This window comes from Solanum lycopersicum, chromosome 5 (assembly GCF_036512215.1).
Source record: "Solanum lycopersicum chromosome 5, SLM_r2.1".
Lineage (NCBI taxonomy): Eukaryota > Viridiplantae > Streptophyta > Magnoliopsida > Solanales > Solanaceae > Solanum > Solanum lycopersicum.
The window spans coordinates 11839588-11911676 of NC_090804.1; the positions used below are offsets into that span (position 1 = coordinate 11839588).

Sequence of the window (72089 nt, forward strand, 5' to 3'; positions counted from 1 at the left end):
CTTATCATTTATTCCCAAGTTTCGATTCATATTGAGCAGTGTACGCTCTAACTCGTGATCTTAGGGAAACAAGGGTTCTCTTCCTCTCCGTGTATTTGGCATACAAGGAGGATAATTCTGAAAAAAATCAAAAACAATAAAACAAAGTAAAATCAAGAAAATATCAACTAAACTATAGTAATAAGTTCAAGTTAATCTAAATGCTACTTTCCCCGGCAGCGGCGCCAAAATTTGATAAGCACAAACTTACTTCTCAAATAAGAAGTAAAGCGGTCGTGTCAAGTAAATAACCCAACTAGTGAGGTTGGGATCGTTCCCATGAGGAAAATAGTCTAGACTTAACTTAAACCTGTTATTACTATTGTTTGGTCAATGACTTCCTTGGAAAGTAAAACCAATAAAGGGGGGGGGGGAGGGGGTTTCTATTTCTAAATGAGTGAAAATAAATAACGAACTTGAAAGAGACACTTAACAGCTTTTGAATGTTGGGTTTTAATCAATTAATCAAAGTAACTAGGGTTTACGTGTTCCCCACAGGTTCATAACTTTATAATTCCAACTATAACAATTCTTTCCCAGTATCTTGCATGAAAAATGATAAGTTATGTATTTCTAAATCCTTGGTCCGGCATCTAGAAAATCTCACTCTGCACTTTGGTCTGGATACGTGTGTTGCTATCCTAACCCTTATCCTTACCTCATATTAAGCATCTTATTCGATATTTGACTAAGTTACTACCTCGTACCAATCAATACTAGCCTATTAGATAGTATACACTAAATCTATGTTAATAATTCTTTTCCTATTATCTACGTCCTTAGTCCAGCAAGTAGCATTAATGCGAGTTCTAACGCTGTCCATCCGTTAAAAAGACTTTTAAGCGAAAGAATTATTAATACATGCAAGACACTGATCTAGAATTGTTATTTTAGTTTGGGTTTATCTCATTATTTGCCTATGGTTCCCACAACCCTATTTATGGAGTTTAGTTACTCATTGCCATAAACACAATATTCAAATATATTAAATACGAATTCATGTACTTACTTCAATGAGAAAGAATAAAATCCAAAGTTTGCTTCATTAGTATCCAAAATTCACTTGCAAGAATCTCAAAATCCACACTAATACACAAAGTCTAAAAATCTGATGTCTAATCTCATAGAGTCTAACAATACAGAGTCTAACCCTCTGGAGTCTAATAATACGGAGTCTAACCTCAAAAACGAGGTTTTTCGAACTATTTATGAAAAAACAAAAACCTAATTAAACAAAGATTCTAATTGCTGGAAATCTGCCAAAATGCGGCTAGGTCGACGGACCTCGCGACGGACCGTCGTGGTCACGACGGACCGTCATGGACTCCGTCGTCCCATACTTGTGCAATTTCTTCTGCTGCTATCTTCATTCCCCTCGTCGGCAAGTATGACGGACCGTCATAGGCACAACGGTCCGTCGAGGGTCTTCGTTCCGAAACACTTCAACTCTTGGAATCTAGGTACTGGGATCACTTCTCTGAACTTTACGACGAACCTGCAGGACAGACCGTCATATCCACGACGGACCGTCACAAGCTTCGTAATCCCACACTTGGTCAGACTTCCCCATCTTCCTTCAGCAGCTGCACTACGCTGCCACCTACGGACCGTCATAAGCACGACGGACCCTCATAAGCTCCGTAGGTGGTCTCTTCTGCAGTTCTTCGCTCAAAATCTCCGCATTCAACTTTGGACAGATTTCTTGCAAAACAAAGAGAAACTTATGTAAAAATTAGCACAAAAAGGCTTTTGGACACACTAAACTTAAGGAAAAAGTATTAATAATACCGTGAAACCACGGTATATCACCTCGCCAGTTCGCATGTGAAAAGTATGTGTTTCTGGACGCCACCTTTCAATTAAAGCAGAAATTAATGCGGAGTCATACGACACACATCTCAAGAATTCCTTTAAGTCTACAATTTATAAAATATTGACGGATGCGAGAATGTAATGGATGATATTTTATATGTTGCCAAAATTCAATATCACCACGACGCGTATATAAGCAAGACCTCTCTTCTTTTATGCTACCATTCCAAATTCCTTCGGAACGGTGATGAACTTGAACTTTTATACATCATGCTATACTGGACCAGGATGTACGTATACATTTGACGGATGCATATCTGTACACAAACAATAAAAAGAAATATTAACATTAATATAAGTATCATAAGATTGAATATATCAACAATATCATATAAAAGTATAAAATTAATTAAATAAATTAAAAATAAAAATGAATTCAAACTTACCTTATAAACAAAAGGCTTTTAAAAACTTTAGAAAATTAGAAAAATAGAAAGACTTTTAAGAATGTTGGAAAATTCAAAAACTACAATGCAATTTGAATGAGAAATTCAATCAATTTATAACAAAGTAAAAGTGTAACATTCTGAGTTGACGCTATTTACACGTGAATTGTATTCAATCAATTTATTATAAAACAAAAACTACACTATTTGCATGTGAATTACAATTCAATCAATTCATAACAAAATAAAAATTACACTATTTGCATGTGAATTACAATTTAGTCAATTTATAACAAAATAAAAATTACACTATTTACACGTGAATTACAATTCAATCACAAAATAAAAATATAATATGTGACTTTGACACTATTTGCATGTGAATTGACACAATTTTATTATAAATGCATGTGAATTATTTTTAAATGTTTGAATATTTTTTAAGAATTTTACATGTCACCTTTTTTTAAAAAAAGTTGACATGTGATTATCCTCAAAATCTCTCTCTCTCTCCCTCTCTCTCTCTCTCTCTATATATATATATATATATATATATATATATATTCGCTGCATAAGCAGCGATTTCTTTTTTTTAAAAATTAATTTTTTTTCACGAAAATCGGTGCATAGGCAGCGATTTTATTTTATTTTTTTTAAAAAATCAAATTATTTGAATTTAGAATTCTATTTGAACTCAAACATCATTTAAATTTAAATTCAATATAATATCGTTTTTTAGAAAGAAAATATTTTTGTTATGTTACTTATTCTTAATTTTTAAAAAATAACGCATATTTTCTTATAAGCTATATATTTGAATTTCAAAAATAATTTATAATTTTTCTTTTATATAAAATCGCTGCCTAGGCAACGATTTCCTTATCTTGGAAAAAAAATTAAAAAAATTGAAAATCGCTGCCTAGGCAGCGATTTAAAAAAAATTACAAAAAATTGAAGATTGCTGCCTAAGTAGCGGTTTCTATTTTTTGTAAAAAAAAAAAAGAAATTCACATTTTGCAAAATTGCTGCAGTGGCAGCGATTTTGCTGTTTTGGTTAATATAAAATATTATATATACCTTTTTGGAATTTTTGTTAATATTTTGTACCCTTTAGGCTCTGGACTCAAACAAAATGTTTATTGGTTCTAATTATTTTATCATTTGGCATGACAGGTTGACTCATCCCGATTATGATATGATGTGCATAATATTTTAGAATTCATACGGGCATACTTTGAAGAACAAAAATGTTCCTCAATCAAAGGAATTCTCTTGTGCTACTTGTTCATAAGGAAAGTCGATTACCAAACAATCATCGACTAAGGTAGGAGAAGTGGATGTATCTTTTTTTCTGAAGTGGCTTAATTTGTAGTTGTCGAAGTGTAGCATTGAGGTGAGGGGCGCGCTATCTAGGTGAAGTCTCCTTTCAGAACTACTAATTTTTCTTTCTCTCCGTTATCCCCTAAACTATCAGTATCGAGACAAGTTTAGAACGTTGGACGAGTGTAGCCACATTTCTGCAACGGATATAAGATGATATATGTGGGACTATTCACCAAGTATGTGGACCATTTAAATGTCAACACACGCTAGTGTAACAACCCTAAAAATGGATAAGATAAGAAATGCTTAATGTGTCAAGAATGCCTACGATTTGACCAGGGTTCACACGGATTGATGCGCGTAGAACCAGACCTCAGAACCCTTATTACAACCAAGCCAACTAACTTGGGAAGTTAGTTGATTTTGGAAAGGTTGGGTCCAACCATGTAGGGCTCTCGAATACGAAGATTTACTCAAAGGAGTCTTTACCGGACTTAAAAAGAAAAAATCTTAAGTTTGGAGGGTCTAGGGGTAAAATGGTCTTTTTTCGGGATAAATATAGTATTGTAATGACCGAAATATGTAATTAATTATTTAATTAATAAGGTGGAGGGGTATTTTGGGTAGAGAGGACCGAAATTGCCCTTTTAGCAAAATCTTACGCCACCCGGGTTCGAACCTAGATGGGAGCAATGATTTTAATTTATTTTATTTAAATTGGTAAATTAATTTAATTAATTAATATTTACTAGATGATTTAAGAAAAAGGAAAATCAGAATTTTATTATTAATTATTATTTATTAATTAAAATATTTTATTTGACTAAGTCTTGCCTAAAGTACTAGTTCTAAGAGAAGAGTACCTCACATCTCTCTCTCTCTCTCTCACGCCTATCTATCTATTTCTCACGTCTGATTCTCTCTCAACTTCACGTTTTTCTTCCTACTTTACAAAGAAGAAGAAAAAAGTTCTTCACACGTGAAGAATTTATAAAAATACAAACGAACAAGTTAATCTAAGAAACAAAAAGTTAACAAAATTTCTAGTCGGATGAGGTGTGAGATTTGTTGGTGGACGTGAATTGATGGTGGTTTTTGGGCAGCAAGTTTAAGTGTTGAAAGACGTGAAATCAGGTATGGGTTCTCTTCTCTCTTGGTTCCTTTCCCAAGAGACCCCTTAAGGTTCAGAATATTCATTCCGAAAACTAGGATTGTTCACCGTTGCATGTCCCTATCACTAGCTCCCATTGAATCATAGGTTGGTTATGTTTGCTGTTAGAAAACTAGGGATGAAACGTGTTTTCATGATGATTATGTGTTTATATGTATGTTCAGAATTATGTGAATTATGTCGATGTCTCCGAAAATGTAACTACGTGTGTATGTGTGTGTTGCCGTGACTATTGTTCATGGTTTCGGACTTGAAATGGCATGATAGTTCTTCATATTTCATGTACACATGTTGATGGAAATGTGATGTTCATATGAGCTGAAATGTGACTGATTTGAGGGATAATGTCTTGGCTAAACGAGCACATGAAGACGCACCTAAAACGTTCTAAATGCACTACGAAATTCCCCTAAGAATTACGGTGTAACTTGATGAAAGGATGCTGAAAAATTAAAGAAAATTTCCAGCTTCTATTAGTGAATTTCGGTCAGCAAAGAGCGTTCAAAATGTTGAAAACATGAATTAAAATAGGTGAGGTCATGGAGGATTAAACCCGTGACCTCACCATGTTAAAAACTATGAAAATAAAGAAGTAAAAAGAAATGTGGTGAAGGGAATTCGAACTATGGTATTGGCTGGAAAATGTAACTTAAAAGAAAAAAAAAGAAATGAGAGGAGTGGGATTCGAACCCACCACCTCTCAATCAGATTTAAGGAAGAGTAAAAGAAAAAAATGTAAGGCGTGGGAATCGAACCCACGACATCTAGGCAGTGAAGGAGAGTAAAGAAAATGAAAGAAAAGAAATGTGAGGCGTGGGAATGAAACCCACGACCTCTAGGCAGTGAAGGAGAGTCAAAGGAAATGAAAGAAAAGGGATGTGAGGCGTGGGATTCGAACCCACGACCTCCTAGACAAATTCAAGGAGAAAATTAAAAGAAATTAAAAAGGGGTTGTGGGGATCCGAACCCACAACCCCTCGACCAAAGGAGAGAAATTAAAAGTAATAAAAAATAAAAAGTAAATGAGGTTGTGGGGGTTCGATCCGACATCCTCTAAGTTCTATTAAGCGAAAAATGAAAAGAGAAATTAAGGGGAAAATAAAATGAAGGCTTTGGGGCTCAAACTTGGGTTCCCAAGCTGTATGGATCAAATAAAGTAAATGAAAAACAAATGTAAGTGTCGTCCAAGGGATTTGAAAACTGGTTCCCTTGCCCAAATTCCGTATTGATACATAAGTCATACGTGAATTAAACATTCAAGAATAATGCTTCCTATTTAGATAGAAATCGAGAACTTGACATACATACAAGATGCGAAAGTCTTGTACCACATAATCTTAGAAAGATGTGAATCACTTAAACGAACTATGAACGATGCCTCATGGCTTGTATGTATAGACCCATAAGTCTAGCATACTTCTAAAAATAAGCGATCCTAAGATGTACGCAATGAAATGATGGAATGAACAAAGAAATGATGAAATGAACAGTGAAATGATGAAACCCTAGAAGGGTTAAGTAAGAGTGTAAAATACACTAAATGACTAAGTGCATTGGCATATGATGAAATGAACAATGAAATGACGAAATGAACAAAGAAATGATGAAATGAATAATGAAATGATTAAACCTTAGAAGGGTTGAGTAAGAGTGTGAAACACACTAAATGGCCAAGTGCATTGGCATATGATGAAATGAACATTCATGTAAAATGGGTGAGTAATTATGAAGAGCAAATGTGCTAATGTTAATAAATGTGGTGACAACACGGTATGAGGCTAATGTAAAAGACGAGAGCAATCTCAAATGAGCCTAAGTAAATGTTACCAAAATGTACTCACCTATGAGAGTGTACATTTAATGAAAAGACCAGTCTCTATGAACACTCTAATGAAAGTATTGAGATTAACACACTTAATACTAATGATGAGATGAGAAATCATCAATTGAGCTATAATGTCCTCATATAGAAGCCAACTTCCATGGCATATGAGTTGAATGTAATGAAACTTTATACTGAGCACCGATAGACTAGCTATGAGCAGTGATGCCTTTTTTCGAGAAAGGCGGAGGTTCACGCAAATCTCATGAGATGAGACTGTCCGGCATGCCGGGTATGGTATCTCCTTATATCTCCTAGTCTTCGAACCTATACTGCAAATATAGGAATCTGGCTGGATTCAATTCCCATGTACACTAGCATGTTTTGGGTCAATTTGGGTGGTTATTCCACCTCTTTTCGGTGTGAAATTTCATGACACTGGACTTTTAGGATGCTCACATAATCTATGTCGGTTAAAGTTAAAGTTCCCAATGAATAAATGAGGCCAGCCTCAAATGAGGCACATAATTAAATGAATAATACCAAAGGTGTTAGGATATGATAATCAAATGGTGAGTTAGATTCAAGTAATGACATTAGGTCATTCTTGGTCATTGCACAACGAACCCGATGAAAGTCTTAAACTACATCCTAGGTATAGCTGGTGTTTACATTGGCCCATGAATGAAATGAAACGGAGTATGTATTAATGAACAAAGCAGACTCTATGTTTGCTAAAGCAGACTCCCTAGTTGAGGTCCCATATGTTGAGCCCTCATTTCTGGAAAGTCTTAATGTTAAGTCCATGATTCAAAGGTCTCATGGCATATGAATGAATGATATGAAAGATGTTATGTTCTATATGTGATATGATATGTGAAATATGTTATGTGCTGTTTGCAAAATGATAAGTTTGATGATGCATGTTACACTCATGGCATGACTTTCCAAATCCAAATTTGGCAGGTACATTACCTTTCCTAATCCAAATTTAGCAAGTCCACTAACTTGACTTTCCATAATCATGTTGCTAGGATAGAGCTATTCTTTCTCAGGCATGTCCTTGGTGTGTGCTTACATATACCCATACTTAGTATAAGTTTGTACTAACCCTATACAACTCTACACTTTAAGGTGCAGGCACAGGTGGACGCTAGAGCTACAGGATCAACGCTGCAGTTATCCGGACGTCAAGCATTCATCTAGACTTGGTAGGCCCTCATGCTTTCGAGGATGCTTGCCCATTTACATTCTAGCTTAGTTGTAGGATTGAGCTAGTGGAGTATGTTCCACTAGAGTTTCTTTCCCATTTTTTGTTCAGACATTGTATTGGTGCTATTTTGGTCAGTACATCTTTATCGTTATAATAAACTGTTTCTTTCATTTGATGATCTTAATGTTAGATGGTTGATGGTGAACAATTACGTATGTAGTAGAATGTTTAGTAGGACTGTTAAGAAACAAAAGGTCTCAAATTTTCCGCTAAAATTAACCTAGACGAAGTAAGAATGACGTAAGTAGGTTTGTCTGCGACCTCTGAGAGGTCAACGACGTCGGTCTCGTCTGGGTTCTAGACTCCGGTTGTGACAGCTGGCCCACAAGATAGTGTCACGTAGGCCGAAACGGATAGAAAATTATTTATAAAATAAGTTCAGGAGGATAATAGGACCTTAGTATAGTATAAGTGTGTCTCTCAAATTTCGAACATAGGTTGGGGATACTTGTGCATTTTCCCTTATATTTGACTAGTTACAAACTCTTTCCATTTTTTTATCAACATTATGAGATTTCTTTGCCTCATTTTGTATTTATTATTTTAAGTTTTTGGTTTATATATTTTTATTTGTTTGTTTATCGACCATAAAGCACCCTCACCCGCATATGTTTATAAATAAATATTCATATTTCTTTAGATTTTATGTGTATGTTTTTTTTTATATGATCAAAATTTGTTGCAAACACCAACATTATTGGATTTCTTTGCCTCATTTGTATTTTCATTATTTTAAGTTTTTTTTGTTTATGTAATGTTATTTCTTTGTTTAACAATCTGTTTAGGTGAATAGTTTTTTTTTTTTTTTTTTGCATATTATTCTCACATGTAAATCTCAAGGTATGTGTGTCCGTATTCTCTTGCTCTTTTGGTCATGAAAATTAGTATTCCTCCTTGTGAAATTAAATCTTAGGTCTAACTCACACCCCAAAAGTTAACTCAAAGGGAGGAGGATTGTCAAAGCCTTATAAGGAGTCCACCCATCTCATTACTCCTCCGCTTCTTTTTTCATTTTCTTTTAGGAATCATCATTTAACTATTCAAGGAATCATCATTTATTCGGTCATCTACATTTGATTTGAGATAATTTTACTCTAATGAATATACGTAATTTGATGGCCAGTTTTATGAATCAAATTATCGTGTTGGAGGCACCTATGTGTTACTTTATTAAACAATATACATGCATGATAGAGAACGTTCCCTGCCAACATATTCTCTATCTTTAAGAGTTCAACTCAAATAGCTAGAGAAATCAAATATAAGTGAAACTAGAAACAAAAATCAATCCATGACTTGCATAAGGAGCACCAATTCTTATATGTATACAGAGGGATTCAACATATGATCTGCATATAAAAATTAATTATAACCTTATGTATGCGATGTAATTTTTGATTAACGAGAACAATAACTATATCTCAGTCCAAATAAGTTTTGAGAAAATTGATATGATGAAGTGAGAATTTATATAGACGTCCCTGACTTGCTATCTTTAAAATAAAAGTGAAAGTTACTAGACTAATTAATAATATTAAACAATGTATATAAATTAAATCCCTTGTGACATTTTTGGAGTATAAATTGCTTTGTGTTTATGTGATAAGTACGCTTCTTGAAGTGTTTCGTTGAAGTTCACAGGGAACTCTCGTTTAAATTCATTACATCGAATGATTTTCATAGTCCAAAAAAAGTGATTAAACATATTGAAGTGATGTCCATTGTAATAAGTGTCAATATGATTTCCTGTCGTTATTTTACCCTTAAGATTATCAAGATCTAGATCTTGGTTCCAACCATTCACCCTACGAAAAAAAATCATTGGTAGGACTAAACTACCTATACCTTTTTTTGGTTCCACCTAATGACTTCTTCGTAGTTTTGAATGGCTAGAACCAAGATCTACAACTCAACAATTTCTATGGTGAAATAATGATAGAAAATCAGATTGACACTTATTACAATGGATATCATTTCAATACGTTTAATCACTTTCCGGACAATAAAAATCATTTCAATGTACTGAATTCATACAAGTTACCTATGAACTATATTAAACCCCTTCAAGAATTATACTTACCTCATGAACTCAAAGCAATTCCTTCTTTAATTCCACCAAATTATTTTATCATAAAGAGCCAAAGCTTGAGATATAGGGTTTTATTTTGACTAAGTATGTGGAGTAGCTAATTTTTAGTTGTTAGTTGTGACTTTGTTAATATTTAGCTCGTGATATATTCAGTTGGTATTATTGGAGACAGGGTCTCCTAAAGCTTAGGGAATTGCTGAATAAAAGATATGGAGATAATGGAATTGAAAAAAAATATTACTAATAAATAAGGAAGAATAAACTTCTTTTTTGGTAAAAACTATTAAAGATAATATAACACATAAATTTGACATAAAAAGTAGAACTTTTTTTAGGCTGTTTGGGAGCGAACCATATTTGACTGGGACCATTTTACCTCCTTAAATGTTATCAAATATAGAATCAGAATGGATAACTTGATAAGGATATACGAGAACTTTTTGTCTTGAAATATACCATATACCATATTAAACATCAAAATTACGATATAAAATTTTTCGGTAATGTATGGTAGTTCGATATACATCATAACATGCCACCCCTACCTAGAAGACCGAGCATGACTTGTGAGCCTAGTACCCCCACCTGTTCAAGCTTTCATGTACTTCTTGACTCTTCACTTTTGAGGACGGAAGTCCTTTTACAATAGATGTTATAGTGACCCTCTAGCTCATTTTCTCCGTTTTCAGTATTTTTGGTGCTAGAGCTTTCCCGTTCGGTCCTTAGTCATTTCTAACTTGCTGGGATTGATAGTTTGATCACTTAGTCGTTCATTTGATTTTTATGCAAGTTTTCCTATTTTAGATCTTTTGAAGTTTAAACGATTGAATTCAATCAAATATTCTAGTAAACTACCTTAGAAAGCAATTTTGATGGTTCCATTAGCTTGGAAATATCAATTTTAGTCTGATTATACATTTGGTTTAGATCCTAAGGCTTTCACCTCATTTCGAACAATCTTGTTGCTTATGGCTAAAACAGAGCCTTGGGTGTGGAACACACTTTTTGTAAGAGAAAATTCTATCGAAAGCTTAGATATTTCTGTTGAGTTTGGAATATTGAATTTGATGGGGGTAGCATAGTTCATTTACATGCATAGGATTCTAAACGTATTCCGAGCCCCGTGGTGGAATCTAGTTAATTTATGAGCTGAGTTCGTGCACCCAAGTAATTTGCTCTTTGCTTCTTTGCGCGTAGAGCTGCATTTATGAAGGACGATGAAATTGGTCTATGCAATGGGTGTCTTGGCATTGGATTCGCGGATATCATTCTTTTTACAGTCGCGAGTTTGATCCTCGAAACCACAATGAAGGGTCTATGGAACATTACAAACGCGACCTGATGGACCTTGTGACATTTAATGTGTTAGTTTCCTTTTTTGATTCTTTATTTGTTAATTCTTGAACTTTGATGATTGCGATCCCATTGACTTGGTCAATGTTGTGATTCCTTGTGTGGATCCCAAAATACTATTTTAGACTCGTTTTTTCATTGTTACAATATGGATGTCAAGGTGAAATCATTTGGAGGTTGCTCGAAAGGGAAAAGCACCGATTAGAGGTGTTGGTTTTGCATGTTCAGCTTTAAGGTAGCGCTACAATTTACTATTCTTTCACATTACTTGTCAATTTTTCTAGCATGATAATTTGGTAAGTGTGGGTTAGTATTTAGTATGATTCCTTCTTCTCATCGTTATTGAATTACTTACCCTAATTTTGGTCATTTCATGTATTCTTTTAGTTGATCATGACTAGTTTTTTTTTTTTTTGTTTATATTTTCAAATTCATTTGTTTTCATATATTGATTTGATATTTCACATTCCAAGCCATTTTTTCAGTTATACTTGATGTAGTATTATATTTTGTGTTTAAATAATTTAATTACATTTTATTTATAATATTAATCTTTTTGTCAAACATGTATTTCATTATATTCATTAAAATCTTGCACTTTTAGTTTTCATGATCAACTTAATTTAAATATATGATTATTTTTTATAATATAAGTTAAGAACATAAGTTTATTGATTAATATATTTTTTATAATATAAGTTAAGAACATAAGTTTATTGATTAATATATTTTCAAAAGATAATATATATTTTAATATTTAATTTAATGTCATTTATAAAGACCCTTATTTTTTAAATTAAAATTTGTAATTTTAGATAATTAACTTTTACTTTTTGAATTTAATATAATCTTATGATTGCACTTGTGAAACCTAACAGTACAGTTGTTTGTTATAATATAAATTATATTATGCTCTCTCTTTGTTTGTTCTTCTTATTAATTTAATTTATTAATATTAATTTCTAAGGTAGTAATTTTATAACACGTCAGCACAAGACTTTGTCAACTTGAGCTACTTTAAATAGGTAAAAGGGTAAGAATTTTATTTTTCTAAAAAAATGTCTAATATTTCTAAACTTGAATTGTTGCCTTGGATATATCGGGCAAAGGATACTCATCCTGGGTACTAGATGCTGAAATCCACCTGGATGCAATGGGTTTGGTAGAAATCATCAAAGATAATAACCAGGTATCCAATCAAGAATGTGCAAAAGATATGATATTTCTCCGTCACCATCTTGACGAGGGGTTGAAAATGCAATATCTCACTATTAATGAACCCCTTGTACTCTGGGATAATTTGAAAGATAGATATGACCACCTGAAATTGGTCATTCATCCACAGGCGCGTCATGATTTGGTTTAATCTGAGGTTATAAGACTTTAAAATTATAACAGAATATAATTCTTCCATGTATAGAATTATATCACAGTTAAATTTGCAGAGAAGAGGTAACTAAACATGATAAGCTTGAGAAAACATACTCCACATTTCCTGCCTCGAGTATGCTCCTGCAGCAGCAATATTGAGCAATGGTTTTAAAAATTATTCTGAATTATTTTCACATCTTCTTATTACTGAACGACATTACGACTTATTGATAAAATCACGAAAGTCGACCTGTTGGTTCTATGCAACTCCCTGAAGTGAATCAGACAAATCATCATCAACGAGAAAGAGGTCGTGGCTCCTATCATGATGTGGCTCCGGTCGTGATTGTGATCGTAAAATAAATTACAATCATGATGGTCATCTTGCACAAAAAAATGACCAGCAGTATAAAGAAAGGCTGAAAGACAAGAAGTGATACAAAAGAAAAATTCAAAAAGTGTATGTCATAGACGTGGAGGAATGGGGCACTAGTCGCGTAATTGTCGATCATATAAATTTCTAGTTCAGCTCTATCGGGCATCCTTGAAAAAAGGGTGTTAATAATACAGAATCAAACTTTATATTTGAAGATAATGTTGAGCCTATACATAAATGAATGATAATGTAGGATCAAACTTCACATCTAAAGATAATGTTGAGCCTATGCATCCGGATATAACTGATTTCTTTGGTCCTTGAAGGAAAAATGAGCAGTGACGGTCTCGCGATAATCTAAATATTTTCCTTTTCTGTTTGTTTGTATTAGTTGGTATGTTTATGTTTTTCTAATATCTTTAAATAAATAATATTTGTGTAATGTCCATGTTTAATAGTAATATTTTACTTTGTTTATATTTGTTTTTAAGAAAATATGGATATGCCCCAAAATTCTTTTGGATATATTATCAACCATGAAGATAGTTGTGTAATCGATAGTGGAACAACGCACACCATATTCAAAGATGAGAAATACTTCTTGTACTTGCTTAGAAGAAAAACAAATGTTACTACAATTTTTGGTACTTCGAACTTAATAGAAAGCTTCGGAAGAACTACTATATTTTTGCTTAAGGGGACAAAACTTATTATAGAAGATGCACTACTCTTTTCTAAATCCCCTGAAACCTGCTAAGTTTTAAAGTTATTTGCCGAAATGGATATCATGTTGAGATAATAAATGAAATGATTGTTGAATACCTTCGTATTACCAAGATTGTCTCAGACCAGAAATATGTGTTGGAGAAATCATCAGCTTTATCCTCTAGCTTATATCATGCAAAAATAGGTACAGATGAAGCATATTTTATCGTAAACCAGAAGTTTATTGACTTAAAATATTTTGTGTTTTGCCATGAACGAATAGGTCATCCTGGATCAACAATGATGAGACGAATCATTGAAAATTCAAGTGAACATCCATTAAAGAATCTGAAGATTGTTACGAGTGATGACTTTTCATGTGCTACGTGTTGTCAAGACAAATTGATTACTAGGCCATTTCCAATGAAGGTTAACATTGAATCTCCTTAATTTTTAGAACGTATGCATAGGATATTTGTGGACCTATTCACACATCTAGTAGTTTTTTTTAGATATTTTATGGTCCTAATAGATGCATCTTCAAGATGGTCTTATTTGTGTCTATTATCATCTCGCAACTTGGCATTTGCAAAATTATTGGCAAAAATAATAAGAATAAGGCCGCACGATTTCCAGATTATCCCATTAAGGCAATTCGCCTTGATAATGTTGGAAAATTAACATCCCAAGCTTTTAATGATTATTTATTATTAATAGGGATAAAATTGAACATTTAGTAGCTCATGTGCATATTCAAAATGGTCTTGCTGAGTCATTTATTAAACGCTTACAATTGATAATAAGACATCTACTTATGAAAACTAAGTTACCAACTATTGTTCGGGGCTATGCTATCTTACATGCAATATCACATGTTTGTCTCAGACTGACTCATTATAATAGATACTCTCTGTCACAATTAGTATTTGGTCATGAATCAAATATTGCTCATCTACGAATTTTTGAATGTGCGGTGTATGTGTTTGTAACACCACCTCAGCGCACTAAGATGGGCCCCCTAAGAAAGTTAGACATATATGTTGGGTTTGATTCACCCTCTATAATTCACTCCTTGAATCATTGGTGGGAGATATATTTACTGCAAGATTTGTAGATTGTTGATTTAATAAAACAAATTTTCCCCAAATGGGGGGAGAGAAAAAGGAACTAAAAAGTGAAATTGCATGGAAAATTTTATCATTATCTCATGTTGATCCACGTTCCCCGATGTGTGAGCAGGAGGCCCAGAAGATCCATCCATTTGCAAAACATAGCAAATCAAATGTCAGACGCATTTACATTTTGAAAAGGATAAAAAAGTCCATGCTCATGTAGTAAATGTGCCCATCTGGGTTGACGTCCCAAAAAGACTATCTACAAGTGTCATGGCTTGTGAATCACAAACACACTTGAAGCGTGGAAGACCATTGGGTTCAAAGGATAAAAATCCTAGAAAAATTAAAAGTACAAAAATGACACTGTTAAAGAATATCACAAAAAGATTCAAGATTTGATTAATAGTGATATTAGTGAGGAGATCAATGAACCCGAGACTCAAGTGAATGAATAATTTTCAATAATTTTACAGGTGATGGGATAAGTTTAGATCGATCAAAATTTATAGTTGATAATGTTTTCTCAAGTAATGTTGCACACAACATTATGCAAGACAATGATGATTTGAACCCTTATATGTTGAAGAATGTCGAGGAATACGTGATTGGCCAGAATGGCAAGAGGCAATTCAATTAGAACTAGACTCGTGATCTAAGGTATATTTATATGCCTAGAATGTTAATAATGCCCGTATTTATGTTTAGTTTGAATTCTAATGTACATGTACTTAGTGTCTTTTCGAGGCATTTGTGTATTTATGAGATAACCAATAAGATTAGTTATGTAGGAAAGCTTAATGGGAGAAACTTGCACAAAAATGGACAGAGGAAGCAATCTAAGGATTCGAGTCAAAAGAGAGCAAGAAAGAAGTAGAAGAAAATGCCCTAAGACATTTGCGTGATGGTTCCTCGTTGCAGAGCGGGATGCAGAATTAGGGTCGCAAAACTAAATCTAGGCAGAACATCTCATGATGCCTCCACGTCGCGTAAAAGAAGAAAAACTCTTGGATGATAATCTGGAAGGTGTCGCGTGTCGCGTACCTGAGGCCCAAAATTGGCCTTTTTGATATTTAGTATAAATAGGATTTTAGTTTATTTTATTAGATATTCTTTTTCTAATTTCGAAAAAGGACGACTTGGGAGACGTATTTTAGAGCTTTTAGGGTTAATTTCTCAATCTCTTTTCTTTTCAATCATTTTGATTATTCATGGCCATTGTATGGTTGATTTGTTGACTACGAGTAGCTAAATACCCTAGTTCTAGGACTGTGGCTACAAGATAAATGTTATTGTTTGAGTTTGTTATTGGGTTTATTATTAACTATCAGATGAATCTCTCCTTTGTTCTTATTCTTTGTATTTCATGTTTGATCATCATAGAAATAATTTTTTTGTCCGAATTAAACTCGGGAGAGGAATAAGAGGATAATTGTGGGCACATGGAGCTTATTGAACTTTAAATAGCTATGTTTGATTCATCTACAAGATAGGGATATACCTAGAGACCTCGCTTGGGTCATCATACAGAAAGATAACTCAATGCTCAGCATTTAATCATTCTATCCACTCAACAGTGTAGTTAGGGTGTTAAATATTCTAGGTGATTAGAGGTCGGGAGACCATGATCATAAATCTAACCCTGTGATTCAATGATTTGATAGTTAGTAATTACCCATTTAAACAATATTGATTGCATAATTCCTGATAAATGTTGCAGTCCTAGATCTTTTACCAAGTCATTGTTTGAAATTTTAGAAACTGAATCGTTCTCTTTATATTTTGTTTTAAGTAGAAGTAGAAAATACATACTCTTGAAAACTGAAATTACATTTGTTTTAGGATAATTGATTAGTTGTAATTGTAAGGCCCCATTGGGTACGATATCCGGCTCTCACAAAGAGACCCTTTATTACTTGTACGATCACTCGCACTTGCGTGTGCGATTTGACTGCAACAACTCACTTGCTAAACATGAGGTTTTTGTACCTGTAGTCCAAACCTCAAAAGGTGGAAAATGGTTTGGCTATAAATGGGTTTTTGTGCAAAAGCTATATGAGAAGAATAAATTGTAAGATACAAGACGCACCTTTTTGCGCAAGGATTCTCTCAACAATCCGATGTTGACTATAAAGAAACATTTCACTTGTTATGAACGCAATAAATTTTTGATATCTCATCAGTTTAGTTGTTCATGAAAACCTTGAAATACATTTGATGGATGTGATTACAACTTATCTTTACAGTTCGCTTTGTAATGAAATTTATATGAAAATTTTAGAAGGACTTAAAATGTTTGAAGCATATAGTTCAAAATCTCGGGAAATGTGTTCAATCAAATTGCAAAAGTCATTATACGATTTAAAACAATTAGGAGCATGTGGTATAATCGCCTCAGCAAGATATATAAATGATGTTATTTATCCTTGTATTTTTATTATGAAAACATATCAGGGTTTGTTATTCTTTTTATTTATGTTGATGATATTAATCTCATTGGAACTCAAGAACAAGTCCAAAATACAATTGAATATCTAAATAAAGAATTTGAGATGAAAGACCTTGGAATGACAAAATTTTGTCTTGGTCTACAAAATTGAACATTTAGCAGATAGGGTCTTCGTCTATCAATCTGTCTATACTGAGAAAAAATTGAAACGATTTTACATAGACAAAGCACATCCATCAAGTACTCTAATGATTATATGATGAATTGAAGTGAGTAAAGATTCATTCCTACCTCAAGAAGAGACTGAGGAACCTTTTAGTCCTGAAGTACCTTATCTTAGTGCAATTGGTGCACTTATGTATCTTGCTAATGCTACGAGACCTAACCGTAACATTTTTTGTTAATATATTAGAAAGATATAGTTCTTCCCCTACACAAAGACATTGGAATGAAGTTAAACATATTTTGTGATATCTAAAGGGGACTAGTTATATGGGGTCTGTCTTATACTAACAAACATAGTACAGATCTTGTTGGTCATACGGATGCAGGTTATTTTTCTGATCCACATAAATCTCGATCTTAAATAGGCTATATTTTCACATCCCAAGGTACTGCTATATCATGACGATCTACAAAGCAGACCATTTTTGCTACTTCTTCAAATCATGCTGGGATAATAGTCATTCATGAAGCAAGAAGAGAATGTGTATGGTTGAGACTAGTGATACATTTTATCAAAGAAAAATATGGTTTAAAGTATTATGTCAAGGTACCCACAGTACACTTTGAAGACAATTCTGCATACATAACTCAATTAAGAGGAGGCTTCATAAAAGAATATAGAACGAAACATATTTCACCGAAATTATTTTTTACCACATGATCTCCAGAAAAATGGTGATATTGATATACAACAAATTCGTTCGAGTGATAATGCAACAAATTTATTCACCAAATCTTTAGCAGCCTCAACTCTTGAGAAGATGGTGCAAAAGATTGGAATGCAAAGACTTAAGCATTTGAATCGTGGTCTTTATTAGGGGGAGTAAAATACGTGTTGCACTCTTTTTTCCTTAGTCTAGATTTTTTTCCACTTAGTTTTCCTAGAACGGTTTTTAAATGAGCCAACAAGCAATGCATATTATGAATATCTATGTATATTCTTGTTCCTTCAACTTTTATTTTACATGGACAAGAGGGAGTGTTGTAAAATTAAATGCATGTCATGGGGGTCATCCTTTAAGTGTCATCACTTACCACACTAAAATGATACCATGTGGGGCCACCAATTTATTTTCGTGATGTCATCTTTTACCACACTAATTAAAAGATGCCATGTGGGGCCATCAATTTTTGAGGTGTCATCACTTGGCCAAGTGGATAGCTTCTCAATGGACAAATGTTACTTTATATATTTCTCATTGGCTATAAATAACCATTATTTTCATTCACAAAGTAATAGATAAGAAAAGTTTAATATATATTATTCTCTTTCTTTGTATGTTCTTCTTATTATTTTAGTTTATTAATATTAGTTTGTTAGCTAGTTATTTTATAACATTCTCCAATTTATTGATAATGAGAAAGAGAAATCTTATTAAGTATATTTCACTAGTCGATCTCTTGAATTTTCACAACCCTAGAGTTTGGATCATTCTTAGAGCTTTATTTAAAGGGAAAATTGGATGAAATAACAAATAATTAATTCAAATTAAGTGTTATAGTCATGGTTTATCTTAATTGTAATTCACAGTAAACGTACCTTTTTTTGCTATTTGATTCGGTATACAATTAACAATTTTCGATTTACAATTAGTCAATTTATACATTCGGTGTAAAATATATAAAATGTGTTTGTGTTTGTATAAAGCGAGAGGTAATCACTACAAAAAAGCTTTTAATTGTCAACATATTTTACTAACAACTTAACTTGGTTAGTATTCTACTAACAAATTACCAACATATTTATAACCGAATAATATTTTAAAACTTAACAACGAAATTCTAACAGATTACAAATATAAATCTTACTAACTAAGTATTTTAGTTGGTAAATACGGCGGAAAAAAATGATGCAAAATTTAGCAACCTTTTATCAATGGATTACCAACAAAATATTACTAATGCATATCTTTTGTTGGTAATATTACCAACGGAGTATATATCGGTTGGTAAATATGACAAAAATTATATATATAATTTATTAGCATATTAACAATGAATTACTAACCAAATATTTATCAACGACAAGATTGTATTGCTAAATTTACAAACCAAATATAAATGTGTTGGTAAATTAGTAACGAAATGTAATTTGTTGATAAACTTGCCAACCAATATCAAATTAGTTGGAAATTTTTTCGCGAATAAAGATTGTAGTTAGTAAATTACTAACATCATTAAAATAGTTGGTAATACACCAACCGATCACTAATAGTAAAATTTACCAACATAGCAATTATTAATTGGTAATATTACATATGAATGTTTAGTTGAATAGTAACTATTATCAACTCTAATAAAATTTATTGGAAATTATTAATTACTAACTTATATTTTAATAATTGGTAAATTGCCAATTGAAGTTAATTTTTTTGGTGAATTAGTGTCTAGTGTTGAGACTTTCATATTCAATTTGTGTTATTAGGCATTTTAACTTTAGAATTTTAACCAAAACTTGATTTTGTTCAATATGTTTGGTAAACGTGCTCAAATTAGAACTCTGTTAATGTCATTAGTTTTGAAAGATCGTTTTATCTAACGGGAAGGTTGATTCATCTTTTGAGGCTTTCATTTTTGTTTGTGACATTAGGTGTTTTAAATTTTATGTTTAGGTCAAAATTTGACTTTGGTCAATATTTTGTGAACGTGCTCAGATGAGTATTTCGTTAGCTCAATTAACTCTAAAGGTCATTTTTTATTGTAGGTGATTGGTTTGAGTTTGAGGCTTTCAGTTTTAGTGTGTGCCATTAGGTGTTTAGCAAAAATTTAATTTTGATCAATATATTTGATAACGTACCTAGATAAGAGAAGTTAGACACGAAAAATTATTTTTGATGTGATAAGATAGAAGGTTCGGATTTTGAGGCTTCCATTTTTAGTTTATGTCGTTAGGCATTTTAGCTTTTAAGTTTTGGCCAAAATCTCACTTTAGTCAATATCTTTAGTATCGTGCTCGAATTAAAATTTTGTCACCGCAGTTAGCCATATAAGTTCAGTTTTGATCTCATAGGATGGTTCAGGATTTGAGACTTATTTTCAATTTGTGTCATTAAGCGTTTTAACTTTTAACTTTTGGCTAAAATTTGAATTAGGTGAATTTTGTTGGGAAAAATGCTCAAATTTGAATTTCGTCAGCGTGGTTAGCTACGAAAGGATTGGTTTGGATTTTGAGGTTTTCATATTCAGTTTGTATTGTTAGGCGATTTAACTTTTTACTTTTGGCAAAAATTTGATTTAGCTTAGAATTTTTTGTAAATATGCTCTTATGAAAATTCTGTTAGTTCGATTAGCTTCGAAAGGTCATTTTTTATATCTAACAAGATGGTTGTTCCAGGTTTTGAGACTTCCATTTTCAGTTTGTATTGTTAAATGTTTTAACTTTTGGCCAGAATTTAGACTTGGTCAATACTTTTGTTAAAAGTGCTCAAATTAAATATTTTGATATAATGATACGTGTCATATTGAGATTAATTTAACTTGTTATCATAGATTTTGCATTGTTTCATTAAAATATGATTTATAAAATAAATAAATATTTTTGAATTTATATTCGTGTTCTTAGATTTTTAAATGAAATAAATTAATAAATATTTTACTATTGAATAATCATTCTGTTAATAATATTTTGAACATGTTGTTAATCAATTATTAAGCTAACATTGAACTTGAATCATATATTACCAATAAACTAATAAACAATTAGTTTATTAGAAAAATAAATAATCATACTAAAGTATTTAAAATTTATTACAAACAAGGGTTGTGGTGTAGTGATAAAACTTCGACATCTTTAACCAAGAGGTCTTATGTTCGATTCTCGTTGGGTTCATAATCATCTTTGTTAGGGAGTGCTTTACCACCTAATGTGGTACTTTCTGGTGTGAATCCAAATTTAGTCGAACTCCAATGTGGGTACCGAACACTGGATGGAAAATCAAAAAAAAAATAAAAAAGTATTTAAAATTTATTGGCAAATTACCAACACATATTTTTTGTTACTAAAATTACCAACCAATTACCAATGTATGAATTGAAAAATTAAGAACAAAATTTACTAACTCCTTGTCAATTCGTTAGCAAAGGTACTAACGATATACTAACAAAAAATTAGTTGATAAATTTACCAACGGATATTTTAGGGTCATATTTCAAAATTTTGTAACATCTTTGTGTGTTTACCAACTGATTTTTTGTTAGTAAGTTTACCAACAAATTCAAATCAGTTGGTAATATTTACCGATGAGTTTTTTAGCAACTGATTAATATAAGTTGGCATTTGATTAGTAACTCAATTTGCCAACCGATTTGATCAATTTACCAACAAATTTTTTTGTTGGTAATTGAGGTTCCTTTTGTAGTGTAAGTGTATATACAAATACAAATACATATATTTTCGTCATATACACTTATAATTATGCAAATACAGATCTTGTTATACAAATTACAATGCATAAATAAATTTATATAAAACTGAACAATTTGTATAACATTAGATGTTTCTAGCGAATTATACAAATTAAAAGCTCCATAGCAAACATGAAATTGCTATCGAGTGCAATTATGCAAACTATAGCTATAGCACAAAAATATGTTTTTATATTTGCTATATGTGAAAGTTACTCTTATTTAAAAGTGGAAAGTTTCAAAGTATAAAGTTGAATTATCATTTTGCTTCTATGTTGAATCAAAATATAATAAAATATTTACATAATTAAATATTAAATAGTAATTATTTATCATGAAATAAATTCCTCCTATTTTCAATAAAAATTATTAAGTTGAACATTTTAATTTTAGCCATGACAACAGGGCGGATGCGAGGTGGGGAGCTTTTAAGGTTATGGGGGCGAGTGGGATACAGTGTTGGTTGAAGTAGATTTGGTTTTTGAAGTAATGTGGGCAGAGTAGGTTGTTGGTCTATGCGATTTTATATGATTTCAGACTTAATTTATTATGGTTTTTTTTTACATGTTATAAGTTAATAGAGCATTATTTATTTATTAAAATAATTTTTTTGATGTTAACATGCTTCCAGGTTGACCTTTAAAAATAAAATTTTAAGTTATTATCTATTAAATAAATACAACTTAATGAGCAAATAAATTTATGTTTATGAATTTTATTTTAATATCAAACTTAATTAAACAGGTAAATATTCAAACTTTTATTCTGGGTGGATTCATACTGGGCGAGTTTATGCCGGGATGGATTAAAAATGGAAAAAACTATTATACTAGAGAGAGCATTACGTATTAAATCTTTACGGATTAAGTTCAACCTGTCCCGTCTTATTGTCATCCTTGAAGCCCATACTTAATAGTAAGAACTTTTAATCTTCTCATATTTAAATGCTAACTTTCTCTGGAACTACGTCATGTTGCCTTTGATCTTCTCTGTGAAATATTTTCTTCCATTGTAGTCTTTTCACTTCTCAATTTCATCTGCTCGAAGTATACCGGAAATGTATAGAGAAAGAGGGCAAAATTGGAGAATTTTTACGCACTTAGGGATTTCATTATATTGTTAAAGATTGGGGAAGTTGCTTTTGGGAGTTGTATATAAAGGTCTTGATTCAACCTCGGTCATCCTATTTAAGAAACTCAACAAACTTGGATTTCAGGTATGAACTTTTCCTTTGATCTATGTATGGGGTGTATTTACTATTTTATATTTGATATGAACTTGCTTGTTACATTGTTGACATATGGTTAACATGATTTCCGTTTCATATTTAACATATGCTTCGACAGGAAATTTCACATCAACACAGGAAAATGTCACCGTATAGCTGCTAAGGAGGAAAAAAAATGTCAGTTTTAGGAGAAACTATATTAACACAATCAACATTATTTGATCCACCATGTGCCCCTGTATCTGCCTCTGAATAATATCAAATTAATCTATGCCTACATATAGTTTCGGAGGGTATGATGCCATGCTTATATCTTTTAGTTTATCTTTGAGTTGCTTTAGTTTCCCCACACATTCACCCTACCTCCCATACTGGTCTCAGAATGTTGTTAAAACTAGTGTGCTCCATGGCATTAGGATAGAACCTAAATGGCACACACTTTATCATTAAGGGGGAGTGATCAGATATCGAAGGATTTAGAAAGTCTGTTTCCATTCACCAAACTGCTGCAACCAGTTTACATCTCCTAATGCCCAATCAATCTTACTACACACCCATATCCTACTTCTTGTTTGCTACACCAAGTAAAATGACACCCTCTACTTTGAAGTGGTGTGCGTTGCATTGGGTCCAGCATACCTTTGAACCCATGTACCTCTCTAGGACTCACAGGTGATCTCATTCTATCACATGAGCACCCAAGGGTAATTATGTTACAAATCAACATGGGATGTAGCATCCAATAATCTCTCCCAGTGATCCTGCTCATATCTGGCGAACACTATAATGTGAATATGAGTTCTAGGATCCTCAACGACACAGTAAATTGATTCTGCTCATTCTTAGCAAACACTATAGTGAGATAAATGTGAACATGAGTTCTAGGATCCTCAACAACACAGTAAATTGATTGATCCTTAACCTCGATTATTGTAACATTAAGACACTTTTCCATATCAGTCGAATTCTACCATTTGGCATCTCACTATAATTACAGCCAACTTCCTACCCTTGAGCATCCTATAGAATTCTCACATAAAGATTAGGGATCAAGGATAAATTTAATGTTAAAAGTTGTTTAGTACATACTTAAAGTCCTACCACAATAGAAATATATAATGATACAAGTATAGGTTGAGTACTACTACTAAATTAAAATTACCGAAAAAGGTCTAAAATACACTTAAAGTATTAGAAATTATAAAAAACTACCCTTCATCTACCTATTGGCTCTAAAATGTCCTTCCTACCCACCTATTGACTCCAAATACCCTTGTCATCCACCTTTAAATTCAAAATTGACCACTTATTTAACGTTTTAAATTTTAAACTATTTAATTTTTTTAAAATAGATGGCGCTCAACTATTTGTTATAATTTGACTTACTAATATAATCTATAAATCAATCCACTTACCACCCATTACTAATTAAACCCCACTCAATTAATAAATCTGCCCCATTACTAATGCAACAACAGGAAGACTACTACCAATAAGTGTTTCTACAAATTTGAGGCGAAAATGCCTATAGAAGTACAATACATTCAAGTTTTCAATCAAAACATATTATAAGTCAAGTGTCTAAATAAAATTACCGATAAACTTAAAAGTCTTATTATATCCATCTTAATGATTCGTTTGTCTCAATTATGTGATATTACTTAATAGAAAAAGTTTCTTTTAAAAAAATATATTAAAGTTTGAATATTTAAAACAAATCATAAATATGTATAAAATTATATTTAAAAAAGTACATGAATTAATTCGGATGTACTAATTCTTTACCCTTAATCATAAATTTCGAATTCAAACTTGAAAGAGAATCCTATTGAAAGTCTCAACTATATAAGCGACTCAACCTAAATTTAATTGGAGCTTCAATTTGGACTCGAATAATTTTGGATGTCGTTTTCAGAAATCTGTAATTTCGACGTAATTTAGCAGTGTTTTAGGGCGATTTTGATAGTAGAATTGATTTACTAATTCGGTGGGGTCTAATTAGTATAAGTGGATAGTGAGTTGGTTTATAAATGATATTAATAAATTAAATTATAACCAACTAGTAAAATTACTCGCGCTTCGCGCGAGAATTTATTATCATGGAATGTATAAATAATACTTAAAATCGATCAATAATTAAAACTAAAATAGCATATCATCTTATATACCAGATTATGTAGTAACAAATATTAATAATGTAAAGGACATCTTATCATTTATTCTTAATAATCTAAGCATAAGTTAAACTGAAAAAATACATGCCAGGATCTATAACATAAATAGTGGTGTCAATGAGTCACTCAACATGAGCAAAGTACACATATATTTATTTGTGAAAAAGAAGAAGAAGAAGAAGAAGAAGACGAATTTTTTATGTTTTAAAATGAGAGGAAATTCTTCTATTTAGAGATAACAAATGTTAGTGCGAACAAATATTTATTGTGCGTTATCAGAAATATTACAACTATTTGAAAAAGTTGCAGCCCTTCGGAAAGATCACAACCTTTCATAGAATTGTAACTTTTCATAAAAGTGACAACTCTTCATTAAAGTCGCAACTTCTCATAAAAGTTGCAACTCTATATAAAAGTCGCAACTCTTCATAAAAGTCACAACTTTTCGTAAAACTCACCTCTTTTCATGAACGGGGAAGGTTAGTGTTGGAAATAAATAAATTTAAAAGGAAATGCTGGCTTGGGGTGGCGCCATGTAAGCGAGCCTAGGGTTCTCTTTTATATATATATGATAGTTGAGCGCCAAGTATTTTAAAAAGAATTTAACAGTGTACATTTAAAACCGTTAAAGAAGTGGTCAATTTTGAACTCAAAGGTGGATGACAAGGGTACTTTGGAGCCTATAGGTGGATCAGAAGGGCATTTTGGAGCCAATAGGTGAATGGAGGGTAGTTTTGTACCATTCCAATACTTCAAGGGTATTTTAGGCGCTTTTTTGTTAAACTTATAATAACTTATCCTAGTCGACTTCAACTAGTACAAGACATAACCTAAGAAGGCTTGTCGACATGTAATTACTCAGTCCTAGTGTGACTCTAACTCTATAATAGTTAACATTTGTCCTCGATTGTTGTACCACATTTTTCAACTTCTGTCATATCTTCAAGACTTCAACTTCCTTTATCTTCAACACTTCCTCTCAAGCTAGTGAGTGGAGGAACAATTACTTGTAGCTTGCTTCGAAACCCTACAGAGACTTCTTTTGTCAATGCTTTGGTATGAATTTCAGCTAGATGATCGTTGGACCTCACAAACTGTGTAAGAAGTTGTCCTCTCGCCTTTTTTTCTCGAACAAAATGATAGTCCATCTCAACATGTTTAGTTCTAGCACACATAACTACATTGATTGTCATGTACAAAGCACCAAGTTATCATAATATAATGTAGGAACTAACATGACGTACACCTAAAGATCATGAAGTAGATATATGATCTATGTCATCTTTGTTGCAGTGGAGGTCAATGCTCTACACTCAACATCAACACTTGATCTTGCTACTATGGCCTGTTTCTTGGAAGTCCAAGAAATATGATTGTACCTAGGTAGATGCTATAGCTTGTAGTTGATTTCTAGTGGTGGTACAACCTCCCACATCAACATCTGAATGTCTATACAATCTCTAAGATGATTGTGAAATTATTTTGAGTCCAAGGTTTAGAGAACCTTTGATGTATATGAGAATTCTTTTGACTCCTTGAAGGTGTTCAATATTAGGACTTTGCGTTAATTGACTTGCTAGTTCACATAAATGATAGCATGTCTTATGACTGTCAATCATTCTATAAAAAAAAAGGCATCTACACGACCTCCTGCAACTTCATGTAAACAATGCTTTTGAACCAAATAGTAGCTACACCATTTGCCAATGTCATCTCTGTCTTGTCCGATAACTAAGCAACATACTTACTCGAACTCAAATGAATTCTTCCTTCAAAATACTTGACCTCTACTCTCATGGAAAGTATGAAGGACCAAGATCTTTCATAGCAAATTATTTTCCAAGTTGTTCAACCAACTCTAAGACACGTGATAGATTACTTCCAGTAATAATAATGTCATCTAAATATAACAAGAGGAATATGGTACCTTTGTGAGTTTAGAAAGTAAACAAAAATGGATCTGTGTTACTACAAATGAAACCAACACGTAAGAGAAGCATGCTAAACCTATCAAACCAAGCTCTCAGTGCTTGTTTAAGACCATATAATGCCTTTTTCAGTAGACACAGATGTCAAGGATATTTAGGATCAACAAATCCACAAGGTTGACTCATGTATACTTCCTCTTGTGGGAAACCATGGAGGAAAGCATTTTTAAAACTTCTTGTCTAACTTCCCACTTAGAGTTGACAATAATGGATAGAACCACCCTAATAGTTGTGGTCTTAACCATTTGGGATAAAAGATTCTTCAAAATCTATCCCTTCAAGTTGAGAGAAAATCCTGATAAAATGCTTTTATCTATCTACTAATCCATTGATCTTCAACACTCATTCTGAGCCAACCAAGTTTATATAAGCTGATTTGGGCTCCAATATCCATTTCTTGTTGGTATGTATAACATTGATTTTCTTCTGCATAGTTGCAAGCCAATGAGGTGACCTCAGTGCTTCCTTCGTAGTATTTGGTTTCCTCAAAATTTCCTCTTTGTTCTTAGCAAAAAGTGACAGGTGATGTTTCATTCCTTGTGTCTGTTAATCATGTGATGCCTATGTGGTGTAGGAGGTATATCAACTAATGAAATAGATTGTAGCGTAGTATCTTCAGATTGTTAAGGTTGTGTCAGATTCCACTTTGAAAAATCAACTTATAAATGTATATCATGTGACCTAGTCACAGAGAAGGTGGGATTTGATGGACCACCTCAATCTGGACATGCATGTGCAACATGTTCCTCACTACCACTAGTTGATCTTGAACCTGCAACTTAAGTCTCATCATTACTTTCTAAATCTATACTTTCAACCTTCTTGTCATTACTATCGTCTAACTATACATCTCAGGGTCAGCTACTATAGGGAAGACCTATGCGAAGAAAAGATCATCAAGAGGTATAAGGGTTGTTTTAGTAACATTTTCACGACTAGCTTTTGTATTAGCAACTTGTACTTTCACTGAATTAGGATCATCATGTGCCTGCCATTTAGAAAATTCAACATAGCCTGATGAGGTGAGACATAAGGTAATGTGTTTTCATCAGAGACAACATATCTAGACACATACACTCTCCTTGTTGAAGAATGATAACATCTATAACTCATTTGTGTAAACTATTGTTTCCTTTTAACATACAAGGATAAGTCTTTGGACTCAACTTGTTGCTACCCTTTATATATGGAAAACATGAACAACCAAACACCTTTAAGTTGTTGTGATCAGGTCGCTCACCATAGAACTTAACAAATGAGTCACCATCATTAACACCTAGGAGGGAAGTGTATTAATGAGAAACAAAGGTAGGCTAGCATGGAGTAGAAAGGTTAAACCAGTCTCAACAATATATCTATGTTTTCTTTTTGAAACTCTATTTTGTTCAGTTGTGTTAGGACATGAAACATGTCTGACAATGCCACAATTTTCCAAATATGTAATGAAGTCTGTTTTGATGAACTCGCCACTTGCATCACATTGGAATATCTTAATTTCTTTAGGAAACTATTTTCCACCATTTTATGGAGTCTTACAAAGACTTCAAAAAAAGCAAATTTCTTTTTTAGTGGATAAAGGCAAGTATATCTTGTGTGTCATCTACAAAAACTACATAATATCTCATATGTTAGGAGGATTCAACAGGTGCAGGACCCCAGAATTCACAAAAAAAATTCAATAAAAGGTTCCTTCTCAATTTTATTTTCAAGCCAAAAGTTTTACAACTTTTTCTCAACTAACAACTAGAACAAATTGTAGTCATTTTAGTCCAACTACTAACTTTGGTGCAACTATTACTATTCAAAACTTTTAAATGACTTCAACTAGGATGTTCTAATCTAGTATGCCACATAGAGATTGTTATTTTTCATATCATAAATTCCACTCCTCATAGATCCTTAGCCAGTAGTATACTTCTCTTCTTGTCCTTTACGACAAATTTAGTTTCATCAAATTCAAAAGGACAACAATTATACTTCACAAATTTGCTAATCAAGAGTAGATTTTTATTAATCTTAGAAACTACAAGCACTTCTCTTAATTTATGCCTGATCTAGTTGTGTTCCCAACGTGTGTTGTGTCTAATTTGATCCGTTCCCAACAACGATTTTATCTACTCTATTGTAGTGTTTTAGACCATTTAGAATACCTAAGTTATGTGTCATATAACTACTTGCTCTGAGTCCACATACGAAGTGTCATCAGTACCAGGTGTATTCTATTAGATTAACAACATCTAATGCTTTTGGCAGTTCATATGCATCTTGATAAGAGTAGTCCCACCTGTAAAAACACTTAAGAGTGGTATGGTTATTCCTACCACAAATTTTACATGATTCAGTATTTTTCCTTTCCTTGTTTCCACTTGGGAAACTTTGATTGTTCTGAGAACCTATTCAATATTGGTTATTCATGTTCCCTGTCCAACAGGCTTTGTAGCCTTTTCCTCGGAGTTGAAGTTGCAGTTTTCTCTTCTTTGATAGTAATTTCCTCTTCTCCTGCCCCTATTAGAGAATGACATGTTATGATTCTATTGTGATACCTCTTCTTCATCATCCCTCATCAAAATCCCTTTGCGCATTGACAAATTGATGAAAAGTGGGATATGGTGTCTTATCTAGAATGACAGTCTTGAAGATTTTGTACTTTAACCTAAACCTCTAGAAAAATTGATTACTTCACTATCTTCATCTACAAGTTTGTGAATGGCCGCAAGGACATTACATTTGTCTTTGAATTCCTTAATGTATTCATCAATCTTTTTTATTCCAGCCTAACACATTGCAGTTGTTGTTTGAGCTGAAACACCTTATCTTTTATTGCTTGAAGGTAAGTTTCTTCCAAGCATTCTCATATCTCGTTGGCATGAGCAATACATAATCATATACATGCTTTTATTTGTCAAGGTGCGTGAGATTCAACTTCTTAGCAACACATCTTTCTCCTTCTAGTCGTCAATGTTGCCACTATCTTCTACATCCTTATCAATCGCTACAATTTTCAATAGTCTGTCCAAGAGATCAACTACTTTTTGTTGGTTTAGTGAGACCAACTACTTTTTGTTGGTTTAGTCTTGGTGATAACATAGGTTAGTCTTATCACCTAAATCAACTAGGACATTTGTAGCCTCATATGAGAATGTTTGTTGGCTTAAGTTCAATGGAGCAAGATGCAGTGAGGTGGTCAAGTAAAGATGTGGAGAGAGTGTTGATAGAAAGGTCTATTGCAATTTGAACGCATGGTTATTTTTTTTAGATTCAATATTTAAAGAGCGTAAAAGCTTTAAAGCTCTGATACCATGTATAATTCTCATGTAAAGATCGAAGAAATCAAGAATTGCTTTAATGTTAGAAACTACATGCTCTTTACATAGGAGAGAGTCCTAGGCTAGATATAGGGATTGGGACAGAGGGAGTATTTAATTGACTATGTGGTTATCGGTTAATCTGTTAAGAAAAAACCTCAAACTGGTAAGAACTGATAACCCAATAGAAAAAAAATCAAAATCATTATTAAAATTGCTACCAATAACTCAATATTGCGAAACCAATAACTTTTTTTCAGTTCAGGTTATCGGTTTCGATTCGATTTTGAACATCCTACCTACTACGATACAAGTATATTATTACACGAGTATAGGTTGACTACTACTACTACAATTATAATACCTTATCCTAATAGACTACAACCAGTAAAAGATACAACGACCTAAGTAGCCTAGTTGACGTATAGTAGTTCAGTCCTAGTGTGAATCTAACTCTGTAATAGTTAATAGTTGTACACGTTGGTTGTACCACGTTTTTCAGCATGTTCCATATCTACGGCTTCCCTTATCTTCAGCACATCCACCCTTGAGAAATATTCTTCAATACATTACTCGCTTTGAATTCTCTCACTTTTATCCCTAGGCATCCAAACACTTCAATTTAATGATTTACTAGAAAGAGCCTCACCTCTTTCTGTTTGTGGGCCTGATTCAGGCCCCATGATATTCCAAGTAGAAAATATCATGTTGGAACAAATGTAATGAGGTTGTCAACACCTATTTCACCTTAAGACATGATTTGATTGCCACTCCTTTGAGGTGGATCTTCTTCCATCATGCCTGACTTCTGCATCACCTCATGTGGTGGTTGCAACTTAACAATATTACATAGAAGTTTTATCTGCTATACTTGTCCCTACCTAGGCTTGGCTTACAACTTGCCAAACCTGTTGCTTTTTCCTAGTATTCTTCTTAATCACTCCAGGTTCTATCAAAATCTTCTCTTGCCTAAGATCAATATGCTCTACTCCTGCCTTCTTGATTGTCCTCCTTCTTAAATCAACATTAAGCATCATTATCCCCAAATTTCAAGCATCTATTGCAATATTTCGGTCTTCAATCATACTCAACTAGTTGATACCACGACCTAGAAGGGGTTCCAATCACAATTATCTGAGGCAAAAGGCAGTGAAACAAATACTTCAATCAAAATCCTAACAAATGCTATCTTCTCTCCACTAAACGTGAAGCTATCTATACATAGAGGTCTACCCACTGCATTTGCAACTTTACTAGACGCTTCTATTGACCAATAACCCATAGGTGGCCTAAGGAATTTGACCCATATGGAATGAAGCTAAGAACCTCATGATCAAGTTCAAAGTCTAGTTTCCATTGCTTGAAAACTAGTCTATTATTAATATAGTATTGTCCTTCGGTAAGTACTCTCTCCTTGTATAGCTTGCTCTGAAATTTAAAGATATAATACCCATCATCAGGGAAAAGAACCCAAGGTTTGTCCTCCTCACTCTAGTTGAGTAATTGTCCATTTGATTTAGCGAAGGTGTGTCACCCAATACTTAACCAATTAGGGCAGATTCCCAAGTCTTAACATGATCCTTAATATCATCTTCCTTAATTTGCATACTTAAAACCCCATTCTTAAAACTCGGAGGAACATAGTTTAGAGACCTACCCTCACTATGATTTCCCCACTCTGGTCTAGTGGTTAGAATTGGATGAGTGTTTGTTTCATCATCAGAAAAATATAACCGCTGAAATACTGGTTCTCTACTCTCCTACTTAATAAATCATAGTTGCACCTCATCCTCCAAGCTACTTGCAACATATTCCTTAGATACAACTTCAAATCCTGGAGTAGATAGCTCACAAACCTGATTGGCGGAAGATCGCTAAATATGTCAGCTGCCGGAGTGACATAGTTTTGGTCATGGGTCGTTGCTCTATCTTGTGCCATATCCAATTCCGATCACAATTGTTACCTTGTTATTGTGCACCTGGAGAACGCTACGAGTGCCAAAGATGCGTACTTGTATGTTCTGTTCACATATCTTTAACTTAGTCAAGCATTCTTCAAGGCCATACATGGAAACCCAAGTGTTAATCCAATCCATATTAAATCCACCTAAATGTGTCCAATTCACCCATTCCTGATATGGGTAACTCTACACACTTTGCATAAATAATGCATTCAAAGAGTTGGAGAAAATAAGAACTTCTTGGTGTAGGCTGAACCCTCTTGGTTGATACTATTGTTAGAGTTATATTTGTAGAAATGTAGTCATCACTTGCTAATCTCAAGAAAAACTAATAAATTTGACAACACGTTAGCAAGATATGAATTAACTCATCAGATAAATTTTGATGAACGACTAAATGTAGTTTCTTGTAAGTTATGAAATAATATTGTCAATTATAAAAGCTTTTCAACAAACTTTGGAGACACCAAACAAACAGAATTAACATCAACACACAAATTCAACTTCAACGTCTCAAGTATCAAAGAAAGCTCTAACTGAAGGATAACAATATTAGAGAATCCAAGACAAAGATAATGAATCACACATATGCTATTAATAGGTAGCTTAAAAATACACCTTTATAGCTTCAAATGTGTTAACATTTCACATATACCATGGTTTAAGACGAAGATGATGAATTGATCCACCTTTGACTATGCATAAGTGTCCCTCTTGGAGAATATGATGGAATCCCATAATAGGTCCAATATGTTTCATGAGAGTTTCACTAGATATCTTGCTTGCAACACATTGAATCATATTTGACTTTTCTTAGAATTATTTTTATACAAATTTAAACATTTACTTCAACAAGAATTGAAGGGCCTATACATAGTTGCTTTATGTATTGGATGAGGAGTTTTTTTCATCAAAATGTGCAACTTTGACAGAATTTTTGAGTGGGATTGGAACTATAAATTGTTGAGAAAGGAGAATAGTAAAAGGGAACTTCTTAATAGTTCTCAATTTTTAAAACATCCAATAAATAAAGGTAAGTTAGTAAATTATCCCTTCAATTTATTAATTTCCTTAATAAGCGTGAAATGAGCTAAATTAACATTTCTGTTGGGATAGAAGAAGTAGTAGTATATAATTATGTCGTTATCATTCAATACTCATCTGCCCAACTGTGAATGCCTATTTATCTCGTTCACTGTGTCGTGCTTCCACATGTCGTCCCCCCCTCCCCCCTACCCTATTTTTCTTAAATATTTTAGCTATATATATGGTCATTTTAACTTTCCAACAGCCACATACTATAGATTGAGATATATATATATATATATATATATATATATATATATATCTGTTAAGAGAGATATGAATAATGGTTATCGTGTTGGTTCAAGAAAAGGAAGATTTCGTGGACGCAGATCCGCTACCCCTTCACTTACCCTTTGTATGCTACCTAGCTTCTCTTTTACTTTTATAATGCATTCCCCTTCCCCATGGAACATTCATGAAACTTTGTATCTGCTTTATATATTTAATTTTGATATGACTACTCAAGTTGATAGTCTCATTAAGAACAATCTCTCTACCTGCACAAGGTAGGAGTAAGATTGCATACAAATCACTCTTTTAGACTGCACTTGTGAAATTCCACTGAATTTTTCATTATCTTCTTTAACTCTATTGTGTGTGAATATATCAGTTGATCTAGTAAAGTTGAGAGTTAAAACTTATGTATACATTTCTTTGCTTGTTGTATCATCATGTTCTATACATCCATCATTAATTAGTTGGAGACTATATATGCATTCTTTCCATATGCATAGTTGAAAAGCTAGTTGTTTGTATATCAAAGATCAATAGATCGATTCATGGCAATAGTGATTGACACAATCATTTCTAGTTTTCTTTTGGAATTTTTAAGACAAAAGGGAAACAATTTGCATTCATGCAATCTTTTCAACCTATAGTATATCCTCTCTAACTCATTTTTATTTGTGTCTCCCATCCAAAAAGAATAATAAAAAGAGAGCAAGAAATAAACCGTCTGAAGCTAGCATCTTTAAAAACCAGCTAGTGGTATTACACAAATTAAAGGCATTAATTTTGGCATAAAAATTGCCTAATGTGTTAGTTAAAATTTGAGGAGATCTTTCAATATATATATATATAGAGATATATATACACACATATATAGCCATTTTAAGAAGTTAAATAAAATCTAGGCATCATTTCTATATCAAAGTATAAGAAGCATTGCATATAACTTTAAGGACAACTAGTACTACAAATAGAGTATATGAAACCAGTGGGTGGAGTAGTGTCCGTTACAATAAAATTTTGTCGCCTTTTGATCAGAGGCAAGTTTGGATATATGCGAGGGTTAGTTGAAGATCAGACAAAATAAGGTAGGTGAAGAAAACTATAGATGAAGCGTCTTATTTTGCTTCAATAGTCTGTATTCACATGAGTCATCTTTTGTCGAAATAATATGTGCTTTTGGTGTTTACATGAATATTGTCCAAAATTCATAGTGTTGTCTTACAGTAGTACTGCTCTCATATCCAGCTAATAATTAGTGAAACATACATATCCGTGTGCCATTAGCTTTGTGATTTCTTCAAACTCGAAAAGTTAGTTAATAGCAAACGTGACCAGTTGTGATGAAATTAGACAAACATTTTGATGATATATACTATAATTCTTTTTCATTTCACTCTGATGTTTCATTGTTGTGTGAAATTAAGGTACGGAGAGAGGCTTGAGACAGGCTATTCTTCTCCACCCAACAAATCCTTCCAATTTAGAAGATTTCATATGCCCCTTTCCGGAGGCAGACCGATTCATGCCAATAGAAAACGTGGTCAGAATCATGCGCAATATCCTTCCTCCCCATGCCATGATATCCGATGAATCCAAAGTAGCCGTCCAAGAGTGTATCTCTGAGTTCATAGGTTTTGTAACAGACCAAGCCAACGATGATTGCCAGCATGAGCAGCGCAATACCATCATGGCTGAAGACTTGCTTTCTGCCTTGAAAAAATTTGGTTTTGATGACTACATTGAACCCTTGACTTTGTACCTGCATCGCTATCGTGAGGTTGATGGTGGTGCGGATAGATCCCTGAAACGAGAGTCTTTGTTGTTGAAGCGTCCAATGGTTTGTCCAGCTTCAGGCTACAGCATCACGCCCAACCATCTGCCCCCTAATCTTGATATGAATCATCCACCACCAATGGGTGATGATTTTATGAAGGAGGATGCATCAAACACAAGCACTTCTCGGTGTACAGTATCTACTGTGGATAATGAAGTTAATTCTCTTGCAAAGGGGGGTAAGGAGTGATCAGATTCTGCTGAAGGAATTATGCTATTGTTGAAACTTAATTTACAATGTTTACGAATGTTTCTTTCGAACTAAGTGAGCCAAATGGTGTCTCCAATTGCTGTTTGTTTATTTTGCTACCTCTCCACTTTTAGTATTCGGCTAGTAATTGCTTGTGACTTGTACTTATTTATTACTTCCTCCATTTAAAAAAGAATGTCCCTATTTCTTTTTTAGTCTGTTTCAGAAAGAATGACCTCTTTCCTTTATTGACAACACTTTAACTTTAACTTTCCACATGACATGTTCAAGACAACAAGATTAAAGGGAATTTTGATACATTTGTCACAACTTTAATTTAAAACCACAAGATTAAAGTTTTCTTTCTTTTCTTAAAATTTGTTCCAAGTCAAACTAGGTCATCCTTTTTGAAATGGAGGGATTATAAGATAAATAAATAAATAATAACTCTATTGGCCACTACACCAACTAACTCTAGCTAATATAGACTGTTAAAACGGAAATACTCCATTAAACTGAATTGAAGTATAGAACAGAGTGGACTTCTGAAATTCAAGCCATTCATTAGCGTGCAGAAAATCTGAATTTATACAAGGAAAAAACTAACTATTTCCTATTGAGTAGAGGATGGAACTATATAAAAAAAACATGTGAAACAGACAGAAATGAGTCATTAAGTTCAAATAGTTAAGCAACTAAAGTTGACTAAGTCTAGCTAGAAAGTAGGGAAGTACTAAACTAAAACTAAGTAAAAAAAATGTAAAAAACCAAATAATAAGCTGGAAATTAAGAAATGATAATTGTTTGACACTCCTCCTTGTCATTTTCTTGACGAACACCAATTCTTTGCCTCAGAGCTTTAAACCTTTCCTTTGGTAGAGAATTAGTGAACATGTCAGCTAGTTGGTTCTCAGATGAGAAATGAACAAGAAACACTTCATCAGATTGTTTGGACTTCTCTAACAAAATAAAATTTTATTTCAATGTGCTTAGTTCGACCATGAAATACTAGATTTTTTTAGATTGAAATTGTTGAACTGTTGTAACACATGATCCTGGAAGCTTCACTTTTTTCATGGCCCAAGTATTTCAACATCAGCTTTAGCCAAATAGCTTGGTTCATAGAAGATGCCGGAGCTATGTACTCAACTTCTACTATTGATTGAACTGTAGACTATTGTTTCCTAGAGAGCTAATTGAAACAACTTCTCCCAAATAGAACAGATATCCATAAGTGCTTTTGGAATCATCAGTCACTACATTAATCACTATCACAGTAATCGACCAGATCTATATTCACTTCGGCAGATGTTGGGAAAAAATTCTAAACTTGTTGGTTTCTATTATATACGTTAACACTCTTTTAGCCACTATGAATTGTGTGTTTCTCTAGGAGAATGTTGGATATAAAAGGTTGTCAAATATGCTTCTATACATACTATCATCCACTTTTTGAAATCTTCATCCTTGACAAGCTTCACACCAGTAGAGATTGGAGTACTCACTCGCTTGAAGTCTTGCATTTTTAACCTAAAATGTATTTATGATGGCATACAAAAATTGCATCATTGAAGTACAACACTTCCATGCCAAGAAAGTACTTCATGACTCCGAGATCAGTCATTTCAAAGACTTCCTCCATTTTATCCTTGACCTTTGGGTTAGTTTTTCCTTCCTATCACAAGCATGTCTTTCACATAAATTAAGACAATTGAGGACCCACCACTAGTGATTTTCACTTACAAAGTGCTTCATTTTGACTTCTACTAAAATCAAGTTGAATGAGATGATTCTCCATCCTATTATCCCATATCCTGGGGGCTTGTTTTAGGCCATACAAAGAACTCATTAAGAAATAAATTTGATTTTCTTTTCTAGGAATTGAGAAACCATCAGGTTGCTCCATATAGATCTCTTCAACAATAAAATCATTCAAAAAATATGCTCAGACATCAAGCTGATGAATCTGCCAAGAATTGTGAGATACAAATGCAAGAATAAACCTGATTGTGTTATATGTTGCTAGTGGAGAACATATTTCTTGGTAATCCACAACATATTGTTGTGTGTATCCCTTCACCACCAAACTAGCCTTAGGTTAGAAAATTGTTCCATCAGGATTGAGTTTTGTCTTGAAAATCCATTTTACACCAATCACCTTGCAATTTTTAGGCCTATAAACGAGATGTCAGGTTATATTCTTCTCGATACTTCCAGCTCATTTTTTTCCATAGATCTCCTCTATGCCTTTGAGTCTTGTGCTTCAACATAGTTTGTTGGTTCAGATTTATCAAATTACACCACCGATAGACATATTTTAATGTCTGGGTGCCCCATATTGGTACATCATCCACTAGTTCATCTTTCGCAAGATGATGATGCTCTTTATAAATAAATTAGAAAAAAAGTCATCGTTTTTTTTCAATCACAATCAGTTGCTTCATCAAACTTCATTTCTCGGTTGGTAATTAGTATTTTTGTTTTCAAATTTGAATGAGTTATAGCCCATAGATATGACATTATAACCCTTTTTGTCCAAATTATTCTTTTTGTTTGTAGAACTCAATAATAACATACGCACACACATATTTTGACATGATGTATTGGTAGTTTGTTCTCACAACAAGCTTTATACAGAGTCATGTTCTGCAAGGGCTTAGTAGGCAATTTGTTAAAAAATATACTGAGGTATTGACTGTCGTAGCCCAAAACTGATTTGGGATATTTCTTTCAAGCAAAAGACACCTGACCATCTCTATTATAATCATGTTTTTCCTTTAATTAAGACATACCGTTTATTTGTAGAGTGTATGGTTATGTCAAATGTCGTTAAATACTTGTGATATTACAAAACTCAACAAACTGAGTAGAAGCATATTTTCCTCCACTGTCAGTCCTTAAAGCTTTAATAGTAATGAGATTATATTATTTTTTACTAAAGCTTTAAATTGCTTAAAGCATCAAAGACTTCACTCTTGAGTCTAATGAAATAAACTGAGAATGTGTAGTCATGAATAAAGAGGATAAAATATTCTTTACCACTCAATGAATCTGTTTTCATTGGGCCGATATTTGTATAAATGACAAGAAATTTCTAATTAGTTCTCCATACTCGATTTACTTGAAATGAAAATTTTGTTTGCTTTCCCACTTGATAGGTTTCCTTAGAAAGAAATTCAAGCATATTTTTAACTAGATCATTTTTTTCTTTTTTTTATATATGTGATGCTTCTTAGATTGAAGTGATCAAAGCTTTTGTGTCATAAATTTGTACATGTTTATGAGCTAATAGTATAAGCATGCTTAGTTATTTTCTCCTAATCGACTGAAAACATTTTATTGTTCATCTTCACATAAAATAATTCTACTCTAGAAGGGTCAGAAACAACACATTCACGATTCTTAAAATGCATAGAATAATTATTTTCAAGCATTTTTTCAACACTCAATAATTTTGACTCATATCTGGTGTGTACAAAACATTAGGAATAGTTTTTATACATGATATTATTGAGATAAGAATTGTACCCCTACCTTGGATTTCTATAGCCTCAATGTTTCCCACTTTTACTTTGGATTTGTAAGTATCATCAACGAATTTAAAATTTTCAACATCATTGCATAAGCAATGTGTTCAACCATTTTTAAGAATCAACAAATTCTAGGATTCTTTGATTTTTCAAAAGTATGAAACTGGAAAGAGTTGCTCCTCATATGCATCTACAACTCTTACTACTTGTGCTTTCAAAGCTCCATAGGCCTTTAATCTTGATTTGCGAATCTTGAATATGTGTCCCGTCTGTTTATAGTTGCCAGGTATTGCATTATGTCTCTACCAATAGTACTTCTCAATATGTGTATTTTTTTTTGCAATGTTTGCATAAAGGGAACCTCTACTTTCCATCTAACTATTGTTTCCTCCAAGATGCTTACCATTGTCATTTGGTTAAATAGTTGCTTTTCTTTATCAAATTTTTGCTTTCGTATCGATAAAGATCCTTCATTTAACTTTTCACATCTCATAGTCCTTTGCTCTTATTATTGAAGAGCACTCATTAGTTAACCTAATAAGAGTTTGCTTAGGTCGTTGGATTCTTCAATAGAGAAAATATTAGATTCGAGGCTCAAGGGAAAAGTCACAAGAACTTCCTTCATAATAATTTTCAAAAAAATTCTTCACCAAAAAGTCTAATGTCATTAACAATTAAGGAGATTCGATCATCATAACATACTTAATGATTGTTTCCATCTTCCTTCATATTTTAGGAACACAAACTCTCTTTTTTATGTTCAACAATTGCATTCGAAGTGCTCTATTTGTGCCTTGATATTCTTATTTTAACCTACCCCAAGCCTCTTTTATTATTTTACATGTCATGATTCTACAAAACACGAAATCTGCCAAAGAATTTTGCATAAGGAAATCAGACTTAGATTTTTTTGTCTTCTTTTCACTATTGGATTTGATCTGAGACAAGATAGGAATTGCTAGTAAAACAACAATAGTTTATCTTCTGTTGTAGTTTTCCCAAGTCCATAGGCTTTTAGAAAATCTTGAATCTTCACAGACCAAAATTGGTAATTTTCGCCGGTAAAAGTTAATGGTGGAGTTAAAGGTAGGTTGTTAAATGTCATTTTGTGTTATAGGCTAAAACTTTTTGGTCTTGGTAAATTAAGTAGAGACTCTGATACTGCTATTGAAACAAAAAAATCCAATAAACTGAATTGAAGTATTAGAACAGAGTGCGATTATGAAATACAGTCATTTATAAACTTGCAGAAGATCTGGATTTATACAAGGAAAAAACTAACCATTTCCTATGTATAGTAGCACTTACAAAGTGGATGGAAATCTGAATAAAAAACATGTGTCACTAACCGTCAAAAAAGTGTCTCTAATTTTATTAAGTTAAACAACTAAAGTTGACTTAGTCTAGTTAGTGTTGAGCTTTATTTGCCCTAAATTTCTTACCATAAATAGTTTTTCCTTTTAGGAAAAGGTTTTGGATTGACTAATCTTTTTTCTAGTAGGAAAAGGTTTAGGTCCCTATAAATAGAGACATGTTCCTTCTAACTTAATCAGCATTCACAATGTAGTCTTAAGGGCTTTGAGAGTTTTGGTTGGGGGGGGGGGGGGGGGATTTATGGGTCACAAGCTTGATACATTATCACTTGTGTGAACCTCCCATATATTCCGAGTGAATTGGTCGAGATTGTTTCCCTCTGTATTTTGTACTCTCATATTTATATTGGATTGCTCATATCCTTTGTGGATGTAGGTCGATTGATCAAACCACGTTAAATTTTTTTGTCTTTTGGTATATTTCTCGTTGTCTTTTTACTCGTAGTCTTTCGAGGTTTGCATTGCTAACTTCCGCATTACCCCTACTTACTTTCGGTCCTCACAAGTGGTATCAGAGCCAGATTCAATGACGGAGTCAGGTTCAGTGGTTCGATAATCGATTATTGAACCAGGTTAGAAAGAGGTGTTTATCTTGGCGGGTGTAGTTCTAGCCGCAACCTTTTTTGACAGTAATGAAGATTTTGTTGGAGAAATTGTTTCAGAGAGGTTCTTTGTGTTGAGACATAAATTTTGAAAAGGAGATTATGGAGAGGAGTTCCAAGTTGTTGAAGATTAATTAAAGAAGGTGGAAAAAATTATTTTGTCAGAAACTCAGGTCAATGGGGAGATTTGTTGGGTTTTGTTTTCCCTAAATTTCTTACCATAAATAGGTTTTCCTTTTAGGAAAAGGTTTTGGATTGAATAATCCTTTTTCTAGTAGGAAAATGTTTAGGGCTCTATAAATAGAGACATATTCCTTCTAACTTAATCAGCATTCACAATGTAGTCTTAAGGGCTTTGAGAGTTTTGGTTAGGGTGAGAATTTATGGGTCACAAGCTTGATACGTTATCACTTGTGTGAACCTCCCATATATTCCGAGTGAATTGGTTGAGGTTGTTTCCCTCTATATTTTGTACTCTCATATTTATAGTGGATTGTTTATATCCTTTGTGGACGTAGGTCGATTGACCGAACCACGTTAAATCTTTGTGTCTTTTGGTATATTTCTCATTGTCTTTTTATTCGTAGTCTTTCGAGGTTTGCATTGCTAGATTCTGCATTACTCCTGCTTATTTTCGGTCCTAACAGTTAGAACATGGTGAAGCACAAAACTAAAATTGAGTAAAAACAATAAGCTAGAAGTTAAGAAATGACACTTGTCTAACATAGACATCAATATATTCCTTGATTACGATCAGATCTCGGGTTGGCATAAAGGTTTAGATTCATAATTGGGTGCCTAATTTTTAGTGAGGGTCAAGAGTCAGTATTATATCTATGTCAAAAGTCAAGGTTGAAATCAAGAGTCAAGTCCCAAATCATGTTTGGGGTGTGAAGTCAGGCATTAGAAGTCGTGGCCTCGACTCGGATATTGGATGAGGTCGAATCCTAGGTCATGGTTGGGAGTCGGGTTTAGGGGTAGAAGTCGGAATTCAGGATTAGGGGATGTGGTTTGTAGCCAAGATCTGGAATGGGGTGAAGATCCTGTGTGTCAGATTAAGGTCTTGAGTCGGGTTCCATGTCGGATTAGGAGTTGGGATCTCAGGTCATTGTCGATTTTCTATGATAACCTTACGTACCTTTTATCACTCCAATTGATACTCTAACATTGAAGAAGAATCCTTAAACTTTGTGCTTGAACCTTGAGACGAGTTTCTTTAATGATCTAGGTTTTCATGGTAGAATCTTACTTAGGATGCATAATCATATGTTAGAACACTTAGAAATTATGAGAATATGATTATTTAGATTTTGGAAAGAACTCTTGATGGACCTTCTCAAAAATCAAGTCTTGAATCTAGAATTGAAACATTAGTCTCAACAGAGAAAGGAGAAGGAATTGATGTTAGAACCTCATTAAGAATTCATGATTATATATCTAAAATATTTGGAAACACTTTATATACTTGGGAGGAACATATATTGGTATTGGAAGTGGAGGAGAGGATGGAATTTGAGAGAAAATAAGGCATAAGTCATCCAAGATATTACTTAAAACATTTCCCCTTATTTAGAAAGGACAGTTTATAAGGACGAACACTATATTAAAATGTGGTACAAAAGGAATTGTAAATTTTACATCAAATAGGAATTGAGTTGTAAAAGTAGGGTTAACATAGTAAAATTATTTATTTTTCTTTCAAAAGTGCATAGCGTGTACTGCTTTGTGTAGAAGCACTATTTTTCATGTAAAAATGGAATGTCTCACCTTTTGCTTTACTCTCCCTTCTCTCCCACTCTCTTCTTCTTCCTTCATTCAAGAATCTAGAATGTTCTCCACATCTATTATCACGCTTGCTCATTTGCTCTTTATCAAATTCTGATATCGTCTTGAATCTGTGTTTCGCCCTCAAATTCCTCTTTGTACCTGTTGTATTACGGTGAGTTTTTTTCCATGATTTTTCTACTCTTATATATTCCTACACTTGAAAAACAGACCTATAATGGTGGCTATTTTCATTCTTCTCTGGATTTTTAGATGTATGTATCATCAATTGTATCTAATTTACTCATGCATGTTCGAAAATAGAAATAAATACGTAGATGACTTTGGACCCTATAGTGCATCCAAAAATTTCACTTTTTCAATAGTCTTAGTTATGGTATTTCTACTTATTGAGGAAATAGTTGAACGTGCAGATGAAGTTTGGCTTAATTTTGGAGACAAAACAATCGAGTTGAGTCCAAGTTTGCCAGTGTTGTTTTTACTCTAGAGAGATTAGAGTGGAGGGCAGAGTTAAAGATGGAATCCCTCATTTTATGGATATGCAAATGTTCTCTTAATTGATTATTCTGCTCATCCATGATTTTTTTCTCATTATTTTGTAGTATCAACTATCAAGTTCTTAAAATACTAAATATTTTGGCCAATATAATATTTTTGCAGATAATGGTTGTGGTCACGTGTTTGACGAAATTCCCCAATGAAGACAATACTTATGTGTTATGAAAATTGATCAGTTTCAACAGCTGGTTGTCTTGGCAGATGTTAATAAAGTTGAACTATCTACTAAGGGTGAGTAGATGTTTATCCTTTTGATATTTTTTTTCATTTAGTAGTTTCCTAATAAAATTGATAAATTTTACAACTCTTAGGTGATTCATTGAGCATGAATTTGAGTTGTCTAATTTTTTGGTGCTGCATGAAATTAGCAATTATATCGAAGGCTAAAAACTCACTGTTCATCTTTTTGTTGTTGTACTAACTTTTCGAGAAAAAATCAGCTACTAACATAGTAATTTGAGGGCTATATGTCTAGGAATAAGAGATGTCTTATTAAATATGACTAAATTTGTTAGCACATTAGAGAGTGAGCAAAAGCCTGAAATAAATTTGAAAATTATTCATTTATTTATTACGTAAACTATTTGGTTAATTAGGAATAAGAGATGTCTTGTTAAATGTAACTAAATGTGTTAACACATATCACAGGATTTGAAACACAAACAGAATACAATGGACTACCAACTAGAAGCTTATGCGATATAGATGTAACATCCTCGAAATAAATTGAAGTTACATAATTTAGCAACTCCCTCAGCCAAAGCCCAAATGTGAGTCTCAACCTCTGTGTCCTAATGTTTTATCTAAAAAAGACTACGTGGGCATTTGGATTGACTTGTTTGTTTGTGACTTTTGAATTTAAGTTATTTTTTAGTTTAGAAAGTGTTTGGATAAACATAGAACTGTTTAAAAGAATTTCTTGAAATCTGTAAAGGTACCCAAAAAATGGTGCCACAGGCCGACTTACTTTCAAAACCCTTGACTAATAGAATTGTGAAATCAGGATAGGCTGAAAAAAAGGCTAAGAGAGAAGCTTAGGACGTTAAAGCGGTGTAATTGTTCTTCTTTCAGGCTCAAAATAGGTGTTTATGCTTTAGTGAGTATGATGATACTTACCACTAAATGAGTCGGTTTAATCTGGATAAGCTGAACGGAGTAACTTATTTCAACTGCAAATATTGGCCTGTCATCTTTGTTCTTTTCGTATTTCTCCTTTACTACATTATGGAACTATGTGGTAAGAAATTTATTACTTAGGATGACCATTCACTCCGAATAAGTATGGCAAGACTTTGTCCCACCACAATGTTACAATGCTTTTCTATGAATTCACCGAACTATATAATCATCAATAAATATAACAGCTTGCTTCACCCATGAGTGATTATTTCATAGTGGCTTCATTAGATGACACATCTTTCTTGGTATATCCAAATGATATGTAAGAGCATACACCAATAGTGCATATGTGAATGAGTGATTTCATAAACCAAATTGCAAATGAAGATTTACAAAATGGGCAAAGGGAAGAGAGACCAACTGTACAGTTGAAATAAATGCGTCAGTTAAAGTAGAAAAGGGGTTCGGTGGCCAGTTTTTGAAAGAGTGGGAATGAGGGAAAAAAAACGAGAGGAAATTCATAGTTTAGAAAAACAAACAACAAAGGTCCCGTGAGGAGTATTTTGCTGCCAAGGAAATTGGAAAAAAATATCAACTTTTCTGCTTTGAATCTCTCTATTGTACCCACAATATTCAATGGTGAATGCCTAATCAGAAAAATACAAAACTTAGGGAACATTAACTAGGAAAAGCACCACCCTTCAATTGTTTCTTTTTCCCTAATTCTGTGATACACACACTTCTAAAATTTTCATAGCATATTTTCAGATGGACTTGTGAATTTGTTTTAGAATAATATTTCATCTTCTCTTCTTATTTTAAGGTGTATCAAAAGAACACATTATGCCATTTTAATGTTAGTCAGCTTAGTTAGTATTGACATTATTATATTCCGTGTCAGATTAAAGGAATATTTCTGTTTATATCTTCCTTCTTGTGCGACTTTTACGTTGTTGAAGTTCATAAAAAAGAGTATATTCAATAGGTGAGTGAAAGATAATTCAACAGGAAAGAACAGTTTCTTAATTTGTCGAACAAACTGAAGTACTTTAGCTGAAAGAGCGACAAGGTCTCCTTCATGAAAATCTTGTATACTAAAGAGGCAGCTAGCTTGAGGAATTATCGAAAGATCCAACAAGTTAACCCAATGTATCAACTTCAACAGCCTTAAGGTACCATTCCACATTCTTTTTGGAACCTTTAAACTCTCTTGAAAGAAGATCTATTTTCCCTGCTTTGTTTTATGCATTGATAATGAACTGTGATTGATTTTGGCGTTGTCTTTATTTTTAGTAGTTGTTTTTTGGATAAAAGCTGCAACTTTCACATTTTGAATTCTATTACTACAATGAGCTCTGCATGTCTGCCATGTGATCCTATACTTTCTCAAAGTTTTTGTTTCATGTGTTCATATTAGTTAAATAGAGCTCGATAGTGTTGAAATACTTTCTATCTAACTAATCTTCAAAAAATTGAAGATAAACAAATTTAGCAAATTAGCATTTTTCCCCTCTACTTTTTGGTCACAGTTATAACTGCCATAGGAGAACAACAAAGAGTGCCACTCCAACTTTAGCTCTTGAAAGCATGACTTTGATGGAGGATGACGGGGAATGAAATTTTAGGCCTGACTTTTAAGTACAAGTTTGTATTACGGTCTTTGAATCTTTTCTGTGTAACCTCTCAACTCGCACCCAAACTTCCTCCCAAAATTGTGAACACAAAACACAAAATAAAATGACTTAGGCTTTTGACATTTTACTAGGAGTAATCTCGACGAATTCATACAAATAGAGAATCAGTGTTGATCCTTATTTATGGTGCATGTTTGTGAATACAATAAAACTATAGCCTCCCTCTATTATTTGGATAGTATATTTTCAACTTGGTGATTTCACATTGCAACTGAAGATTATTTACATGTTGTTTCCATAAATAACTTTCGTCATTCATTTATTTTCTGCTGCAAAATAGATTATAGGGTTAAGGTAACCAATTCTCTGATGGGTTTTATATGTTGTATCATTTACATGGTATGAAGCTGCAAAGAGAGTTTAAGAGGATATAGTAGACGTAAACCTTACCTCTACCTCAACTAGGTAGGAGACACGATCTAGGAAGTGTTGCTTCCAATTATCTCTACATATTTCTGAACATTCCAATTTATATTTTTTGCTTTCTTATTTAATATTTTGTGCTATATGTACTTATGACCCTTACATATGCAATGTTTATTTAGGTATGTTTACTATGCTTCATTTAATTTAAACATTGTACCTCTTTGCCGTTTTCTTCTTTTGTTGCAGTGGTGTAAAGAATCTAGTCAAGAGATAAGAAGCAAAGCTATATTGAAAGGATAGGTTGTGCACATCAACTACATCTCTCCACCATGGAAGTGCACATGAATTAAATAACCTAAACTTAATATTTGTGCTTGTACAATTAAAAATATATTTATATGTCTAATAGTAGTGTTTCATTATAATTATTTTCTCAATATACATTCTCCAATTTTTTGGATATACCTAAACTTAATATTTGTGATTGTACAATATAAAATATATTTATATGTCTAATAGTAGTGTTTCATTTATAATTATTTTCTCAATATACATTCTCCAATTTTTTGGATATGGAAGAAAAATGGCATTAGAATGCACAATTCTTTAGAATATGTATTCACAATAGTTCAATCCTTTGAGTTGCATGTTGAATTTTTAGTCCACTGACTTAGTGGATCAATAGCTAATCGTTGGAATTTATCTAACCCATAATTTTGATTTGGGTGATAGTTTAGTATTATAGTTGGTAATCTTTATAATTTGCAAGAATATAGATGATGCTAGCATAACAATGGACACGTTTTCATATGTTCTTATCTATAAGTTTTAAATTGGTGGTAAGTGAGCGGCATCATATATCAATATCAAGATTTTGCCACATAGTTGGGACATGTATAAACAAAAAGCTAGCTGAAATAAGTGTTTCAAATGAAGCTCTGGATTGATTGTCAGAGATAAACACTTTCAAATAATATAAAGAAATAATTATATTATACAATGATCTACTGTAAATTCTTAATTACACTAATTCTTGATTATACTCATGTTGGCATCCTACGTGTAGTAGGTATAGTGTTAAAAGTTAATTTCCTAGTTGTATTTCATATGAGTTGCAACAGAGAAGAAGGTGTGAGGAATGGAAGGAGAAGAAGAGAATGAATGGAACAGTGAATTGGAATTGACCGACTTGCCTTCTCATTATTTACAATGCTCTATTTATATACAATACATGATTTTGATAATCACACTAATTAACTTTCTAACAAACAAAATTGTTAAGCTAACTAATTCAACAAATAAGTTGACTAACTCTAACTAACTAATTTTAGTACATGTAATACACATTTTAACGCTCCCCCTCAAGTTGGGTAATGAAATATATCTAACATTCCCAACTTGAAGAACATATCATCATGTAATTTTTTTCCTAATGCCTTAGTAAAAATATATGTCATTTGTTCTTTGCTAGCTATGTATTCAGTGTTGATCATTCCTTTTTGCAGCCTTTCTCTAATGAAATGACAGTCTATTTCAATTTGCTTGGTTCGTGCATGGTACATAGGATTTGAGGCAATCTCCATTGCTGCTTTATTGTCACAATGTAGATCCATAAGTAGTCTAGCTTGTGCTCCCAATTCTTTTAGTAATCTCTGCAACCACACCAACTTCGCTACAGTAGTAGTCATACTTCTATATTCAGCTTCAGCTGAGGATCTTGAGATTGTTCTTTGCTTCTTTTCCATGAAACAAGTGATTCACCAATCTTTATTCCTAAACATATTATAGACTTCCTTGACAGTATGCATGATGACCAATCTGCATCACAAAAAACACTGATCTTCCTTGACTTTGTGCTACTCATTAACAGTCCCAATCCAGGTTGTTTCTTAATGTATTTTACTACATGTATTGCTGCATCATAGTGTGATTTCTTTATGGCATGCATGAACTGACTCAAGTTCTGTTGAACAAAAGAGATGCCTGGTCTTGTCATATCTAAATACAACAACCTTCCAATAAATCTTTGATAAATCCTCCTACTTCCAACTCAATATCATCTATAAAATTAAATTGGTTGTCATATTCTACGCTTGTGAGCTTTTGATTCTGTTCGAATGGAGTGTTTGTTGGCCTTGAACCAGCTAAACCACATTCTGATACCAACTCCAAAGCATACTTTCTTTGATTAATTTGTATTCTATCTTTTTACCTTGCAAATTCAATCCCAAGAAAGTATCTCAATTCCCTTAGATCCTTCATCTTGAAGTTATGATGCAGTGTATCTTAGCTTCTTGAATTAGTTCTCTATTGCTTCCAGCTATTAAAAGATCATCCACATATATTAGAATGGTAACAATATCACCAGCATCGATTGTCTTAGTGATTAGTGAGTGGTCCAATTTACTTTGGATGAATATTGATGGTGTGAGAGCATTGCTAAGTTTCAAATTCCATTGTCTGCTAGCTTGTTTCAATCTATTCAATGATTTGTGCAGTCTACAAACTTTATTTTCCCCATGGATGCTAAATCCAGGAGGTAATGACATGTAAATCTCCTCAAATAAATCTCCCTAAAGAAATGCATTGTGAAAATCCATTTGAAACATATACCAATTAGACTGAGCAATCAGTGCCACAACACACCTCACAGTAACCATCTTTACCACATGAGAGAAAGTGTTATGGTAGTCAACACCTGCTTGCTGTGTGAACCCCTTAGCAACAAGCTTGGCTTTGTACCTCTCAACACAGCCATCAGCTTTGAGTTTGATCTTACATACCCACTTAAAATCAATAGGTGTCTTGCCGTTAGGTAAGTCAACAATTTCCCAAGTCATGTTGTCACTAAGGGCCTGGATTTCTTGGTCCATAGCAAGGATCCCACTATTATCCTTGGAAGCTTGCTCAAACGAAGAGGGTTCAGTGAGAGAAGATAGAGTGGTGAGATAAGACCTATTAGCAAGTGATGGTAACCAGAAAAATTAACTGATATCTGTCTACTTCACTATTTTACCTTTGCTAATATCAGCTTTTGTAAACATGAAAATATTGTGCGATGACACAACATAGTAGTTGTTTCTTCAATATTTTACCTTTGTCAATACCAGCTTCTATAATAAAAACATCATGTGCATATGTTAGTGCCACAATAGTTCTATAAAACGGTTAGCCAATATGCTATTCTACCCATCGAATAGGTATTTAGGACTTCTTAATTCCTCCTAAGTTGTACAAGTACATATAATTAAGCACATTGGGCCCGTGTGCGCACGGGCAACTACCATATAGTAATGTGTGTGTGTGTGTGTGTGCGTGTGTGCGTGCGTGTGTGTGACCCATACAAAGTGCTGCGAAACAATTGATATTTTTTAATCATTAGAAATTGGGAACTACAAAATGCTTCAATTGATTGCTCAAGTATGTTTAAGAGTAAAAAAGTTTTCTTTATATTATTGATTGCGTATGAGTAGGCCACGTATTTTATTTCAAGTTTAAGTTTATTCCTTTTCAATTTTGGTGAAATACACATCTTGCTGGTGTTTGGTTTGGGAACTTCCTTTTTGGTTTTATTGTTTATTACTACTTAAGCATAATAATGCTACACAAGTTATAGGTCAGAATCATTATGTCCTAATGGCTTGGAATAAAAACATCTGTGGTGAAAAAGTAAGCGATGATGAGTAATCGACCAGCTCAGGAAAAGTTGGAACAAAACAAAGAAGATGTTAGTTTCACATGGTTCTTCAACATCTTCAAGAAACTATACATTAATATATATACCAGTTATTGATCTTCCAGAAACATGCTAAAATTTATTATTCCCTCCGTTTAAAAAAATGACCTCCTTTCTTTTTAATTTGTTTAAAAAAAAGGACCTCTTTCTTATTTTGATAACATTATAATTTTAGTTTTACACGTGGGATGTTTAAGGCCACAAGATTAAATGACAACTTTGTACATTTGATAGAACATTAATTTAGGACCACAATATTCAAAAGTCTTCTTTATTTTTGTAGACTATATATCAAGTCAAACTAGACTAGTCTTTGTGAAACTGAGGGAGTACGTATTTACAAGAAATAATAACAGTCAAGAAAGGTATTGTAACACCTCGTAGCCAAAATAGACCAAAAATTAGTTTTTCAAAAAAATTTGCAGGTGCAACCGACGGTGGTATCGATGGTCCGTAGGAAAGATGACGGTCCGTCCTGCACAACCTTCGATGGGATCAAAAACTCAAACGGGAAAAAATTGGCTTAGTCTTGATCGACGGACGGACCGACGGTCCGTAGGTCAGACGACGGTCCGTAGTCTGTGACTGTCAATCGAGACCCCCATTCACCCACTCTCTTACAAGATCTACGGATGACCAGCACGGTGCGTAGGTGGACCTACGGAGGTCTGACCGTAGGTGGAAAATTTGCAGACAATTAAAGGGAAATGTAGTTGGGTCAACTTCAAATGGTCATAAATCTTAGAACAAAATGTCTTAGGTGTCCCATGACCTACCCACAGATAAATAATTGAATTATCTTTCCACAACAACCAACTTTTCTAAAATTAGACTTTCGAGTAAAAAGTTACGTATATTTTAGTAAAGGCCTGTTGAACAGGCCCAGTCGACGGACCCAACGATGGGGCGTCGATCAGACGACGGACCGTCAGTCCTGACCCTCGTTTGGTCCGACAACAACTTTCCTAGGGGTCTTTTGGACCTTTCCCACTTGGTTTAAACCTAATTTACGTTGTTTTGACCTTAAATCATCATAGTTTAGTCAATTTAAGCCTAGAAATATAACTAAAATATATCTAAGTCGAATCACTATATCAAAACTTAAAGCTCAAGAACCCTAGTTCAAGAACGCCACAAGTTCCAGCAGTTCCAGTCCCGAAACCTAAGTACTTTTTCGTGGATTTCATCACAAGGTATGTGGGATTTCACTAGTGGGTTCCTTTCACCCATTGGGTCCCTAGTTTTCAATCAGATTATTGATTCTCTTGTCATGATTAAACCTAGGGTTTCTAGAACTTCAAGGAACTTCATGAATTTATTAGTTTGATGTTCCAAATCAGGTTATCATGTTATTATTTAGTTTATTGCATGAATTTCAGAACCCTAGCTTTGTATTTCTTTAGTTCTTGAATTACACATGCTAGGTTAGATATTTCAGACACTTCAGATATACATGCCTCAGTTATAAATGCATAATTACCAGATTAATAGTTGCCTTCTCAGTTTGCATGTTCAGTTTTGAGCTATCCAGTATTTACAGAAACTCAGACATAATAATTTACAGAATTCATGGGAGTAGCATAATACCGAGTTGGACTAGGTCTTAGCATACCCAATAGTCCCAGAACTACTAGCCAAGTAGGTTGTAAGTCCCCTATGTGGGCAATCAGTTTCGTGATTACGCCAACATGCATTTATACCTTTCGCAGGGTATATTGGATCCTCTCGATGGGGCGTATACATTGGACTCCAGATTTAGCTCATGTGGTTTTATTTTCGGTTATTAGTAGCTCCCACAGATCAGTCAGAGTCAGTACATTTACCATTTATCAGTATATTTAGTATTCAGTTTCAGCATGTTATAAATTGGTCATTGCATCCAGTTAGCTCAAAATTTATTTTATCATGTCAGATTATTATATTTGTTGTTATGCTTGTTCAGTTATGTTTTATTTCAACTTTACTCTATCCTATATGCTCAGTATCTTTAAAGTACTGACGCATACGTGCGCTACATCTTCTCTTGATGTAGGTTCAGGTTCTCAGCATCCAGATCACGCATAGATCAATTTCCCTATCTCCACTTCAGCAGATTCAGTGGTGAGTCCGCATTTTCCGAGGACAAGAGTCATGAGTTTCTTTTCAGTATTTAGTCTTTTAGTTTCAATTTTTTCTTGATTTAGTTGGGGCTTGTCCCAGTTTTCTAGTCCAGTTTAGAGGCTTATTTCAGACATAGTAAGATTCAGCTTAGTATTGAGTTAATATTTCCTTTGTATTAAACTAAATGCTTTCAAATATCTCAATTATAGACTATTGGTATTCTCCATCTTTTCAGATTTAATTATGATTTATCTTCTGCGTCAGTTTATCATCTTTAATATGCTCATGATCATGCCAGCGGGGGATCACTAGTGGTCATAGGTTGCATGTCCGCGTCTCGGGGGTAGCTCAGGGTGTGACGGGTATTGGAAAGAGTGAGAAAGTAACACTTAGCTTAAGAGTAATGAGCAGGCTTCCCTAAAAGTTTGGTATGAATAATAACACTAATTGTCTTTGTACCAAGCTAGTACACTAATAGTTTGTGTGTGGGTTCTTCAAGAGGGTCGAGGATGTGTATTTGTGATTCCATAAAAGTATTGAGTTCTTGTAATTGTGATCTTATAGGACATGTTTCTGGTATTGGTTGATTCATGATATTGTGACTGTATTCTATGTGGTTGTGGTTGTTGCTATAGGTGTTGGTGTTTTCAGTAGTATAGTTATCTATTTACATTCATAATTTGGAACTATTCGTATGATCCTACTAGAATGGTTGTGTACTCATATTGCATTTGATTTTTTCTTGTTGAGTACAAGGCATCTTCCAGCGACTGATACGAGACCTCATTTAAGAGGAACTTGACTTCTAATCCAATAGTGAGCTTGTCTTCCATGCTGCCATGGTTTCCTCTACATATTCTTGTTAAATATTTTCGAGCAAACACATTATACCACTAGTTCATGTTTTCTAACTTTGCGAGGTTATATCCCCATTATTGACTAAATAGAGTTTTGGTGATATGACTTTTAGTTTTTAGGGGTTATTTTCCGCAATTATTAGACTATTGTACTAGTTTATGGGAAATTAATCCTTAATTATGCTTGAACTATTTTCCTATCATTTTATATCATAGCTTGGTTTCAGAAATGGTGTTTTGGGTTAAATTTAGTTGGTAGTTAGTTCTCCCACCGAAGGATAATTGTGGGTCTCACTCACGACAATTTGGATCATGAAAAAGTTGATACTAGAGCCCTAGGTTCATTGATCTTTTAGTATTAAGAGAGTCTAATAAAATCATGCGATACCAATACCAAAACATATATACTTTTCTTCGAAAGGCTACAAGACTTTCAAAAAATTCTCTCTTCTTCTTCCTTTGTTCTATAACTTTATTCCAATTGGTATATGTCTACCCAAAATGGTATCTAACTTCTTCCATTCCTCTACCTATGGATGGTTGACACACGGTGGAATGGTGCAAAGGTAGTAGCTCCAACGGCAAAGCCTGCATTGAGAGGGCGTGGAAGAGGTAGAGGCAGAGGTAGGGGTAGATGACGGGCAAAGGATGGAAAACACTAGGTAATGTTAGGCAGAAAATATACCCCATGAAGAGATCCCACACCGACCCCAGGATCATCTGGAAGAAGACGTTGAGATACAAATTAAGGATGAGGATGAATGGAGGTGAGAATACTGGTTGAGTTTGCAGGTCTTCCCCCTATGAATGTTGGAGTGGTGTAAGAAGTGTAAGAATTTTTTAATGGGTTGGCAATTAGTGAAAGCACTCCCACTCTGTATCTTGTCGCTAATAATGTTCCTAAAATGGATAGAGACTCGGGCACTCACGCGCTCTTCCGCCCATTTCATGGCACTATGATGACTGCCCCTGAACATGAGATGTTGACCAAGTTTTTAAAATTAAGTCCCCTATTGTTCCATGGTTCCGAGAGTGAGGATTCCTTCGACTTCATGTTAAGCTGCTATGAGAGGCTTCATAAGTTGAGATTATGCAGTAAAATGGGGTTGAGTTTTTTACTTTCCAACTTCAGGGTGAAGAGAAATAGTGGTGGAGAGACCTTCTGGAATGTAAATCACCGGTTTCGCCTACTTAGACTTGGATACAATTTTATGTCTTAATGTGCCTCAGACATTGAAGGATCGAAAGAAAGGTGGATATATGGCTCTTGAACAAGACAATATGACTGTGGATGCTTCTGAGACTAAGTTTCATGCCTTGTCTCATTATGCAACAGTTGGTGAGAAGTGATGAGGAGAGCATTCATTTTTTGTTAAAAGTTTGAATCATGAGTTGCAAGTGATGTTTGTGCACATGAACTTTGTAGGTAAGGGTTTTAATGAGGTGACTAATTTTGTAAAGAAAATGGATGGCGTTTAACATGTTAGGCAGGACAAGGCATTGGCTAAGAGGTTCAGAAATTTGGGAAACTACCATAGTTCATATTCTAAGGGTTCCACTCAGTTGACTCATTCGATTCAATCGGCTATTCCGATTTCTACGGTGGTCATTCAGTGGTTTCATTGTAGTCTTTGACTTAAGGTAGTCAAGGATATTGTTAGACATTAGTTATCATGACCTCACTTGACAGAATTATTTTAATTATGGTGACCAAACACTTTAAGAGGGAATGTCCTCACAAAAAGACAGTTGGCACCAAGTTTAGTAGCAGAGTAGAGAACGTCCACAGGGGTGGGAAATTAGGTAATCAGTAAGGATACCCTAGCCCTGTAAGCCCACACCTGCGTAGAGTAGATTGTTCAACACCTGCGGTACAAACCAAGAGTCGAGGAAATGGTAATGTAGGGGGAAAATATGGTGCAAGCACACTCTTCATACATTAAAACTTCATGAATGAAAAAAACTTTAAATAGAATGTTTTATGAATGACAGAAAATCCTCCCCAAGAAACTAGTCTAAACAAGTACAAGACCTATTAAGGAAGTACACCTTATACAGGAAAACATGACACAACTTCGACCATAAGGAATGAAATATGGAAGTTGTTGGATATCGTCGTCATCTACACTTGTGAAACATAACTGACCTCCAACCAACCCTATGCCAAATGACATTGCAAGAGTAGTATCCATACAAACAACACATTAGTAGGCATGATCGATCATCTTAAATATGCCGCATAATATAATGTTAATGACCGAATGACATGTACTACGAAAGTTACACCACCCAATTCTCTATCTACCACCCCTTACCTTAACCATGTAAAAATCATGACTAAAATTTCTAATTACATCACCCGTAAGGCTTCCAAAGCCTACCCACAACGTCACAACAACACACAATTGCAGCTTAGCCTTTCTACCTCATTAATCCCCCTAAAACCTAGCCATCACTAGCCTTACACACCAAACTGCTACCATTTTCAGTACCCTGCCAACTCCCTGTCCCTTTTTGGTAAATAAGTGAACTAGCGCCTTAGATCAATCCATCCTTGGTCAACTAAACCACTCATTACGAAACAAGAAACTCATGATAATAGGACACCACATATACAACTAAAGAATTGAGTCCTCATACGCTGAATTCAAAAGTCAGACCATACGCTAAGGAAACCTAAAATCTTAGAGGACACAAAGAACCATTGCAAGTGGAAAACTAAAAACAAATTAATCCTCGCTCCTAGAAAATCTGCCCACATCCCAAAATTTTAGCCAAAAAATGTCAAAACAAACTATTATATCCTTGTAATTAGAAATTATATATTATAAGTAAAAATAATTTATTTATAAATTAAAAACTGGGATCTAAATATATTATTTTTGTGTTTTTTTATAAGGAAAAATGGTCCGAAATATATCTAAAATTTGACAAAAAATATCGGAATAGTCTCAAACTTTAAGCGAGACCTATTATACCTTCGCTGTTTAATAATGTATTTGAAAGCTATATATGCACCTAGTTATACAAGTCCATGAATACATTTACGATGAGTACGTAAGACACGAAATAATACTCTATGATCCTATCATTAACTGCCACGTATCAATAAAGGTTAAATTAATATTCATTAATTTAAACTCATTTCTTTTTATCTGTTTACCTAATTTGTCTTCCTTGTAGCGTTTTCACTCTAGTTTGCGTTGTTTGTTCAATTTTTAGTTAGGGTTTTAATTTTTTTTTCTGATTTTAATGTTTTTTGTTAGGGTTATCCATGAAAGAGGTAAAATTAGATTTGAATAGCATTTGTTTTAATAAGTATGATCCAAAGTTGAATGATGTAGTGCGATGATTTCACGATTTGTTGTTCTCTTTGAAAATTTCTTGGTCTGATAATGATTTGTGCAGAAGCTTTTGGTATTGTCCATATTGTTAGAAATTTGTTTTTTCAACTGCATTTACTTTTACTTTTACTGCTTTATATGAGATAAGACTTAACAAATAAGTTGTTAGTCATCTATTCCTATTAGTTAGGAATAAGTTAGTGAGTTAGGAATATGCTAGTAGTGGGTTTATTGCTTTTTGTTTTTCATTTAGTGTTATAAATGCAATTTGAAGACATAACTAAAAATGTTCTTCTACCAATATTCCTCTTCACTTCTCTACATTCTAATAACTCATACTACTAAAATTTATTAACAATTGGTATCATAGCTTTTTTATCTTGTGGGATTTGTGGATATTTCTGTGAGTGATTGTTTCAAGTGACTCAAGAACCACAACCAGAAGCAACAAAAGATTGAAAATGAAAGAAAGCTCAAGTTTCTCTGTAATGGCACCTCCTATCTTCAATGGTGAATTACGTGGACATTGAGAACGGAAGTTTATCTCGAAGCTTTAGATCTTTGGGAAGCAATCGAGGAAGACTATGAAGTCAATCCACTACCCGGAAACCCAACAATGTCCCAACTCAAAAATCTCAAGGAAAAGATAACCAAAAAATCTAAGGCACAGGCATATCTTTTTTCAGCAGTCTCTTCAATAGTTTTCACTCGTATCATATCTTTAAAATCAGCAAAAGCCATTTGGGATTATCTCAAGGAAGAATATGAAGGAAATGATCTTATAAAAGGTATGCAAGTGTTGAATCTCATTAGAGACATTGAGTTATAGAAAATATAAAAGAATTGAAAACCATCAAAGAATACTCTGACAGGCTTATGAGCATGCAAACAAAATAAGATTACTTGGTTCTAAGTTTAAAGATTCGCATATTATTGAAAAGATTCTGGTTATTGTACCTGAAAGATCTGAAGCCACCATACCACTTTGGAGAATACCAAGTATCTGTCAAAAATCACTTTGGAGAAATTATTAAATTCCTTACAGGATCAAGAACAAAGAACGGTGATGAGAGAAGATGGGATTAGAGTGGAAGAATTAGCGGCCAAACATGAAGAGAGTGGAAGATACAAAAAGAAAAATAATAAGAAGCACCAGCCAACAAATGGAGAAGGAGCAGCTCACTACAACAACAAAAGCAAAGCAGAAAGCATTAAAGGAAACTATTCTCCTTGTAAGCATTGTGGGAAGAATGGGCACGCACTGTATAAGTGTTAGAAAAGGCCGGATGCTAAATGCAATAAGTGCAACCAACTCGGGCATGAAAGAGTTATTTGCAAGAGTAAATTGCAGCAGCAAGACGCAGACGCCCAGGTTGTTAATGAACATGAAGAGGATTAACTCTTTGTGGCATCGTGTTTGCAATCAATGTTTCAACTGAGGCTTGGTTGATTGACAGTGGATTCAAAAACCATATGACTCATTACAAAGAGCTCTTTAAAGACTTGAAGCCTACTGGAGTTACCAAAGATAGAATAGGTCATGACAGTTATATTCCAGCAAAAGGAATGGGAACTATTACAATTGAAACCCAATCAGGTACTAAAGCAATTTCTGATGTTCTTTATGTACCAGATTAGATCAGAACTTGTTAAGTGTTGGTCAATTGTTAGAAAAAGGTTTCAAATTGTGTTTCGAAGATAAACATTGCTTGATCAAGGACGCCTCAGGATATAACTTGTTTAAAGTCAAAATGAGAGGCAGAAGATTCTCATTAAATCCATTAGAGGAAGAACAAGCGGTGTATTTGGCAAGAGAAAATATTTTCGAGTTATGGCATAAGAGACTCGGGTAATATCATTTTCAAGGGTTTCTCAAAATGCAAGAATTCGTGATAGTCGAAAACCTTTCTAAACAGGGAGCAAGATCTAAAATTATCGGGCTTGTACATTTGGAAAAAAAAGTAGACTTCCATTCCCAAAGGCAACTTGGAAAGCAACAAGTAATGTTTCAAAAGCATACAAAATCTCCCAACCTGAAGATGAGAAGATAGTTATCAGCAGAGATGTCCACTTCATAGAGAATGAAGAACAGGATTGGGATGACTCGAGGAATTCCGTCCAGAAAACAAGGTTGTGGTTAAATGAAAGGGACGATGATCCACCAGTTCAGGGAACTCGATTGCTCTTTGATATATATGAGAGATGCAATATTGCGATTCATGAACCTGCTAACCCTAAAGATGCTCTCAAAGACCCCAAGTGGAGTAATGCAATGGAGGAGGAGTTGTTTATGATAGAAAAAATGATACGTGGCAGCTTGTTGACAAACCTCAAGGCAAAAAAGTAATTGGGGTAATGTGGGTGTTCCGTACCAAGCTAATTGTTGATGGTTCAATCAGCAAGCATAAGTCAAGGATTGTAATTAAAGGGTTTTGCGCAGATTTTCGGTGTTATCGAACACTCATTCCTATCTATTGATAGAAAGATCTTAGTCCATATCGGACTTTGCCTTTTTTTAGGAATTACTCATATCCAAAGCATCTTTTCACAAGCACCCCACCCCATACAACTAGTTGGGGGGGCTGTTCGCCTGTTTATTTTGAAACTTTTGCACCAGTTGCTAGACTTGACCAATCAGATTGCTTATAATTGTTTCTGCACAACGTGGCTGGAAAGTGCATCAGATAGATGTCAAATCAGCATTTCTTAATGGCATTCTTGAAGAAGATATTTATGTTGAGCAACCTGAAGGGTTTGTTATAGATGGTAAGGAAGATAAAGTCTATCGACTACATAAAGATTTTTATGGATTAAAACAAGCACCAAGAGCTTGGTATAGTCGACTAGATGATTATTTTGCTCGGTCTTAATTTTGAAAGAGTCTTCCAGAATTCACACTGTATGTTAAACATAATAGCAGTGAGATTCTTGTCGTTTCCCTTTATGTGGATGACCTTTTGATTACAGGGAGAAGTGAAAAGCTAATTGATGAGTTCAAGCAAGATGTGATGGAAGTTTTTGTATTGTCTGATCTTGGTATTATGACATATTTCTTTGGAATGGAGATTACACAAGGAAAAGATGAGTTTTTCATTTGCCAGAAAAAATACGCAAAGGAAATTGTCAAGAAATTCAAAATGATAAATTGCAAAGAGATTAGCACTCCCATGAACCAAAAGGAGAAAATAAGTAAAGATGATGGAGCAAAAAATGTAGATGAGACATACTTCAGAAGTTCCATTGGGTGTTTAATGTATCTTACAACAACAAGACCCGATATATTGTATGTTGTAAGTGTTTTATCAAGATTCACGCCTTGTCCTAGTGAAGTACATCTGCAAGCAACCAAAAAGAGTTGTGCAATACATAAAAGGAACCATCACCTATGGGGTCAAGTTTCAGAAGAGTAAACCCGTGAAGCTTTGTGGGTATCCCGACAGTGATTGGGGTAGTTCCGAGGATGATGCAAAGAGTACTTCAAGATACTGTTTTAGTCTTGGTTCTGGAATTTTCTCATGGAGTTGTAAGAAACAAGATATTGTAGCTCAATCTACTGCCGAAGCTGAGTTTGTGAAAGCTACAACAACAGTGAATCAAGCATTGTGGCTGAAGAAAATTCTGGTTGATTTGCTTATGGAACCGACTGGAAGCATCAAAGTGTTCGTGGACAATGAAGCAACAAAAGCTATATCTCACAATTTAGCATTTCATGGAAGAACTAAGCACTTCAAAGTCAAGTTCTTTTTCTGGAGAGAAGTGCAAAAAGATGGAGATATAACCCTTGTCTACTGCAAGACGGAAGAACAATTGCTGATATATTCACTAAGCTTTACTAGTCACCAAGTTTCGGCTTCTCAGATTGAGAATTGGAGTTTGTAGTTTCCAAAGCAAGGAGGAGTGTTAGAAATTTGCCATCTATTCCTATTATTTAGGAGTAAGCTAGTGAGTTAGGAATATGTTAATGGTGGGTTTACTGCTTTTTGTTTTCCATTCAGTCTTATAGATGTAATTTGAAGACATAGTTAATAACGTTCTTCTTCCAATATTCTTCTTGACTTCTTTGCATTCTAATAACTCATACTACTAAAATTTACCAAAACATATTATGGATTAGAAAAGTGTAAATACTTTTGTTGGAGGGATGATTTGGTTAATGAATGATCTAAGTTCATCATTCCAAAATTGGTGGAAGGAGCTCAACCTGTATTTACCTAGTTAAAAGAACAATGTAGTGTGAGGGAGGTGGAAGGAGCGTTTTCTTTCAACAATTGTGAAGAGGTTGAGCTGATAGAAAATGCAATAGGGAAACTGATTGCGGTGAAGAATAAAAGGAGTAACTATTGTAGTTTCAATAGAATTTTCACGTTCCATCTCTTGATAATGTATGTTGTTTGGATGGATCATTTTCTTGATTTGATGTAAGTTTGAAAGTGTTAATGTTTTCTAGTTTGTATGGTTGAAGTCAATAAATTTGATTGATGTTTAATGCAAGATCCTTGTTTATATGTTTTTACTTATAGTTTGAATTAGTAGATGAACACAAAGTGTGAACACAAATTTGTTGACACAAATTATTAGCACAAATGGTTAACACAAATGATAAGCACAAGTTATTAGCATAAATACTATAAACATTCAATAATAATAGAAAATGTAAGACAAATTTGTTGACACAAACTATTAGCACAAACGGTTAACACAAATGATAAACATTCAATAATAATAGAAAATGTAACCTAATGGGTTCATACAAAATCAGTGCATCAAGTTAACATAGATGTTCAAGTGAACCATCACAACTTCAAAACATATAGCCTTGTTGAACTTAGTTACATTGTATGGAGAAACAACTTGCCTAATTAGCAATGTCACAACAACTTTAATCTCAAAAACTATCAATATCTTAACACTACTTTCATTGTTCATTGGATTGTGAAGAAACCACTTTTTGTCTTTTATTCACTCTCATCGCATCCCTCATCACTTCAAGTAACTTGTGCAATCTTCAAATCACTCATACAAGGACGCCCATTTTGGCATTCCTGTGGAACTTAGAAGTGTTTCAAACCCCAGTCACTTCTTGGTGCTTGAACTGTTGTATCACCTCTCCCCTACCTATTCTTCTTGCAGGTGAGGAAGTGGTTGTAGAAGCCCTTCCAATGCCTATGCCTCTTCCTCTAACAGGTGTCCCAATTCTTATGACTCTTCCTCTTACAAGTGTTCTAGAAGCCATTTCAGTGCATATGCCTCTTCCTCTTACAGGTGTTGTAGCAACTCTTTCAATGTATATGCCTCTATCTTGCAGGTGAGGAAGTGCTTATAGCAAAAAATCTTTTCATATCTCTTTCTAGTGTTGCAACAGGTTCAAAAGGCATACATCTGCCTATGGTTGATGTTGCAACAGGTTTGCAAGTCCTTCCTCTTCCTCTTGCATGCATGTGCCTCAACATCAAAATCATTGTTCCTTAGATTGTTTGTTGTTTTTCTTGGTGTTCCCCTATCAGGTGAATATGCGAGAGAGATTGTAAGTGCATTATTTTCTTCTCCATCTTCTGGAAAGCACTCTTTGAGCATGCTGACAAAATGATTGAGACTCGTATCTCTCTCATTTCCAGTGACTTCGCTATAGTTTACTAGCGCATTAGGGGTGCATTAAGATTAACATTTGTTTTATGCCTTCCCTTAGGTTTAGGAGGTGCTCCAGCAATAGCAAGTGTCTTCTTTAGCCTTTCCCTAGGTCTAGGAAGTGCCCCAAGAGTACTTGCTTCATTACGTGGTTTAACAACAACATAATCCTACCACATCAAACAAATAACGAATCACATAATTCAAATATAAACCATAAATAAGGAATAACATGTAAAATACATGCCTTCATAGACAACTAATTTTGTTGTGATTTTTTCCCTGATAGGTGTTATAAGTCGAGTTTTTGACCAAAATCATCCTTTAACTTTACCTCAAACTTAAACTACGTAAAGTATTATTCTTAGCATAAAACATCCTTCAAGTATTTAAAGTGAACAATTTTCATCCTTCTACTTGAATTTATGAGAAAACTAATAGATCCCATACAAATTAAGTCGTCTCTTACTAATTATTATTCTTAGATATGTCAAAAATACTACCGTGAACTTTTTAGGTAATTGAGTTTATCATTATGCAAAATCTTCTAATTTGACAGTTTTATTCATTTATTTTTCATGTAATTTGATATCCAAAATGTTATTAGTTTAAATTTTTTTTTCTCTCAACTGAATATGCTAGAAGCGGCATTTGTTGGAGACTTCCGCTCCTAATAATGTAGAATAAAACTCAAATCTGAGAAATAATCAATATTTTTATCACTTTAATGTTAGATTGACCCAAAAATTTATTGATCTGAGTACAGTTTGGCTGTAAAAAAAAAAGATAATTAAGCTACACTTCTTTTTGTTACTTACTAAGAAAAGAGCACATCATGTACTCTCACATCTTCCAAAAAAAAATATTTTCAGAAGCAATAATGTCTAAGATTTTTAATAAAAATTTTTTCAGAAACTTCTTGTAGCAAGTAATAAAATTATGTAGGAATACTTTTGTTGATAATCTCGTGAACTGCTCATGTTTTATAGAATCCCTTAGTTTTTTTGACAATATCTAACAGCAGGATGAAAATTGTTCACTTTTAAATATGTGAAGGATATTTTCTGCTAAAAATGATAGCACTTCAATGATGTAGTTTAAGTTTGGGTATAATTGAAGGATGTTTTTGGCCAAAATTCTTATAATTAAATCATCTTAACATCTTTTTTTGATAATTTTTCAGACTTTTGTGACTCCCAAAACTCTCTTTTTTTTTAATCTTTTTTTGCCTTCCAAGCATATATTTAACAACAGGTGATTCCACATGCATGAAGATTTCATGAATCAGGTCATATGTTCATGTTGGTCACTTATTGAAGGTAATGACAATAGGTTCTTAGATAAGTCTTCCAACTGTAGTAATTATCAACATAGTTAATTGGTTCCGATTTCTTGTAAAGAATATCAGAATTGACATGTGGACATGATATTTCCTTGAGCATCCATGATCTACATATACATGTCCTACTCCTCATATCAACAATAATATGGACATAAGATCCATCGGAAATTTCAAAGTCTCTCTCTCAATTGAAATCAATAAGACATCTGATTGGCTTTTCTATGATTTTTTTCTTGAAATTGAGGGAATTGTCCTAGATTAATCATTCGTTTTTATCTCTTCAAGCATAGTGATAATGGTTTTATGCCGTGGAGCTAAAATCTATGCATTAAAGCTTTCAGACTTGGTATATGGTGGTTCATGGTTTTCAGTGATAGACTTGATTTCCAGTAGTGGGAACCACGAGTGGACAATACGGTCCGTAGAAGTTACCTACGGACTGTACGTCTTAGAGGTTTTGTTTAACTGGGCTACTATGGTCGTTTCCCATCCATTCTAAGCCTAAACCCTTACGATTTTACACCTAAATAAGTTCTTTTTCACTTTAGTTCAGCCTTAACCCTCAAATAATTATTCCAAAGACTTAAAATAAGGATTGAAGAGGAGAAAACTAGGGTTTCAAGCTCCTTCAAGAACCGTAAAACTATTCATAGTGATGAACTACATTCGCCCTCACACCCTACATCTCAATGTTCTTAAAAACCAAATCTTCCATGAATTCTGAACTTGGCTTTTATTCATTGAGTTAAGTTATGATTTCTTATTATCGAGACTTTAATATTTGATGCATTTTGATTACTGAATTGTTGTCCATGATTATTTATTACATGAACCCTACAAAATTGACAGTTGTTAAAAAATATTGCTATTGTCTTGTACTGAATTAAAGTTCTTTCAAATATTTTAACTAATTATTTGAGAAGAGTTTTAAGGGAACCCTGATAATTCCAAATGCATTATTTTGTTTAAAGAAAAGAATTGCTAATTTGAGAAGAGCTTAAATAGTTTCTGAAAAAGTTTAGTCAGTATAGTAAAAATTAGTTTTCCTTTTAAGAGGGTGTTTGAGTATTACTCAGTACAGATATTATATGAGCATTATTACATATTTTGCGAGTAGTATTAAGCATCAATTTGGTATGAGTTACGACAACTCAAACCCCATAAACTACATAGCCAGCATATGATAAGATGGTAACGTTCATTCGGGCGATTCCTCACTAGCCTCGTTGAGGGATTTTTAGTTGGATCTATAAGTTGAGTTGTGTTTTCTGCTTCGACAAGATATAGGACAGGTCTGACAACGTGGACAAGACGTAGTAAGAAACTCTCCATAAAAATAAAGTATATTATTTTAGTGTTTTGCTATTATTGCATATCATAGTATAAAGTTTTAATGATTGCATTTCATGTTTATGCTTTACTTCGGTTACGTTACTTTTAGCCTTCTATTTAGCTCATTACTTGTTTCGTTTAGCGTTATTGCATAACGTAAGTTCCATTCGACGCGGCATCGATTCATGATGTTGATACAAGGGTTTCAAATCTTTGAGGTCTCCTTTGCTATCGCAGGACTCCAGTCTCATTGTTTTAGAAGTATTCTTAAGGTAGTCGTGAGTCTTGTCTCGACACCATAAAGTTCCAAAATTTGATTTGATTTTCCTTCTCAGGTGTTTTGACTCATGTTACTATTTATTTATATACTGAGTATGTTCGTAAGGTGCATGAGTTTCAGTTTATTATTTGAAGAACTCATCAATATAAGCTTTTTTATGCATGTGATAGTCTTTCGATAATTAATTAGTCAGGTCAAGAATTCACTTGAATATCAACAATTAATTAACATTTTAGTTTAAGTTTTTTTTTTTTTTTTGAGTTAGGACAAGTGTTTAAATGGTTAGGCTAAAAAGAAAGAATAAGGTTTTGGGGGAGTTCCCACCATCAATCACGTGGATTAATCACTATCACAAACGTTTTATTCTTAGTGGGGTTAATGACCCACTAAAGCAAGTGTCTTTCCAACAATAATCCCCTATTGCTTTAGTCTTATAATTAAAAAGTGATTATATTAATCATTGATTGAACTTTGTTTTGATACTTTAATCCTTACATTCTTCACCTTCAGCTCAACCACGTCTTTTCAAATTTATAATGTTCATTCCCCTTCTATTTAATTATATTCGATGATCCAAAATACTCTCTATTTATTTTTATCAATTCACTATTTAAAACATATTTTTATCAAAAAATCATGTCTCATAACATATAGTTATTCTGCAAACCATCTTACGAAATTTAACTAAATATTAATTAATAGAAATAATGTGGTAAAAGAATCTTACCAACTATTATTATTAATATTTTAGGATTCGAAACCTAAAGGGAAAGAAAAAGTGCCAAAAATTTTAAAGGGATAAATCAAGTTTATTTAAAATCAAAAGGGTAAAATCGCTTCTAACGTAGCGATTTTGTTTTCACGACGTTAAGTTTGTTAAAAGTCAAAATCGCTGACCTACAGCGATTTTATTCAAAAAAAAAATTCCTTTTTTTAAAACAAAATCGCTGCCCATACAGCGTTTTGGGGAATTTCTTTTATATAGAAATAAAATTGCTGCCTAGACAGCAATTTAAGTAGAACTTTTTTTTTTTTTGGAAAATCGCTGCCAAGGAAGCTATTTATGTGGATTTCTTTTCTTTTTTATTTTTAAATCTTGGCAGCTTCTTTAGTTAACAAATTTTCATTAAATTATCGCTGCCAATTTTTTTAAGTAAATCATATTAAATGTTGATGAAGTTTTTTTAAAAAATAATTTTACGATTTTTTACAAAAATTGTCACTGATTTTCTTATATAAAAAAAAAATTCCACCAAGTTGCGATCTTTAATTTTAAAAAATCAAGAAAGTCACAGCCAAGAAAAAAAAATCACTAAAACGCTGCCTTTTTTTAAAAAAAAAAAAATCTTAATATACATAAGCTGCAATTGCAGTGATTTAAAAAAAAACACTTAAAATTGTAATACGATTTTTATTTTGATCAAATAAAAAAATCACCAATATTTAATATGACTTTTTTAAAAAAATAATTGGCGACGATATTTTTATAAAGAAAAATTTTCTAGAAGCAGATTTTTTTATTTAAAAGAAAAACTTTTTTTTGTAAAAATGCTGATTTTGATTATTTTTAAAAAAAATCACCTACATTAAATACTTTTTTTTAATAATAATTAGCAGCTATATTTTTAAAAATATAGTTTTCTTAAATAGCTGCCAAGGCATCAATCTTGAAAAAAAAAGAAAAAAGAATTCCACGAAAATTGCTAACAAGGCAGTGATATTCTAAAAAAAGAATTGTTTTTATATAAAAATGCTACAATCGCAACTATTTTAATTTTTTCAAAAATAAAATTTGCCTAAAACGATGCATGATCAACGATTCTCTTAAAAGAAAAAGAAAAAAAATTAATAAAATTGCTGGTAGATCAGCGATTCTGAGAAATTTGAGACTTAACGACGTCAAAACAAAATCGCTGAATCAATAGCGATTTTGCCCTTTTGGTTAAAAACGAAATTGATGTATCCCTTTAAAAATTTTGATAGTTTTTTTTTACCTTTGGACTTCGAACTCATATAATATGTGTGTTAAATTCATATGACAAGTAGAGGGACAATTTTAGAAATGTTATAAATCTATTGTGTTATGTGGATGATCCATTAGAGTTATTCAACAATTAATTGGATTAATGTATTAGTGTTTCCAATTTGATAAGATTCCAAGATGATATGAATCTTGATGATAACTATGTATAATTCTAAGGTGACCTTTGACTATGATATCTCAACACTATAAATAGAGATATTATTCATCATTGTATATGCTTGAATAAGAAGAAAGTCTTATCTTCCATCTTACTTCTCGTGTCTTCATCTCTTTATATTTATATTGTCATGAGCTTTATTTTATAACAAGAAATTAAAAAAATATAATTAATTACTACATTTGTACCTCAATTTTACTCAATAAATGTGAAGAGATTATTAATGTGGCGAAAAAAGTGAGAGTTATATTTAGATAAAAATAAATACATAAATAAATAAATAGGAATAATTCAATGAAATTACTTTTTCAATAATTTTAGGAAACATGAAAAAAGAAAAAAACTCAAAATATAATTAATGTCAACAATAAACGCCATAGGCGGCAGCAAGCTTCTTCAAATGAGAACTCAAAATATTATTAACCTAATGATTAAAGTATACAAAAAATGTGGTTACTATATATATGTGTATAAAATATGAGTCTTAATACGATTGTACTTTTAATGTCAACAGTTTCAATATTTATTTATATTTATATACTTATTATTTCATAAAAGAAAGATGTCAGGTGCTCGTCAGCTTTCTCTGGGTTTTTGTTGGGTGCAAAGTCTTAGTCATGCATCCAATTATTTAATAATATGGTTTTTTTATTAAATAATAAGCTACTAGCTGTTTGATTAATGACTTAAAGTATGTTTGCATCTTAAAAGTCTTTTTCATTACGTCTTTTTATGCCAAATTTTAATAAATTATGCTTTTCGAAATTTGTCTCTACTTGATTGTATGTGTAAGATGACCTAATAAACGTTGAATATATGACTCTATAAATAGACGGTGGAGTTTGCACCTTAAATATAATATTCGTGTTTCAACTTATTAAACATGAATTCCAATAAATATATATATATATATATCAAACATATCATAAAATGTAGATAAAATTAGAGTTATAAATAATTCCGTTGGAACTCATTTCGCGGTTTACTTTATAACTTTTAATATGCAGAAGTTATATTCTATATAAAGTTGAATAAATAGATATAAGCATCATGCATGATATTTTGAATCATATGTGTTATCTTATGGGTCTTATCAGTACAGAGCCACCATAGCTTTAGATGTTCATCCGAGCCTCCTTAGATGAAAAATTGTATTATTTTTAGATAGTTCAAATAATTATTTTAGATTTATATAGTAAACGTGGAACCTCTTCAAATTACTTTGTGATTTATTTTTTTAGATTTTCAACCCCTTATCAAAAATTCTGACTCTATCTCCGAATCTTATATCATGCATTATTTATTCAAAGTGTATCTGAATTCTAATATAGTAAGTCAAAATACAACTATCTTAAAATAAGAAGTTAGGACTATGTTGGAGAAAGAAAAAATTGACGATGACATTGTGCAATTGTATAAGAAACAATAATGGTTGGATTAGTGTAAGTGTGATGTTTATGACGTTGAACTTAATGTTTTTTGTCGACGTTTTTGGGAAGAGTAATCTGAAGTTGCGGCTCCCATGTCTGTTCAACTACTTTCTGATGTCTAATTGTCGGATCTTCTTTTAACTAATTTCTATTTTTTTCAAATGTTTGTTGTTAAGTTTCTTAGTTTCAACTTATTTATATTTTTTATTTAAAATAAATAGTATTTCACAGTTTAAAAAAAGGTAATTTTTTGTTTCTTAAAAAATACAATACTAAAAAGATACTAAAGAATAACATTTTTTTGTGGTAATGTACTATTTATTAAGAGAGTGAGTAAATCATGATTCAACTAATTGGATTGTACAGATACCTATTTTAATATTTAGATCGGAGAATTCTTGTCCCAAATAGAGACGGTAAATATGAAAGTAAACAAATTAAAAAGATATAGCTCCCGCCATGAAGGAAGAGGAGTAGAAGTTAATGGAGATAAACTTTGTCTTCACCTATGAAACATCATTGAATCATTCAACCAGACTATGTCAAGTGTCATAAAAAGAATAGAATCAATACAAACAACATGATAGACCCAAAATCTCAAATTGACCACATAATATCATGCAAATAATCAAATAAGCATACAACTTGAATATAGAATTAGGACCCCTATATTCACCACTCTTACTACAAGCTATGTAGCATTACCTCGAAATTCATACACTCTACCTTAAGTAACCTCATCTCCTTCCACTATCAAATCCTCCATCTAGGTCATCTCACCCTCGTGTCATATCATAACCTAATCATTTCTATCACATAGAGATTCCTCAAATATAAGACCATTACTATCTCCGTCAATCGATCAATCTACTATTCTCCCTCGATCTCTCATGTCAACACCTATCGCTTGACAAATTTAGTAAACCACCTACAAGACACTTACTAAATCACCTTGAATCAAATTCCCCTAATCAAATATGTCCCAAGCCACCCAGACTGACAATATAATGCAAGTTAGTGAATAAGCAAACTCTCGATTAACATCTAACAACATTTCAGTTATACAAAATATGAACAGATAATCAGAACTTTGAAAAACAAACAATATAAAGAAATAATAAACAATTTGAATCCATAGAAATCAAAGTAAAACAAAACGATACACACTAATCTACCAATTTAATGAAAACCCAGCTCCATTTGCATACCCCTAAAATAAGGGTTTTAGACAATCATTTTTTAAAGTGAAAGAAAATATATCAAAATCATTCTCAGTCATCAGACTCTTGATTTGGAACTTCAATTTAAGGACCCGCTTTTGAATCTCCCAAAAATTATGGGTTACAAGCTTGTTTTTCACTTAAGAAAATAAAAAGTTCTATTGTACTAAAATTTCAGAAAGTCTCATATCAACATTGTATAATCCAAGATGTATTTTTCTCTCTTTTTGTCTATATCTATTTTCCCTAAATCGTAGCCAAAATTTCATGGAATGACCTATTCAGCGATGCTAGTCGGGTTCACCAACTCATTCAATAAGTCACGAATTGCTCTTTATTTGCCTTTTCTTGACTTCAGGATTTATGTGTTTGAACCACAGTTGACGAGCTTGATGAAGTTCGTTGTTCATATTTGGTGAGTCATTGATCATCAATCAATCACGCCTTATTAGCCTTCAATTTAACCCAATTGTTCTGTCACTTTCAGCGAGCAAATGTCATCTCGCTGACTGAGTTCAATAAATCACCGATTATTTCATCTTCTCACCGACCTGCCTTGAGAATTTTAGTCGAAGACCCTGTTATTTTTTGTGAGGTCTTGCACACTCGGCGAGTTGTCGACTGTTTTTTTTTGTGAACATCAAATTTGTGTTTTTGCTCTTCTTTCCATGTTTTAGCCTTTTTGGTGAGATTTCATCCTCATCTTGTCTTTCAACCTTCATAGCTACAATACAATAATAAATCATCATATATGGACATAAAAAAATCTTGAGGACACTATTTTTTTGAACTAAAAGGCTTCAAGTGATTTAAAATCCCACACTCATCAATACACCCAACTTAATTTTTTTGTTTATCCTAGAGCAAATCAAGAATTCAATCATTTCAACAAAGGTGTCTACAATGATGTTTCTTGTGAGCCAACATGCAAGTGTTATCACAAGGCTAATATCAAATTTATGTAGCTCTCAATTATGCTAAAAAAAATCCTCAAATGATGTCTAGAAGTTATCAACCTATTTTCAACCAGACGCTCATTTAATATATACAAATTCCAAAGGAGAACCCTTTATCAGATTTACAGATTATAATTACGAAGCTCAAAAAGACTTTGAAGAAAAAAGTATTGTAGAAGAAATGTCTTTAGAAGGGATGAATATAGAAATAATATTAGAAGAAGATTTTGCAGTATATTTGGCTATAGAAAAAGTTAAAGAGATAAGTAAAAATAATAAGAATAAATTATTTACATGCAAAGGATGTAAATTAAAAGACTTAAATATAGAACAAACAATATCTCATTTTAAAACATGTGAACGAAGAACCGATAATAAAGGATATATATTAGAAAAAAGTTTACAAGATAAATTAGAAAAAGCTAATAATATAATGACAGAAATACAAGAAAATGATAGTGAAATATCTGAGTTAGAATCTATACTAAGTCAAAAATAATTAATGGAAACAGCAAGTTCTAGTAGTCCATTCCAGAGAACAAATGAACAAGGTTATACTGCAGATAATAATACAGGAACTATACCACGTAGAAGAGTATATAGACAAGGAGATACTCCAATAACAGAAGTTAAACCTATGGGAAAAAGAATGCCTATAGAAGAGCCAATAATA

General features: G+C 33.1%; 2 protein-coding genes and 2 long non-coding RNA genes across 7 annotated transcripts in view; 2 read left to right on the forward strand and 2 right to left on the reverse strand.

Moving 5' to 3' along the window:
• The first annotated feature begins 22765 nt into the window (after nucleotides 1-22765).
• LOC104647472 (nuclear transcription factor Y subunit B-6-like) lies at nucleotides 22766-36181 on the forward strand. Of its 2 annotated transcripts, none has more exons than XR_011221165.1 (2): nucleotides 22766-23186; nucleotides 35368-36181. XR_011221165.1 is itself a non-coding variant. In XM_010322894.3 (2 exons), the coding sequence occupies exons 1-2, from the start codon at nucleotides 33989-33991 to the stop codon at nucleotides 35964-35966; spliced, it is 678 nt and encodes a 225-aa protein (XP_010321196.2). In that variant the 5' UTR covers nucleotides 33979-33988; the 3' UTR covers nucleotides 35967-36181. The 2 variants fall into 2 exon arrangements, 1 of the variants encoding a protein (XP_010321196.2); XM_010322894.3 differs by lacking the exon at nucleotides 22766-23186 and adding an exon at nucleotides 33979-34067.
• Nucleotides 36182-43113: 6932 nt separating this feature from the next.
• Nucleotides 43114-47453, forward strand: LOC104647351 (uncharacterized). 2 transcript variants are annotated; one of them, XR_011221167.1, is made up of 4 exons: nucleotides 43114-43410; nucleotides 43917-44045; nucleotides 45835-46105; nucleotides 47240-47453. It is a non-coding gene; the product is annotated as an uncharacterized lncRNA (long non-coding RNA). The 2 variants fall into 2 exon arrangements; XR_011221166.1 differs by having other exon boundaries at nucleotides 43138-43410; nucleotides 45919-46105.
• Nucleotides 47454-49566: 2113 nt separating this feature from the next.
• LOC138348649 (uncharacterized mitochondrial protein AtMg00820-like) lies at nucleotides 49567-53662 on the reverse strand. The gene is made up of 2 exons (XM_069298210.1): nucleotides 53583-53662; nucleotides 49567-49948 (listed from the first exon to the last, which is right to left on the reverse strand). Exons 1-2 carry the CDS (start codon nucleotides 53660-53662, stop codon nucleotides 49567-49569), a joined length of 462 nt encoding a protein of 153 aa, XP_069154311.1.
• Nucleotides 53663-70500: 16838 nt separating this feature from the next.
• LOC112941547 (uncharacterized) overlaps nucleotides 70501-72089 on the reverse strand; it is a 7950-nt gene continuing 6361 nt past the window's right edge. For both annotated transcript variants that reach the window (XR_003246819.2, XR_003246820.2), the window contains exon 2: nucleotides 70501-71184. This is a non-coding gene — a long non-coding RNA (uncharacterized lncRNA). The remainder of the gene's footprint in view (nucleotides 71185-72089) is intronic.

Coding starts and splice junctions, on each gene's coding strand:
- LOC104647472 (XM_010322894.3), top strand. CDS start 33,989: ATGAATAATGGTTATCGTGTTGGTTCAAGAAAAGGAAGATTTCGTGGA. Junction 34,068..35,367: donor TACCCCTTCACTTACCCTTT/GTATGCTACCTA, acceptor TGTGAAATTAAG/GTACGGAGAGAGGCTTGAGA.
- LOC138348649 (XM_069298210.1), bottom strand. CDS start 53,662: ATGGAAGACAAGCTCACTATTGGATTAGAAGTCAAGTTCCTCTTAAAT. Junction 49,949..53,582: donor CAGTCGCTGGAAGATGCCTT/GTACTCAACAAG, acceptor ACTTGCTAATAG/GTCTTATCTCACCACTCTAT.